The sequence below is a fragment of the Bombina bombina genome, chromosome 3 (assembly GCF_027579735.1).
Source record: "Bombina bombina isolate aBomBom1 chromosome 3, aBomBom1.pri, whole genome shotgun sequence".
NCBI classification, from domain to species: domain Eukaryota; kingdom Metazoa; phylum Chordata; class Amphibia; order Anura; family Bombinatoridae; genus Bombina; species Bombina bombina.
This window is the reverse complement of record NC_069501.1, coordinates 845248593-845320681: the sequence shown is the minus strand read 5'-3', so window position 1 is coordinate 845320681 and position 72089 is coordinate 845248593.

Sequence of the window (72089 nt, the reverse complement as noted above, 5' to 3'; positions counted from 1 at the left end):
CCTAAAAGCGGAGACAAACAGGCTTCGATCGCAAATAGGGATTAACCCGTCACGTAATTTAATTAACCTACTCAAGACCAAAAATGCAGAATTAGACTCACTTCTAAATAAGGAAGCAGCAAGATCTATAAAAATAGTAGACACTCAGTACTATATCTACGGCAATAAGCCTGACCGAATGCTAGCTAACAAACTAAAAGAAATAACGAAAATTACGACAGTCCCCCAGGTACAATCTCCAAATAATAAAATGACCAATGACCCCCAGGACATTGCCAACATTTTTGCAGACTACTATGATAAACTGTATAATATATCATTAACAAATAAAGGCAGAGACAAAGCCCCAGACCTATCCGCCTTTCTTGGAGAGAGTACGATGCCAACTATAACAGAAGAGGAGTTAGAATCCCTAAATAGACCCATAACCCAAGAGGAAATCAAATTGAATATTAAAAATCTTAAGCGATCCAAAGCCCCAGGACCTGATGGCTACCCTGCCATCTTTTATAAAATACTACATCCCATTCTGACACCTCAGCTAGTCAAAGTATTTAATGCCATGATGCAGGGTAAAGATATACCTAGAGAAATGCTGTCGGCCCGAATTACAGTAATCCCAAAACCGGGGAAAAATAAACAACATTGCCACAACTACCGACCCATTTCCTTAATCAATCAGGATATTAAATTATTTACTAAAATTCTAGCGAACCGCCTAAACCCACTCCTTATTAAACTAATTCACCCAGATCAAGTTGGATTTATTTCACAAAGAGAGGCCCCAGACAACACTAGGAAGATTATTGATCTGATCAATATAGCAACGGTGGGAAGAATGCCTTCTCTGTTCCTTTCTTTGGACGCAGAGAAGGCATTCGATAGAATTAACTGGGACTTTATGTTTGCGGTTCTGGAGAGGGTGGGTATTTCTGGGTCATTTATTGACGCTATCAAATCACTATATTCATTCCCAACAGCTTTTGTAAAATTGGCAGGATATCAGTCTAAAACCATACATATCAACAACGGAACTAGACAGGGATGCCCACTATCCCCACTGCTATTTGCTTTGAGCATAGAACCGTTGGCTATTAAAATTAGAGAAAATAGAGACATCTCCGGAATTCAGGTAGGCCAAATAGATCATAAGATATCCCTGTTCGCCGATGATGTAATCTTGACGTTAACTAAACCCTTATTATCCCTCCCACCGGTATACAAATTAATACAGCAGTTTGGGTTCCTTTCGGGTTATAAAATAAATGAGGAGAAATGCGAAGCCCTAGGAATCGAGTTACCAAACCACACTAAAAAACTTATGGAACTTAATTTTGCATTCAAATGGCCCAAAAAGTCCATTAAATATCTAGGAATAAACCTATCTAATAATATACACTCCCTATATCAATTAAATTACCTCCCCATGTTTAAAAAAATTAGAGCCTTATTACTAAAATGGACGAAACTCAAAATCTCTCTATATGGACGAATTATCTCTACCAAGATGTCCCTGCTACCCAAATTGCTATATTTATTCCGCTCCCTGCCAATATCCCTCCCCCTGTCAGACCTACATAACCTCCAAAAAGATATCTCGAAGTTTGTATGGCAGGGTAAAAGAGCAAGAATCAATAAAAATATCATGTGTACTCCAAAAAGAGAGGGGGGGGTGGGTCTTCCAAACCTTGTCCCATACTATTACTCAGCCCGTATGGCCCAGACCTTGCATTGGTTTAAACCTCATGATAACTCGCAATGGATAAAAATCGAATCTAACATTATGAACACCTCGCCATTATCCAATCTCTTATGGACCCCCAACAATGATATCACTCATAAAAAATGTGAATTTATTGCAATTCAACATACCCTACACATTTGGAAAACTGTGAATTCCAAATTCCCTCTCCTCAATAGGAGATCAATGATCACTCCCTTGACACCCAAAAACACCCCACTTGATAAGATTACACAACAGAAATGGCATAATAAAGGGCTTTACAGAATAGCAGACATATACAAAGACGCCAAGTTAATATCATACGAACAGTATCAAGCCTTAGATAGCGAAGATAGAAATATTTGGTATCATTACCTCCAATTAAAATCAAGAGCACAACAAATTATGGGGGGGGAGAAGGTTCCTATAAGTACCACACTAGAGAGGCTTTGCCTTTCTGATCAGAACGTTAAAGGTGGGATCTCTACCCTATATACACTACTCAACAGCACTCCACAAGATAGCAAGCCACCAATAATGCTAAAATGGGAAAATGACACAGGGAAAACCTGGTCTATAGAGACATGGAAGGAGAATTTAGCCAGTGGGTTATCTTTCTCACAAAATGCGGCTCTTAAGGAAAACTTCGTTAAGGTAGCCTTCAGATGGTATTTATTCCCAACTAGGTCGGGGGGAGGGGGAGACCCTCTCACCAAACTTTGCTATAGAGGGTGCGGCGGAACTGGGACATACGCCCACATGTGGTGGGACTGTAGACTAGTCAAGGAAGTTTGGAATCAGACCTCCTCCCTGGTGAGTGAGATTCTCCAAAAACCAATAACGCTGACAATGGAGCAGGCTCTCCTCCACTTCCCGATCCCAGGAATTTCCAAACATAATAATAAGTTAGCAAGATGGATCTGTACTATTGTCAGACTGAGCATAGCCCAATTTTGGAAGGGAACCCCCCCTAGTTTTGATATGATCAAACAAAAGATGACATATCACTTTGATATGGCGAGCGCCACAGCAGAATATCTAGACGATAAAAAAACATTTCTTCAGCAATGGGAACCCTTCATACATTACTATGAAGCCTCGAGGAGGAGGGGGGGGGCAGGAATGGACTAGGCCAAGCAAAACATTTATAAAATAGAACCACAAAACATCCTAGGAGAGTGAAGACACATTTGTATTCATATGTCAAAGTGCTTTTCTTTGTAAAGTATGTGATTTGTACCGAGCGACTTGGGAATGCTGGAACTTATGACCACTGTTTACTGTTTTTTGTATTTGAAAAAATTTATGAATAAAAATATTTTCACCATAAAGTGACCTATAGAATGAGTGTTATTATTACGGCATATTATCAGGACAGGCCCAAGCAGTGCTGGTTCCTTATAAAGTGACCTATAGAAAGAGTGTTATTATTACTGCATATTATCAGGACAGGCCCAGGCAGTGCTGGTTCCTTATAAAGTGACCTATAGAATGAGTGTTATTATTACTGCATATTATCAGGACAGGCCCAAGCAGTGCTGTTTCCTTATAAAGTGACCTATAGAATGAGTGTTATTATTACTGCATATTATCAGGACAGGCTAAGGAAGTGCTGGTTCCTTATAAAGTGACCTCTAGAATGGTTGTTATTATTACTGCATATTATCAGGACAGGCCCAAGCAGTGCTGGTTCCTTATAAAGTGACCTATAGAATGAGTGTTATTATTACTGCATATTATCAGGACAGGCCCAGGCAGTGCTGGTTCCTTATAAAGTGACCTATAGAATGAGTGTTATTATTACTGCATATTATCAGGACAGGCTAAGGAAGTACTGGTTCCTTATAAAGTGACCTATAGAATGTGTGTTATTTTTACTGCATATTATCAGGACAGGCCCAAGCAGTGCTGGTTCCTTATAAAGTGACCTATAGAATAAGTGTTATTATTACAGCATATTATCAGGACAGGCCCAAGCAGTGCTGTTTCCTTATAAAGTGACCTATAGAATGTGTGTTATTATTACTGCATATTATCAGGACAGGCCCTGGCAGTGCTGGTTCCTTATAAAGGGACCTCTAGAATGAGTGTTATTATTAATGCATATTATCAGGACAGGCTAAGGAAGTACTGGTTCCTTATAAAGTGACCTCTAGAATGAGTGTTATTATTACTGCATATTATAAGGACAGGCCCAAGCAGTGCTGGTTCCTTATAAAGTGACCTATAGAATGGTTGCTATTATTACTGCATATTATCAGGACAGGCCCTGGCAGTGCTGGTTCCTTATAAAGGGACCTCTAGAATGAGTGTTATTATTAATGCATATTATCAGGACAGGCTAAGGAAGTAAAGGTTCCTTATAAAGTGACCTCTAGAATGAGTGTTATTATTACTGCATATTATCAGGACAGGCCCAAGCAGTGCTGGTTCCTTATAAAGTGACTTATAGAATGAGTGTTATTATTACGGCATATTATCAGGACAGGCCCAAGCAGTGCTGGTTCCTAATAAAGTGACCTATAGAATGAGTGTTATTATTACGGCATATTATCAGGACAGGCCCAAGCAGTGCTGTTTCCTTATAAAGTGACCTATAGAATGTGTGTTATTATTACTGCATATTATCAGGACAGGCCCAAGCAGTGCTGTTTCCTTATAAAGTGACCAATAGAATGTGTGTTATTATTACTGCATATTATCAGGACAGGCTAAGTAAGTACTGGTTCCTTATAAAGTGACCTATAGAATGAGTGTTATTATTACTGCATATTATCAGGACAGGCCCAGGCAGTGCTGGTTCCTTATAAAGTGACCTATAGAATGAGTGTTATTATTACTGCATATTATCAGGACAGGCCCAGGCAGTGCTGGTTCCTTATAAAGTGACCAATAGAATGTGTGTTATTATTACTGCATATTATCAGGACAGGCCCAGGCAGTGCTGGTTCCTTATAAAGTGACCTATAGAATGAGTGTTATTATTACTGCATATTATCAGGACAGGCTAAGGAAGTACTGGTTCCTTATAAAGTGACCTATAGAATGAGTGTTTTTATTACTGCATATTATCAGGACAGGCCCAGGCAGTGCTAGTTCCTTATAAAGTGACCAATAGAATGTGTATTATTATTACTGCATATTATCAGGACAGGCCCAGGCAGTGCTGGTTCCTTATAAAGTGACCTATAGAATGAGTGTTATTATTACGGCATATTATCAGGACAGGCCCAGGCAGTGCTGGTTCCTTATAAAGTGACCTATAGAATGTGTGTTATTATTACGGCATATTATCAGGACAGGCCCAGGCAGTGCTGGTTCCTTATAAAGTGACCTATAGAATGTGTGTTATTATTACTGCATATTATCAGGACAGGCTAAGGAAGTACTGGTTCCTTATAAAGTGACCTATAGAATGAGTGTAATTATTACGGCATATTATCAGGACAGGCCCAAGCAGTGCTGGTTCCTTAAAAAGTGACCTATAGAATGAGTGTTATTATTACTGCATATTATCAGGACAGGCCCGGGCAGTGCTGGTTCCTTATAAAGTGACCTATAGAATGAGTATTATTATTACGGCATATTATCAGGACAGGCTAAGGAAGTGCTGGTTCCTTATAAAGTGAACAATAGAATGAGTGTTATTATTACGGCATATTATCAGGACAGGCCCAGGCAGTGCTGGTTCCTTATAAAGTGACCTATAGAACGAGTGTTATTATTACTGCATATTATCAGGACAGGCCCAGGCAGTGCTGGTTCCTTATAAAGTGACCTCTAGAATGAGTGTTATTATTACTGCATATTATCAGGACAGGCCCAAGCAGTGCTGGTTCCTTATAAAGTAACCTATAGAATGAGTGTTATTATTACTGCATATTATCAGGACAGGTCCAGGCAGTGCTGGTTCCTTATAAAGTGACCTATAGAATGAGTGTTATTATTACTGCATATTATCAGGACAGGCCCAGGCAGTGCTGGTTCCTTATAAAGTGACCTATAGAATCAGTGTTATTATTACTACATATTATCAGGACAGGCTAAGGAAGTGCTGGTTCCTTATAAAGTGACCTCTAGAATGTGTGTTATTATTACGGCATATTATCAGGACAGGCCCAAGCAGTGCTGTTTCCTTATAAAGTGACCTATAGAATGAGTGTTATTATTACTGCATATTATCAGGACAGGCCCAAGCAGTGCTGGTTCCTTATAAAGTGACCTACAGAATGTGTGTTATTATTACTGCATATTATCAGGACAGGCCCAAGCAGTGCTGGTTCCTTATAAAGTGATCTATAGAATGAGTGTTATTATTACTGCATATTATCAGGACAGGCTAAGGAAGTGCTGGTTCCTTATAAAGTGACCTATAGAATGAGTGTTATTATTACGGCATATTATCAGGACAGGCCCAGGCAGTGCTGGTTCCTTATAAAGTGACCTATAGAATGAGTGTTATTATTACTGCATATTATCAGGACAGGCCCAGGCAATGCTGGTTCCTTATAAAGTGACCAATAGAATGTGTGTTATTATTACTGCATATTATCAGGACAGGCCCAGGCAGTGCTGGTTCCTTATAAAGTGACCAATAGAATGTGTGTTATTATTACTGCATATTATCAGGACAGGTCCAGGCAGTGCTGGTTCCTTATAAAGTGACCTATAGAATGTGTGTTATTATTACTGCATATTATCAGGACAGGCCCAGGCAGTGCTGGTTCCTTATAAAGTGACCTATAGAATGAGTGTTATTATTACTGCATATTATCAGGTCAGGTCCAGGCAGTGCTGGTTCCTTATAAAGTGACCTATAGAATATGTGTTATTATTACTGCATATTATCAGGACAGGCCCAGGCAGTGCTGGTTCCTTATAAAGTGACCTATAGAATGAGTGTTATTATTACGGCATATTATCAGGACAGATATCAGGACAGGCCCAGGCAGTGCTGGTTCCTTATAAAGTGACCTATAGAATGTGTGTTATTATTACGGCATATTATCAGGACAGGCTAAGGAAGTGCTGGTTCCTTATAAAGTGACCAATAGAATGAGTGTTATTATTACTACATATTATCAGGACAGGCCCAGGCAGTGCTGGTTCCTTATAAAGTGACCTATAGAACGAGTGTTATTATTACTGCATATTATCAGGACAGGCCCAGGCAGTGCTGGTTCCTTATAAAGTGACCTATAGAATGAGTGTTATTATTACGGCATATTATCAGGACAGGCCCAGGCAGTGCTGGTTCCTTATAAAGTGACCTATAGAATGTGTGTTATTATTACGGCATATTATCAGGACAGGCCCAGGCAGTGCTGGTTCCTTATAAAGTGACCTATAGAATTTGTGTTATTATTATTGCATATTATCAGGACAGGCTAAGGAAGTACTGGTTCCTTATAAAGTGACCTATAGAATGAGTGTTATTATTACTGCATATTATCAGGACAGGCCCAGGCAGTGCTGGTTCCTTATAAAGTAACCTATAGAATGTGTGCTATTATTACTGCATATTATCAGGACAGGCCCAGGCAGTGCTGGTTCCTTATAAAGTGACCTATAGAATGAGTGTTATTATTACGGCATATTATCAGGACAGGCTAAGGAAGTGCTGGTTCCTTATAAAGTGACCAATAGAATGAGTGTTATTATTGCTACATATTATCAGGACAGGCCCAGGCAGTGCTGGTTCCTTATAAAGTGACCTATAGAACGAGTGTTATTATTACTGCATATTATCAGGACAGGCCCAGGCAGTGCTGGTTCCTTATAAAGTGACCTATAGAATGAGTGTTATTATTACGGCATATTATCAGGACAGGCCCAGGCAGTGCTGGTTCCTTATAAAGTGACCTATAGAACGAGTGTTATTATTACTGCATATTATCAGGACAGGCCCAGGCAGTGCTGGTTCCTTATAAAGTGACCTCTAGAATGAGTGTTATTATTACTGCATATTATCAGGACAGGCCCAGGCAGTGCTGGTTCCTTATAAAGTGACCTATAGAATGAGTGTTATTATTACTATATATTATCAGGACAGGCTAAGGAAGTGCTGGTTCCTTATAAAGTGACCTCTAGAATGTGTGTTATTATTACGGCATATTATCAGGACAGGCCCAAGCAGTGCTGTTTCCTTATAAAGTGACCTATAGAATGAGTGTTATTATTACTGCATATTATCAGGACAGGCCCAAGCAGTGCTGGTTCCATATAAAGTGACCTACAGAATGTGTTATTATTACTGCATATTATCAGGACAGGCCCAAGCAGTGCTGGTTCCTTATAAAGTGATCTATAGAATGAGTGTTATTATTACTGCATATTATCAGGACAGGCCCAGGCAGTGCTGGTTCCTTATAAAGTGACCTATAGAATGAGTGTTATTATTACTGCATATTATCAGGACAGGCTAAGGAAGTGCTGGTTCCTTATAAAGTGACCTATAGAATGAGTGTTATTATTACGGCATATTATCAGGACAGGCCCAGGCAGTGCTGGTTCCTTATAAAGTGACCTATAGAATGTGTGTTATTATTACTGCATATTATCAGGACAGGCAAAGGAAGTACTGGTTCCTTATAAAGTGACCTATAGAATGAGTGTTATTATTACTACGGCATATTATCAGGACAGGCCCAGGCAGTGCTGGTTCCTTATAAAGTGACCTATAGAATGAGTGTTATTATTACTGCATATTATCAGGACAGGCCCAGGCAGTGCTGGTTCCTTATAAAGGGACCTCTAGAATGAGTGTTATTATTACTGCATATTATCAGGACAGGCCCAGGCAGTGCTGGTTCCTTATAAAGTGACCTATAGAAAGAGTGTTATTATTACTGCATGTTATCAGGACAGGCCCAGGCAGTGCTGGTTCCTTATAAAGTGACCTACAGAATGTGTGTTATTATTACTGCATATTATCAGGACAGGCCCAGGCAGTGCTGGTTCCTTATAAAGTGACCTATAGAAAGAGTGTTATTATTACTGCATATTATCAGGACAGGCCCAGGCAGTGCTGGTTCCTTATAAAGTGACCTATAGAATGAGTGTTATTATTACTGCATATTATCAGGACAGGCCCAGGCAGTGCTGGTTCGTTATAAAGTAACCTATAGAATGTGTGCTATTATTACTGCATATTATCAGGACAGGCCCAGGCAGTGCTGGTTCCTTATAAAGTGACCTATAGAATGAGTGTTATTATTACGGCATATTATCAGGACAGGCTAAGGAAGTGCTGGTTCCTTATAAAGTGACCAATAGAATGAGTGTTATTATTGCTACATATTATCAGGACAGGCCCAGGCAGTGCTGGTTCCTTATAAAGTGACCTATAGAACGAGTGTTATTATTACTGCATATTATCAGGACAGGCCCAGGCAGTGCTGGTTCCTTATAAAGTGACCTATAGAATGAGTGTTATTATTACGGCATATTATCAGGACAGGCCCAGGCAGTGCTGGTTCCTTATAAAGTGACCTATAGAACGAGTGTTATTATTACTGCATATTATCAGGACAGGCCCAGGCAGTGCTGGTTCCTTATAAAGTGACCTCTAGAATGAGTGTTATTATTACTGCATATTATCAGGACAGGCCCAGGCAGTGCTGGTTCCTTATAAAGTGACCTATAGAATGAGTGTTATTATTACTATATATTATCAGGACAGGCTAAGGAAGTGCTGGTTCCTTATAAAGTGACCTCTAGAATGTGTGTTATTATTACGGCATATTATCAGGACAGGCCCAAGCAGTGCTGTTTCCTTATAAAGTGACCTATAGAATGAGTGTTATTATTACTGCATATTATCAGGACAGGCCCAAGCAGTGCTGGTTCCTTATAAAGTGACCTACAGAATGTGTGTTATTATTACTGCATATTATCAGGACAGGCCCAAGCAGTGCTGGTTCCTTATAAAGTGATCTATAGAATGAGTGTTATTATTACTGCATATTATCAGGACAGGCCCAGGCAGTGCTGGTTCCTTATAAAGTGACCTATAGAATGAGTGTTATTATTACTGCATATTATCAGGACAGGCTAAGGAAGTGCTGGTTCCTTATAAAGTGACCTATAGAATGAGTGTTATTATTACGGCATATTATCAGGACAGGCCCAGGCAGTGCTGGTTCCTTATAAAGTGACCTATAGAATGTGTGTTATTATTACTGCATATTATCAGGACAGGCAAAGGAAGTACTGGTTCCTTATAAAGTGACCTATAGAATGAGTGTTATTATTACTACGGCATATTATCAGGACAGGCCCAGGCAGTGCTGGTTCCTTATAAAGTGACCTATAGAATGAGTGTTATTATTACTGCATATTATCAGGACAGGCCCAGGCAGTGCTGGTTCCTTATAAAGGGACCTCTAGAATGAGTGTTATTATTACTGCATATTATCAGGACAGGCCCAGGCAGTGCTGGTTCCTTATAAAGTGACCTATAGAAAGAGTGTTATTATTACTGCATGTTATCAGGACAGGCCCAGGCAGTGCTGGTTCCTTATAAAGTGACCTACAGAATGTGTGTTATTATTACTGCATATTATCAGGACAGGCCCAGGCAGTGCTGGTTCCTTATAAAGTGACCTATAGAAAGAGTGTTATTATTACTGCATATTATCAGGACAGGCCCAGGCAGTGCTGGTTCCTTATAAAGTGACCTATAGAAAGAGTGTTATTATTACTGCATATTATCAGGACAGGTCCAGGCAATGCTGGTTCCTTATAAAGTGACCTATAGAATGAGTGTTATTATTACTGCATATTATCAGGACAGGCACAGGCAGTGCTGGGTTTCTGTAAATTGCATATTTTGCTCCTTGATTGTATTATCAGGATAGGGTCAGACTGTGCTGGTTCCTTATAATATGTAGTGACCTACTGACTGTGTATTACATCTGCACATTGTTGGTTCTCTGTATAGCCTGTTAGTCATAAAGGGACTGGTGCAGGCATTGCTGGGGTTCTGTACATTACCTTTTATTCCCGGGCTGTATATTATCAGCATAGGCTCAGGCATCTGGTTCCTTATCATATAAAGTGACCTGCTAATGGACAACAGGGCATGCTCAGCCAGTATTGGGTGTCTGCATAATCTGATGTGACCCCGCTGACTATTATCAGGACTGAAGCAGGCAGTGCTGTGTTACTGCGTAAAGAGACATTACATTATAACAAGACATGCTGAGCGCCCAGGTATTGCAGCAGCATATTCATTGTTGTTTATATAATTGCTCATTGAACTGGCAATTTCACAACCTGCTGGGGCATCTTTGCTGACAATAAATACAAAATAATCTACAGGTTAAATGTAATATATGATTTTTTATCTATACATACCTCTAACCGTGGACTAGTAACTTTTTACCTCTGGGCCAGTAGCTTTTAACCCCTAACTAGTAAACCATAGTGATATTTTTCCACCCCTGTATATGTGTATCTGTTTATAGGTTACAGTGTTAGGAAGCAAAGTGTGACAGTGGTAGTATCTCCACATATATATTCTATTATATACGCCCTATAAATACTCCCAACTATACTCCCCAATAAGTATACATTTCAGTTTATACTTCCCCATAGTGATGTAGCCCACAACTCTAGTCCTTTTAAACAGATAATAAAGTTTTGTTCTTGAATCTTTATATGTTTATTTAATTTGCCCGACATCTATTTGTAACTACTTTAGGACCAAACTTACACCTGTGTGTTCTACTTTAAGGGGAACAACTTTGGGTTGGGAGTGGGGCGGACCATAAGTAGGCAGGACATATAGGGGTGGGTCTAACAGGGGTTGGAGAATAAAGGGGGTTGGGCTGGTGGGATCCACAAATTTGTCTTGCCCAGGACCAATGCAAATGGTGAGGGTGGCCCTGTTGAAAATTGTGCATTCCACTTCCAACAAGAACTGGAAGAACGTAATAATGACTTCACTAGTAACTTTACCTAGCTGACCTTGAAGAGATAAAGATTAAATTTTTAAAAAGAAAAACAAACGCAGCAAAAAAAAAGAGTTTTTTGTTGTTAAAATGTTTACCCTTGACTGATATTTGTTATTCTATAGCTAAACTACAGAAATGTTGTGCAATTACAGTGTTTTGTGCCCCTTTAATCTGAAATGAAAAGTCATGCCATCCTTGATAAACATGACCCATAAAATGAATTTCAGTTTTGTTTTTAAGCCAAGGAGTTAAGAGAACAAGATCTATAAACACCAAATAAGTGTCACTGTCATAGGGCTGCTCACCTCTCTGTTTAATATAAAAGAAATCTATCAAATCACAAGTCAAGAGTTCAAGATCTTTCTTTCTGCCTTGTCATGTACTCAGGTGGAACACCATATCCTGCAGAGATGAGCGCCAACCGTTCTGCTAGAATGGTCTGTAACATCTTCCTTCAACTCCATGAGCAGAACATTTACTGTGAAATATGTAAAACATATCTGAAAAATTGTGTGAGGGTATATAAATATTTTCTGCATGTAGTTTTTATTTATTGTTTCCATGCTTCAATAATAAAATATTTTTATTTTACCTGTGCTCTGTTTTTTGCTATTTTTCATATACAGTATATATATATATATATATATATATATATATATATATATATATATACACACACACACACACACACATATATATATATAAAGTAATCCTTACTCAACACATATCAACAAATCTCTAATCAAACACATAAAATATTATGTAAGCAAAGATGTATAAAGGAAAGTTAAAAAAAAATATGCAAACTACAGCATGGTAAAATATTGACATGTGGATGTCTAAAAAGATAATTACAGATACATACATTTAAAATATGTAAGTACAGCATGGCAAAAACATTAACATCTAGGTGTCCTTTAAAAAAAAAAATAATACCTGATAATTTCATTTCCATCGAGGAGTCCACGGCTTCATTCATTACTTGTGGGAATTAAGAACCTGGCCACCAGGAGGAGGCAAAGACACCCCAGTCAAAGGCTTAAATACCTCCCCCACTTCCCTCATCCCCCAGTCATTCTGCCGAGGGAACCAGGAACAGTAGGAGAAATATCAGGGTAAAAAAGATGCCAGAAGATGAATAAATTAAGGACCGCCCAACGGAGATACGGGCGGGAGTTGTGAACTCTCCTCCCCTCGATGGAAATGAAATTATCAGGTAAGCATAATTTATGTTTTCCATCTAAAGGGGAGGAGAGTCCACGGCTTCATTCATTACTTGTGGGAACATATACCCAAGCTCTAGAGGACACTGAATGAAACCGGGAGGGTAAAAGGTGGACCCTAATCTGAGGGCACCACAGCCTGCAAAACCTTTCTCCCAAAAACAGCTTCAGCAGAAGCAAAAACGTCAAATTTGTAAAACCTTGTAAAAGTGTGTAAGGAGGACCAGGTAGCCGCCTTACAAATTTGCTCCATAGAGGCCTCATTCTTGAAGGCCCAAGACAAAGCCACAGCTCTAGTCGAATGAGTTGTGATCCTCTGAGGAGGCTTATGTCCCGCTCTCTCATAAGCCAAGCGAATCAAGCTCCTCAACCAAAAAGACAAAGAAGTAGCAGAGGCCCTTTGCCCCTTGCGCTTCCCAGAATACACCACAAAAAGAGATGTAGACTGTCTGAAATCCTTTGTAGCCTGTAGATAGAACTTCAAGGCTTGAACCACATCCAGGTTATGAAGTAGGACACAAAGAAGGAACAACTATTTCCTAATTGATGTTATGGTTGGACACCCCTTTGGGGAAAAACCCCAACCCTGTGCAAAGTACAGCCTTATCTGGATGAAACACCAGATAAGGAGGATCATATTGCAAGGCAGCTAGTTCAGATACTCTGCATGCCGATGCAATAGCCAACAAGAAGAGAACCTTCCAGGACAGAATCTTAATGTCTATGGAATGCATAGGTTCAAACGGAACCCTCTGCAAAACCCTAAGGACTAAGTTTAAGCTCCAAGGGGGAGCCAGAGCCTGAATAAAGGTGTGAATGTCAGGGAGCGCAGCAAGTCTCCTATGCAACAAAACTGAAATGCCGAAATCTGTCCCTTTAAGGAACTAGCGGCAAGACCCTTCTCCAAACCATCTTGGAGAAAGGACAGAATCCTGGATACCTTCAACTTGTGCCAAGGATATCCATGAATTAGAGTAACAATCACACTTTCTGAAAAGCCTCTCTTGGCTAAGACTAGGCATTCAATCCCCATGGAGACAGCCTCAGAGAATCTAGATTTTGATGTTGAAAGGGGCCCTGTGACCACGGATCCCTGTGACAGGGTGACCTCCACAGCGGAGAGGAAGACATCCCCACCAGATCCGCAAACCACATCCTCCGCAGCCACAAAGGAGCAATCAGAATGGCCGGGGCCCGCTCCTGTTTGATACATGCCACTACGCAAGGTAGAATCCCCAAGGAACCACTTAGGCATCTATCAGTTCCGCCTGGGGATCCCTGAACCTCATCCCTGAACCTCGAGTCTGGACGCCATGAGATCTATCTCCGGCGCTCCCCATCTGTGACAAATATCTGCAAATACCTCTGGGTGAAGAGACCATTCCCCTGGATGTAAGGATTGTCTGCTGAGAAAGTCATCTTCCCAGTTGTCCACACCTGGAATATGAATCGCTGAGAGCGAGCAGTCATGGGACTCCACCCACTCCAGAATCTTAGACACCTCTCTCATCACGAGGAAGCTCCTCGTACCCCCTGATGGTTGATGTAAGCCATTGAGGTAATGTTGTCGGTCTGGAATCTGATGCAACTGACCGACTCCAGAGAAGGCCATGCCTTCAGAGCATTGTAAATCGCTCTTACTTCTAGGATGTTGATCGGAAGGAGAGATTCCTCCCTGGACCGCTTTCCTTGTGCCATCCTGGCACCCCAAACAGCTCCCAATCCTGTCAGACTGGTGACTGTGGTCACAATCTCCCAGAACAGTCGCAAGAAGGATGTCCCCAAGGACAGTTGCTCCGGATGAATCCACCAAGAGAGGGAGTTCGCAGTCTGAGCATCCATGGATATCAGCTGTGATAGATCTGAATGATCGCCGTTCCACTGTCTCAACATGCACAATTGAAGAGGCCTGAGATGAAACCTGGCGAATGGGATGACATCTATGCTCGACACCATGAGACCTATCACCTCTATACATTGAACCAACGATGGGCTTGTGGAGGACTGAAGGGCAAGTCAGGCGGACGCAAACTTCCTGCGCCGCTGATCTGTGAGAAATATCTTCATGGACATAGAATCTATTATTGCACCTAGGAACTCCACCCTATTGCTGGGAACCAGGGAACTCTTTCCTGCATTGATCTTCCACCTATGAGATTGAAGCAGAAGAAAAAAAGCCCTCGAATGATCCTCTGCGAGGCCGAGCAACGGCGCCTGAACTAGGATGTCGTCCAGGTAAGGCACCACCGCAATGCCCCTGGATATGGCCACTGCAAGCAGCGCCGTCAGAACCTTCGTGAAGACTCTCGGGGGCCGTCGCCATACCAAAAGGAAGGGCCACAAACTGGAAGTGTTGGTCCAGAAACGCAAATCTTAAGAACCTGAAGTGGTCCCTGTGAATTGGCACATGAAGGTAAGCGTCCTTCAAGTCCAAAGTTGTCATGAACTGTCCCTTTTTAACTAGGGACAGAATAGATCTGATTGTTTCCATTTTGAATGATGGAAAACTCAGAAACTTGTTTAAACACTTTAGGTCCAGAATTGGGCGGAACGTGCCCTCCTTCTTTGGGACCACAAAAAGATTGGAATAGTACCCTAGACCCCTTTCTGCTAGGGGTACTGGTACAATAACCATGAGAGAGGCGAGATCTCTCACATACTCTAGAAAGGCCTCTCTCTTCTCCGGTCTTGAACACAGGTTTGACAGGAGGAATCTGCCCTCGGGCGGATGGGATCTAAACCCTATCCTGTAACCTTGGGAGACCATTTCTAGAACCCAAGGGTCCTGAACGTCCTGCAACATGCGTCTGAGAATAGAAATAATCTGCCCCCTAAATTATCCGGAGACCGGACGGCGGCCGCCCCTTCATGCCGATTTCATATCGGCAGGCTTCTTGCTCTGCTTAGACTTGTTCCAAGATTGAGCCAGCTTCCAAGATCCCTTGGACTGGTCCGCTTTTGTGGCGGGTTGCTGTCGCTGGGCCGAAAAGTAGATCCTTTAGGCTTAGCCTTCTTATCCTGTGGTAGGAAAGCTCCCTTGCCTCCCGTAACCGTGGATATAATCAAATCCAATCCTGGACCAAACAGTATCATTCCTTGAAAGGCAGGGACAATAGCCTCGCCTTAGAGGTCATGTCCGCAGACCAAGATTTTAGCCACAGAGCCCTGCGCGCTAAAACAGAAAAACCTGACACCTTAGCATTCAGGCGAATAATTTGCATATTGGCATCACAGATGAAAGAATTGGCAATTTTCAGCGCCTTAATCTTCTCCTGTATCTCATCGATGGATGTTTCCCCCTTGAACATTTCACACAGGGATTCACACCAATATGTCGCAGCTCCAGCGACCGCAGCAACGGACGCTGCTGGCTGAAAAACAAACCCTGTGTGCTGAAACATCTTTTTCAACATGTTTTCCAGCTTTTTATCCATGGGCTCTTTAAACGACAAACTATCCTCGAGGGAAAAAGTTGTCTGCTTCGTGAGCGTAGAGATAGCCCCATCCACCTTAGGGATGATCCCCCACAACTTAAGCTGAGAGTCCGGAATGGGGAACAGTTTTTTAAAGGAAGAAGAAGAATCGCTCCCATTCATTCTTAATAATATTAGCCATCTTAATGGGAACCGGGAAAGACTGAGGTACTACCCTGTCCTCGTATACCATGTCAAGCTTAGGAATCACAGGTTCCTCCGGTATATTAGGTTCCAGAACCTCCAGAGTAGCAAGCACCTGCCATAGCAGAAAGCGCACATTTTCCATCCTAAACCTATAACCAGGCTCCTCCGCCGCCGGAGGTTTAGATGATATGGACTCCGACCCAGAAGGGGCCTCCTCCGAAGAGTCGGAGTGGGCCTCTTCATCGTTTAGAGCCTCTGTATCTTCCTTTGGCGAGGACAAACCCTGGGCCGGACTGCTATGATAAACCCTACGCTTACGCTTAGCAGAACGTGGTAAGGCATGGATCACTTTCAAAACCGCCGATTCCAGTTGGTCTTCAAAGTCTGACAGCCAATGAATCTCTCCAAAGGAGTAACGGTTGGACCCCAGGGCACTGCATGTGCTATTGGAGATGAATGTAGGGAACGCATCTCCCGGGACGAAGAACCCCCAGAGGTGGACAGCTCAGTAGTACTAGACATCCATTTACATTTAGATGTTGTAACTTTATTGAGGCATATGGAACATAGTTGAGCAGGCTGATCTACCAGAACCTCCTCACAATAAACACAGGAATGAGACTTTATTAAGGAAGGAGAGCCCTCCAACGCGTCAGAGTCCTCCATCGCTTACGCGTTTGGTTAGACTAACTTTATTTATTTAAAAAGGCACATTTATACCACCAATGGCCAGGGCACTCACCACCTCCTAGGACCCGGAACAACAGAAACCGCTACCTCTCCTGCGCCACAGATCAACAGGAAGGCTAGATAGCCCTACCCAGTCACATGGAATGCCTGGCAGTACCGCCCCTGCACTATGGAAAAACACCCCAAAAAATGGCTGCGCAAAGCTTCCGCAAGTAACCTGAAAGTTCCACACATTGCCAGAGCCAGAGAGGTTCTTAATTCCCACAAGTAATGAATGAAGCCGTGGACTCTCCTCCCCTTTAGATGGAAAATGTTAATGTTTAAAAAGCTAGATAATCCCTTTATTTCCCAGTTTTGCAGAACTAACAGTGTTATATTCATACACTTTTGACCTCTGTGATTACCTTGTATCTAAGCCTCTGCAGACGGCCCCCTTATCTCAGTTCTTTTGACAGACTTGCATTTTAGCCAATCAGTGCTGTCTCAAATAACTTCATGAGAATGAGCACAATGTTAATTATATGACACACACACACAAACTAGCACTGTTTAATTGTGAAAAATTGTCAAATTAGAGGCGGGTACAACATAGAAATCAGCCTATGAGCCTACCTAGGTTTAGCTTTTGACAAAAAAATACCAAGAAAACAAAGCAAATTTGATGATAAAAGTAAATTGGAAATTTATTTGAAATTGCATGCCCTATCTGAATCATGAAAGATTCATTTTGACTTGACTGTTTTTTAAATGTTAAAATACCATACTAAAGATGGCATATTGAAATCACCCCGAACATGCTCAGTTGGGGTGAGTGACAAGTCACGAAATGGTCACGAGATTGGTCACGAGATGGAAGGGGGCAGCATTACACACAGGGTCTGCTGACTGTTCGATGCAAATCTGGGTAAAAATGCAATTTTAAAGACAAGCAAAAATTAAATTTTTAAGCATATCAGGGGTCCTTTTATTTTTATAATATTTCTACTGTTATAAAGTATAACTCTTAATTCCCCTTGCAAGTGTCTGAAAGGAATAAACACTTATCCCTATTTGCAATCAGATCCCCAGCCACATGATGGAACCCATTTCAGCATGAACTTTCTTCGATCTCCTCCAGCCAGAAACAACAGGGTCCCACTTGCTCACTTTGCTCTTCTTGAATGTTGATCTTGGACTATACATTTTTTAGAGCAATCCTCATTTGCTATGACAACTAATCAGGGTGCAGTAGTAAAGTTCAATGTGAAAACTGATCCTTCATACTTAACTTTTAAAGAGTTTCTTTTTCGTTTCCTTTTTTTGGCTGGGGGCAATGTTGGGGGGTGATCATTAAGTGCTGGGGCGGACTAAAATGATGAGAATTATTGAGGTGGGTGGTTATATAGGGTTGTGCATTGGGTGTTGGGAAGTATTGTGGTGGAGGAAGGTCCCTTCAGGTGCTAAGCAACTAAAGCAGAGGAGGTGGAGTGATTGGTGGGGCTTAGGTGTGTGGAGCTAAGTTTACTTTGTGATTAGAGTTAATGTGTAGCAACATTGGTACACACAGCCTCTATGAGATGCTTTGGTTGGTGCCACCTGAATAACTTACTATGTGCTAATTAGGAGTATTTAGTGTGATATAGCAACATTGGTACACACAGCCTCTATGAGATGCTTTGGTTGGTGCCACCTGAATAACTTACTATGTGCTAATTAGGAGTATTTAGTGTGATATAGTCACTAAAAAAAGTCCAGATATACTACATACTAGATTTTTTTTTTCATAGCAGTTTAGCAAGAGGCATAATATTAGTCCTGTATATATAATCTGTTTCAACAATTTGAAGTAATTTGAAAAGTCATGTGTGTGCAGTAACCATACAACTGACTGTCTTGATAATTGTCTTGATATAGTCACAGCCCAGCCTGACTGGGCTATTATACACAGTGCAGCGCACTCCTGCTCTGTCTGACAGCAGGAGCGAGCTGCACTGTGTATAACGGCGCGGACGGGCCGGTCTGTAACTATCAGTGACGTGCACTCATAGGAGGCAGGTGAGGCACTGCCGCACCTGCCATTTGGGACAAATGAAAAAAAAATATATAATTTTATTTAAAAAAAAAAACATTTCTAGCTCTATAATATTGTGCAATAGAGAGGCACTGGATTCTGGTGTTTCTCTATTGCGCAATATTTTACATGTATTTTTATTACTAGCCGCTCTGCAGCACCACCCGGTGGTGATTTGCAGCAGCAGCGCAGCTGAAAAAACTGTGAAAGAGGCACCTCTGATGAGGCCTCGTATTTTCCCTGGGAGACCGGCTCAGCCAATCAACACTGGTTGACTCCCTGGCCCTGCTGTATGGTGCCTATTGCGCATGCACAACAAGGAGCAGTCTGACGGCGCGGGAACAACAGTCAGTGCCACAGCTCATTGCTAACTGTTTGGGACTGTCAGCGAGTGGAGCCTGAGCTAATCGCAGCTGCTGCTGCCCCCTGGTCCTGCCTGGTCACTGAGGAGCCGTCGCCGACGCCGAGTCACCAACACAGTCACACAAGTAAGTCAGAATGACAAGCCATCGTGTGTGACTGTGATGTGATGATTTATTGTGAGCACTGCAGTATATAATAAGGCAGAGAGTGGAGACTGACAGACAAGTAGTGGCCGCGGCCGCCGCCCCCCCCCCACCCCTCTGCTCTGATGTTAAGTGTCTGTGTGAGTCTCACACAGACACTTAACATCAGAGCAGAGGGGGACTGTGTGATAACTGATGAGTGAGTGACCGGGCGTCAATGACATGTAATGAGACTCTGATGTGACATCATCTTCTCCTCTGCTTACTAAAATGTAAATGAGCAGCCGGCATCTTGTGATTTTGTAGGCAGTAGACAGTGGGCACTAAGGCAGTTAGGCAGAGTAGTGGCCGCCCGCCCCCTATGATGTTAAATTAACTTTATGCCTGATGGTCCCGGTCAGTGTTGCTGCCTACTACTGAGTGTCTGAGTCTGACATCTTCTAGTCTGCTTACAAAATTTATTTTACAGAATGAGGAGCAGCCATCTTGTGCACACTGCACAATGTACATAATATATTAAATATATTATGTGCATTGTGCAGTGTGCACAAGATGGCTGCTCATTCTGTAAAATAAATTTTGTAAGCAGACTAGAAGATGTCAGACTCAGACACTCAGTAGTAGGCAGCAAAACTGACCGGGATTATAAGGCAGAGAATAGTGGCCTCCCCCTCTCTGATGTTAAATTTTGAGTCTGACCCGGTCAGTGTTGCTGCCTACACCTACTACTGAGTGTCTGAGTCTGACATCTTCTCTGCTTACAAAATTTATTTTACAGAATGAGCAGCCATCTTGTGCACACTGCACAATGCAGTATCTCTCTCCCCTCTGTCTCACTCTCTCCCCTCTCTCTCACTCTCTCCCCTCTCTCTCACTCTCTCCCCTCTCTCTCTCACTCTCTCCCCTCTCTCTCTCACTCTCTCCCCTCTGTCTCTCTCACTCCCCTCTGTCTCTCTCTCTCCCCTCTGTCTCTCTCTCTCCCCTCTGTCTCTCTCTCTCCCCTCTGTCTCTCTCTCTCCCCTCTGTCTCTCTCTCTCCCCTCTGTCTCTCTCTCCACTCTGTCTCTCTCTCTCCCCTCTGTCTCTCTCTCTCCCCTCTGTCTCTCTCTCTCCCCTCTGTCTCTCTCTCTGTCTCACTCCCCTCTGTCTCTCTCTCTCCCCTCTGTCTCTCTCTCTCCCCTCTGTCTCTCTCTCTCTCTCTCTCCCCTCTGTCTCTCTCCCCTCTCTCTCCCTCCCTTCTGTCTCTCTCCCCCTCCCTTCTGTCTCTCTCCCTCCCCCTTCTGTCTCTCTCCCTCCCCTCTGTCTCTCTCCCTCCCCTCTGTCTCTCTCCCTCCCCTCTGTCTCTCTCTCTCTCTCTCCCCTCTGTCTCTCTCTCTCCACTCTGTCTCTCTCTCTCCCCTCTGTCTCTCTCTCCCCCCTCTGTCTCTCTCTCTCTCTCCCTCCCCCTCTGTCTCTCCCTTTCTCCCTCCCCCTCTGTCTCTCCCTTTCTCCCTCCCCCTCTGTCTCTCTCCCTCCCCTCTGTGTCTCTCTTTCTCTCTCCCCCTCTGTGTGTCTCTCTTCTCTCTCTCTCTCCATCTCTCTCTCCCTGTCTCTCCCACCCCCTCGGTCTCTCTCCTTACGTGTCTCATTCTCCCCCATGGTCTCTTTCTCTGTCTCTCTACCCTCTGTCTCTCTTTGTCTCTCTCTCCCCTCTGTCTCTTTGTCTCTCTCCCCCCCTCTGTCTCTCTATCTCTCTCTCCCTGTCTCTCCCACCCCCCCTGTCCAATTTATAATCTAATTTCTAATTTCCTTCATTCTCTTGATATCCTTAAATGAAAATCATATCTAAATATGCTCAGTAGCTGCTGATTGATGGCTGCACAATAGATACCTCATGTGATTGGCTCACCCATGTACATTGCTATTTCTTCAACAAAGGATATCTAAAGAATGAAGGCATATCCTTGCCAGTGCCTCACCTGCCTCTGACCTCACTGCACGTCACTGGTAACTATACAGCTGGCCCGATGCGCTGTGTGAAAGAAACAGACCCGCTCAGAAGAGCACAGAGAGCGGGTCTGAAAAACTGTCATTGTTTTAAAAAATCAAAGGGAATATTATGTTTTATAACGATAAGGCTAATATAATGTTATATAATTCTGCACTATGTGCAGAATTATATAACATTATCTTTGAGGTTTACTGACACTTTAAGGCAGCACTAGCACACAGATAAATATTAAAATCAATATTTTTTGTTAAATGTACAGATAACTTTGCTCAACAATGAAAATGTTTCTGACTTGAAAATACTTCTAATTGAAAAATGAATATAACATTTAAATCTCTCAGTTAGCTATTGGTTCAAAAATATAGCCCATTTATGATGATGCATGGTATGGGTATAGGGTGTGGTGCTCCTAATGGCCTAGTAAGGACCTGGCAAACCTGAATACAGGAATGATGAGTCATTGTAGGCCTTGTTGTTTATTGTCTGTGTATAGCTTGCATCAAGTGAAAGTTAGAATGTTGTACCTTTTATTGTTTTCTGTTTTGTGGTTATGATTTACGTTAAAAGCCAGGATACCACATTAATCTGTTCATGAAGAACTTTGTAAAGGGAATGAACAAGGATGGAGAAGCTTTAAAGTACATGAGAGAAAAATTGACACTGCTTAGTGAGGCTAAAGTTAAGGAAGGAATTTTTGTTGGCCCTTAAGTTTGTGAACTTATTACGGATAAAAACTTTGGGCAAGTCCTCAAGGGTATGATAAAGCGGCTTGGGAGGCTTTTAAAGGTGTTGCGCATGGCTTCTTGTGTAACAAAAGAGCTGAAAACTATGTTGAGCTTGCGAACAACATTCTAGATAAGTATCATAAATTAGGTAGCGACATGTCACTCAAAATCCACATTCTCGACTCTCTACTGGATTTCTGCCCTGACAACTGTGGTGCAGTGATTGATGAGCAATGTGATGTGCAGTTAGACCAAGAGATTTCAGCAATGAAACGAAGATCTCAGAGTAGGTGGAACGCTTCTATACTTGCTGACTACTGTTGGACAGTGACAAGAGATGCCCCAGAAGAGGAGTGCAAGTGACAAACAAAGAGAGGGTGCTCTATAAATAGGCTATTAATTCAGATAGTACTTTCAATTGCTGTATGTTTTTTTTGTTTTGTGTTTTTATTTCCGATTGATTCAATGAAAACAACTTTCATTTATGTTTTATCAAGAAAATATCTGATTGTTCTAATATTGCTTTTCACCATGAATATATTAATGAAGCGCAAGTAGTGTATCTCAAAAACTAGAGCTAATAAAAAAATAATATGAAGTCATATTTGTTTTTCTTGTCCCCAAATTAGTAAAGTTTGACTATTTTTATTATGGAAACATAATAATAAAATAATAAAATGATTTCAACAACACAGAAGAAAGGCATCAAAATAAAATTGGATATGTATCCAGTATACACTTGTAACATAACAAAAACCCTCTTCTATTTTATATCAAATTTATGTGGCATAAATCTAAGCAAGGTAGATGAATACAGAAATTTCAGAATGTATAAATAACTGTAAAACAAAGAAGACACTGAAACTATTTTAATTTGATACATTTTACAAGAAAATACAATTTCTCCCTAAACTTAAAGGGTCAGTAAACTCAGAGGATGTAAAAGCAAATGCTAACGTCCTCTATATCCTTATACTCTAACCGCATTGTTAATTTTGACAAAAAATAAAATTGACATGTTTTATTAAATCATAAGTTTTGCAGCCTAACCGTTACTCTATGTCCGTTCTCCAACCCCTCCACGGCATCTCCAATGTGGGAGGTATAGACCAACTCTGTACTTCCCACATGCAAATGATGTGACTCACATTTAACCTCCCACTATTGCTCGCTCACGCTCCTGTATCTAGTATATGGAAGCATCGAGCGCTTGACGTGAACTTATGATTTTGGGCATGCGCAGAACTAGGAATAGCGGAACCCAGAAGCAGATTATGTCATCATGCGCTCGTTCGCATAGCAGGTACATAGCGCGACCGATATCAACATTATTGGATGAATGGGGATTCTTCCAGTATATTGAAAAAAAGCGGCGGTCATGGAGGCGGACAGTGAATACACAAGTGGTACAAGTTTGAGTTGAAAATAGATAAGATAAAAACTGTTATTTAACATTTGATGAATTAAACATTGGTTAAATACATGTTGCACATGTAATTTTGACTGTGGAAATTCAGAGTATACTGTCCCTTTAATACATTTTCTAGAAAAAAAACTGTTTTTTTTTTTTTTTAAACCCATTATGTTTTAGTATTGAAAAAAAAAAGATTAATGCTGTACATGTCTCTCACAAGGACAAGGAAACGTAGCAGCATTGCTGCTGAAGTAATTCAACATAAACAATAAAAATTGACACAGGGTAATATATACTGTGTGCAGATAGAAGGAAAAAGTTGGATGGAAATTGGTTAAGTGTTATAAAACCAGCAACCATGCATGAAAATGATTAGGGTTGTGACTCCAAAGAAGAAGAAGCAAAAATGAAGGAAATGTGAAACGGATAAATATATTTTTACAATAAAGTTTGAAGATTTCAATAAAACGATTATATTTAAAATAAATAAATAACTGAATGAATAAATGAATGCTGTCTTGACTACTGAACTTCCTCAAGCTGATTTTTTACCCTTGCTGTACTTCATGAAATTATTGCAGACAAAATTAATTTATATGTATTGTCGCTTTTTAATAACCAAAAATATTATAAATAGCCTAAATGAAAGAGGTAATAATATAAATGGCAACCTATATATTATCAACAGTAAGCACTAATTGGAAAATGTGCAGATACTCAGGGATCGGGAATCACTCCCACAGTTAATTATATACCACAGGCTGTTAAATATGTGTTTGTGATGTCTGCTTAAAGAGAAAAATACTTCAAACAGATAACAAATTGTGCATTAACATCATATAAGGAAAATACAATGAATTTATATTATGTCTCAATTTAGGTCATTCTCCACTCATACCAAACAACATCTGAAACAAATTGTAACAAATTTAAGAATTCTGGATTTAAAAATAAAAACAAATATTCTGCAAGCTTTTTGGATGCATATCACTTGAGAATGTTTTGATCACCGGAGTCACAAAATCATTTCAGTTAACAGTTTTTTTTCACAACAAATGTTCTAATACTTTGTTTTTATTGTTAAATAGTGGTTAAAATGGGGTAAAATTACTATATACTTGGTGTAATGCAGGTTTTCTTTTCTTTTGTTTCTTGATGTTATCAAACTTCAAGTTTTGTATTAAAGGGCCTTTATAGTTGAAAAATTACATTCTCTTATTTGTTAGAGCATCTCATTTTAAGACTAACGACCTTGCACCTCTGTGTCTAACCCTTGCAAATGGGTAGACGTGGGCATTCGGATGCTTTGTTAGCGGGCCCTTGTGCCATTCAGCTCTTTTCAGAGCCACACTTCTTCTTGTGAAAGAGCAAAACACTACAATCTGGATTTGCACCGATTGTAATGTGTTGCAATTCCACAAGAAGAAATGTGTCTCAGAATAGACATGAGGGGCCACCTTCTTCTGCATTCAGATGCTAATGAAGAATTTCAAATTTCCACGTCGACACATATTAGAAGTACGCATATATTAAAAGTACTGCTCGGTAACTGCAGAGCACTGCTGTTCTTAAATGAAAACTCACACTGATCCAATCAGCAGTGCTAGTTACACAGCTGGGTCGTGCCACTAGACCTGCTGATTAGGGCAAGGGTAGTTTTCAGGACCCAGAGTGCTCTGTGACTCCCGAGTGGGAGAATGTTTCAGCATACCCCACCCAAGCATTGGTAAAATGATATAGCATTTATAGAATCACGTAAAGAAATAATTACACTAATCTATCAGTAAATAACAGTCCTTATATATTTCAATTTGTAAAAGATCAAAAAGAAGATAGCATTCTCTTAAAATTATTTATTCCAATCTAACAAATCACCAAAAAAAGTTAGATTTTTTTTAAGACCATCAAACAAAACTATCTTTCTATTCATTTTAAATAATCTCTTATGACTTCTATGTTAATCTGTCATAATTATTTCTTTGAAAATTCTCACTAGTATTACAACCCATTAGAAAATACTTTTCACATTAGGGGCGCAATCACATATATGGCGCAGGTTTCAGCACAAGAGTGGGAACATGCGCCACCAGTAATTTCACCTTGCACATCGGGGTATTACATATACCCCTTCGGCAGTTCATAAAGTGTTGTAAGTCTGATAAACTAGCGATGTCCAGAAATGAGCGTAAATACAAATTTCTGGAGTCGCCAGTGACTTACGGCACTTTAGAAACTGCCGGCGCCTAAGAAAAGTAAAGAAAATAACAAATCTCCCGTAAAAGACTAACATGCCTCCCAAAAATAAGCCCGACACGTAAAACCCCTATATCCGCAATCCCCCCCTCTCATTACTAATATTAAATGTATTAACCCCTAGACCGACAACCCCCCACAATGCAATATGCCTATTTAAAATATTAACCACTATATCCGCCATCAAACCCACACCGCAAGTAATAACTCAATTATTAACCCCTAAACCGCCATAGCCCACATAGCCTATTAAATGTATTAACCCCTAATCTGCCGCCGCCAACGTCGCCGCCACTATAATAAAGTTATTAACCCCTAAACCTAAGTCTAACCCTAACCCTAACACCCCCCCTAACTTAAATATTATTTAAATAAATCTAAATAAATTTACTATTATTAACTAAATTATTCCTATTTAAAACTAAATACTTACCTATAAAATAAACCCTAAGATAGCTGCAATATAATTAATAATTACATTGTAGCTATTTTAAGATTTATTTTTATTTTACAGACAAGTTTGTATTTATTTTAACTAGGTAGAATAGGTATTAAATAGTTATTAACTATTTAATAGCTACCTAGTTAAAATAAATACAAATTTACCTGTAAAATAAAACCTAACCTAAGTTACAATTACACCTAACACTACACTATCATTAAATAAATTAAATTAATTAACTACAATTACCTAACATTAAATACAATTAAATAAAATAAAGTACAAAAAAAACACTAAATTACAGAAAATAAAAAAAATTACAAGAAGTTTAAACTAATTACACCTAATCTAAGCCCCCTAATAAAATAAAAAAGCCCCCCAAAATAATAAAATTCCCTACCCTATACTAAATTACAAATAGCCCTTAAAAGGGCTTTTTGCGGGGCATTGCCCCAAAGTAATCAGCTCTTTTACCTGTAAAAAAAGAAATACAACCCCCCCAACATTAAAACCCACCACCCACACACCCAACCTTACTCTAAAACCCACCCAATCCCCCCTTAAAAAAACCTAACACTAACCCCTTGAAGATCACCCTACCTTGAGCCGTCTTCACCCAGCCGGGCAGAAGTCTTCATCCGATCCGGGCAGAAGTCTTCATCGAATCTGGGCAGAAGAGGTCCTCCAGCCGGGCAGAAGTCTTCATCCAAGCGGCATCTTCTATCTTCTTCCATCCGACAAGGAGCGGCTCCATCTTGAAGACATCCGGCACGGAGCATCCTCTTCTTACGATGTCCTAACGAAGAATAAAGGTTCCTTTAAATGACGTAATCAAAGATGGCGTCCCTTCAATTCCGATTGGCTGATAGAATTCTATCAGCCAATCGGAATTAAGGTAGGAAAAATCCTATTGGCTGATGCAATCAGCCAATAGGATTGAGCTCGCATTCTATTGGCTGATTGGAACAGCCAATAGAATGCGAGGTCAATCCTATTGGCTGATTGGATCAGCCAATTGGATTGAACTTCAATCCGATTGGCTGATTGCATCAGCCAATACGATTTTTCCTACCTTAATTCCGATTGGCTGATAGAATTCTATCAGCCAATCGGAATTGAAGGGACGCCATCTTGGATGATGTCATTTAAAGGAACCTTCATTCTTCGTTAGGACGTCGTAAGAAGAGGATGCTCCGCGCCGGATGTCTTCAAGATGGAGCCACTCCTCGTCGGATGGAAGAAGATAGAAGATGCCGCTTGGATGAAGACTTCTGCCCGGCTGGAGGACCTCTTCTGCCCGGATTTGATGAAGACTTCTGCCCGGATCAGATGAAGACTTCTGCCCGGCCGGGTGAAGACGGCTCAAGGTAGGGTGATCTTCAAGGGGTTAGTGTTAGGTTTTTTTAAGGGGGGATTGGGTGGGTTTTAGAGTAAGGTTGGGTGTGTGGGTGAATGGTTTTAATGTTGGGGGGATTGTATTTCTTTTTTTACAGGTAAAAGAGCTCATTACTTTGGGGCAATGCCCCACAAAAAGCCCTTTTAAGGGCTATTTGTAATTTAGTATAGGGTAGGGAATTTTATTAATTTGGGGGGCTTTTTTATTTTATTAGGGGGCTTAGATTAGGTGTAATTAGTTTAAACTTCTTGTAATTTTTTTATTTTCTGTAATTTAGTGGGGGGTTTTTGTACTTTATTTTATTTTATTTAATTGTATTTAATGTTAGGTAATTGTAGTTAATTAATTTAATTTATTTAATGATAGTGTAGTGTTAGGTGTAATTGTAACTTAGGTTAGGTTTTATTTTACAGGTAAATTTGTATTTATTTTAACTAGGTAGCTATTAAATAGTTAATAACTATTTAATAACTATTCTACCTAGATAAAATAAATACAAACTTGTCTGTAAAATAAAAATAAATCTTAAAATAGCTACAATGTAATTATTATTTATATTGTAGCTATCTTAGGGTTTATTTTATAGGTAAGTATTTAGTTTTAAATAGGAATAATTTAGTTAATAATAGTAAATTTATTTAGATTTATTTAAATAAAATTTAAGTTAGGGGGGTGTTAGGGTTAGACTTAGGTTTAGGGGTTAATAACTTTATTATAGTGGCGGCGATGTTGGCGGCGGCAGATTAGGGGTTAATACATTTAATAGGCTATGTGGACTATGGCGGTTTAGGGGTTAATACTAGAATAGGTTTATTGCGTTGTGGGCTATGGCGGTTTAGGGGTTAATAGACTTTATTAGTTATTGCGGTGGGGGATTGTGGTTGACAGATAGATAGACATTGCGCATACGTTAGGTGTTAGTTTATTTTTGCAGGCATTTTCGGGAGTTACGGTGCTCCCATACTCCCATGGCGAGGTAAAAATGGAGTAAGGTTTCTCCATTTTCGCCACGTAAGTCCTTGCGCTGGATATTGGATACCGATTTACAACGCGGTCCCATGTTAGCCTATGGCAGTAATAATTGCGAGCGACGGGTTAAATATACGTGCGTAACTTGTATGCTACGCCGTATACGTAATACCAAAATCGCGTAAAATCTGGCGCCGGAGGATTTTGCGGGCGACGCTGCATATGTAATGGAGGCCTAGTTTTGCAACATTTCTTGCAGAGTCATCTCCAGCAACCTCAGGATTCTAGAAACAGAAGTGGAGGGCAAGCTAACAGTTGCCATTGCCAAGGACTTATGAAATAAGGGCACATTCACATATATTTGTACATTAACATAAATGCATTAATATAACTAAATTAATATAAAACTCAACACACAGTGGGAAAACTTTACTATTACAAGTGGAACACAGATAGGTGGAACCAGCCATTACATAGCCCTCTCCCTCTTCCCCAAGATAATTATAAGTGCATTTGCATGATAAAAGTGTTTGCAAATTTCTAAAATATTCATTAAAATTAACCAAGGGTTAAATGTGTAGATGTCATTAAAATTATATTATTAATTTACTGACAATGCATTTAAAGTCTTATATACTGAGTCAATTAGCCGTCATAATTAACTTTGGCTGTAGCTACTTATGTTTTGCTTCCTGGGTTGCTAATCAATGTGAAACGTTTGTTTCTAACAGGTTTTCATGTTACCTAATATGAATGTAGCAAATACAGATGTCCCTTAAATATTGCATGCAAAATAGAAGTGTGATAACTAATGCAAATGGCAGGGTTCCTAATGGATTGGAATAAAATGGAAAATATGTTCAAATAAACCTGTTTTTTTTTTTGTTTTTTTTTACACAGGAAATTGCAATGGATTGGATTAGACCCATTATGCTGAAAATATTGTTAACGTATTTCCCACTTCCCATAGCTTCTTTGTTTAGAAATATTATTATCAATAAAGGGATAGTCTAGTCAAAATTAAACTTTCATGATTTAGATAGAGCAGGCAATTTTAAGCAACTTTCTAATTTACTCCTATTATCCATTTTTCATTAAAGTTTAATTTTGACTAGACTATTCTTTAATTTATTGCCAGTCTTGAGTCTGGTTTACAATACTTTTGAATGTAAGATTTTTTCTGATACATACAGGAGCATTATGTTGGTTATGCTGTCACTAGTAAAGAATTGGCTGAAGACACACTCTCAGCAAGCAGACAGCTAGATTACGAGTTTTGAGAGCTATAGGGAAATTAACGACTGCCACAAAAGCGGCGGTATTTAACCTCCCTTTAGCGCTGCTATTACAGGTTTTGTAAAACCCGGCTTGCGTGGGCTATATGGTTTCGTTAAGCTCCATACCTCACCCAAATACAAGCGGTGTTTTGACGTGCTCGTGCACAATTTTCCCATAGACATCAATGGGGAGAGTTGGCTAAAAAAAAGCCTAACACCTGCAATCGCGGAAACAAAAGCTCTGTAACCCAGCCCCATTGATATCTATGGGGAAAGAAAAAGTTATGTTTAAACTTAACATAAAAACCATGTCTAAACACCCCTAATCTGCTGCCCCTAACATCGCCGCCACCTAGATAAAACTATTAACCCCTAATCTGTCGCTCCCGATATCGCTGCCACCTACATTACAGTTATTAACCCCTAATCTGACGCCCCCAATGTCGCCGCCACTATACTAAAGTTATTAACCCCTAAACCTCTGGCCTCCCACATCACTAACATTAAATAAATATATTAACCCCTAAACCTAACCCTAACCCTAACGTAACCCTAACCCTAAGCATAACCCTAACGTAACCCTAAGCCTGCCTAATGCTAACCCCCTTTAACTTAAATATAATTAAAATAAATCTAAATAAAACTTACAATTATTACCTAAATAATTCCTATTTAAACCTAAATACTTACCTATAAAATAAAACCTAAGCTAGCTACAATATAACTAATAGGTAGACTAGTTAGTAAATAAGCTAGCTACAATATAACTAATAGTTATATTGTAGCTAGCTTAGGTTTTATTTTTATTTTACAGGTAAATTTGTATTTATTTTAACTAGGTAGACTAGTTAGTAAATAGTTATTAACTATTTAATAACTACCTAGTTAAAATAAATACAAAGTTACCTGTAAAATAAAACCTAACCTGCCTTACACTAAAACCTAACATTACAATAACATGAAATAAATTAAATTAATAAAATACAATTATCTAAATTACAAAAAAAAATAAACACTAAATTACAAAAAATATTTTTTTTTATCAAAAGCAAAACAAAAACGAATTACTCCTAATCTAATAGCCCTATCAAAATAACCCCCACCCCCCAAAAAAAATAAAAAAACCCTAGCCTACACTAAACTGCCAATTATCCTTAAAAACCCACCACCTCCCCAAATAAAAACCTATCTAAATAAACCTAAGCTAACCATTGCCCTGAAAAGAGCATTTGGATAGGCATTTCCCATAAAAGGGCATTGTCAGGGTTTTTTCCCTGTTGTGTTTGCCATGTGCTGCTGGCAGCCATTTTACTCACCTCTCTTCCTGACTATGGTGCATTGTGGGGGATGCTGCTCATTTCCTGCACTTCCTTTTATGGCCAGACTGGTGTGCATCCATGTGAGACAGGATGCAGTCTCAGAATTGTGTCAAGTGCAAGCAGGGAATTGTGCAAGCGGGGATCCGATGCTGAAAAGAGCTGCTAAGCACCTAAAAAGTGCTTAGCAGCTCTTTTCAGCATCGGATCCCCGCTTGCCCAGACTTACCCCAGAAGATCCCACGGTATGGAAGCAGTGAAGACAGGAGGAGCGGTCACGTGAAAAAATACAGGTACAATCGTTAACTGTCCTTTGCAGGAAGGAATACTTCTAGGCAGATACACCTGTGAATAAATACGCATTGCTATACGGCTCCTCCTTTCCATGCTTTAACGTGTTTTGGGGCTATCTGTCATCAGGGGTATAGGTCTGGCTTGCCTGGCTTTGAGGCACTTTGGGAAACATATGTTACAGCTTGACTCTATGTCTTTTGGATTACAAATAATATCATCATTTTACAATGGACTGATCATTGTTTGTTGTTCCCTGGTGCACCAGATGTTTCTCGGCCAGTATGATTAACATGTACATTTTGGGATCCCTTGTATGAATGTGATGTGTGTGTCTGTTTTATTCATTAAAGTGTGCTTTTTTCAATTTTGACATATTGAATCTCTTGTGTTTTTTACTTATACAGTTGTGCTGGATTTTCCTAGACTTTTGGAAACTCCTTATTCTGGAGTTTCTACTTTCTTGTTTCTGTTGTTTAACATCTTCAAGACATCCGGTGCAGGGCATCCTCTTCCCATGGTCGCTAAAGAATGAAGTTCTCCTTTAAGTGACGTCATCCATGATGGTGTCCCTTACATTCTTATTGGCTGATAGAATTATATCAGCCAATAGGAATTAAAGGTAAAAAATCCTATTTGCTGTTGCAATAAGCCAATAGGATTGAGCTTTCATCCTATTGGTTGATCCAATCAGCCAATAGGATTGAGCTCGCATTTTATTGGCTGATTGGAATAGCCAATAGAATGCGAGCTCAATCCTATTGGCTGATTGCAACAGACAATTGGATTTTTTCACCTTTAATTCCTATCGGCTGATCGACACCGCTCAGTGCCAGATGGATGAAGATAGAAGATGCCATCTGGATGAAGACTTCTGTCCGCTTCCATGAGGATTTCTGCCTGCTTGGATGAGGACTTCGCTGGCTGGATGAGGATGGATGTCTTCGAAAACTGTAAGTGGATCTTCTGGGGTTAGTGTTAGGTTTTTTTAAGGGTTTTTTAGGTGGGTTTTATTTTTAGCTTAGGGTTTGGGCACTTTATAAAAGAGCTGATTGCCCTTTTCAGGGCATGGCAAAAGAGCTAAATGCCCTTTTAAGGGCAATGCCCATCCAAATGCCCTTTTCAGGGCAATGGTTAGCTTAGGTTTATTTTATTAATTTAATTTATTTTATTGTAATGTTAGGTTTTAGTGTAAGGCAGGTTAGGTTTTATTTTACAGGTAACTTTATATTTATTTTAACTAGGTAGTTATTAAATAGTTAATAACTATTTACTAACTAGTCTACCTAGTTAAAATAAATACAAACTTACCTGTGAAATAAAAATAAAACCTAAGCTAGCTACAATGTAACTATTAGTTCTATTGTAGCTAGCTTAGGCTTATTTTACAGGTAAGTATTTATTTAGTTTTAAATAGGTATTATTTAGGTAATAATTGTAAGTTTTATTTAGATTTATTTTAATTATATTAAAGTTAGGGGGTGTTAGGGTTACGTTAGGGTTAGGGTTAGATATAGGGTTACATTAGGGTTAGGGTTAGTTTTAGGGGTTAATATATTTATGTAGTGATGCGGGAGGGAGGCAGTTTAGGGGTTAATAGGTTTATTATATCGGTGGTGTGGGCGGACGGCAGATTAGGGGTTAATAATATTTAAATAGTGTTTGAGATGTGGGAGGGTGGCGATTTAGGGGTAATAAGTTTATTATAGTGACGACGATGTCTGGGAGCGGTGGAATAGGGGATAATACATTTTTTAAGTGGCAGCGATGTCCGGAGCGGCAGATTAGGGTTTAATAAATTTATTATAGTGTTTGCGATGCAGGAGGGCCTCGGTTTAGGGGTTAATAGGTAGTTTATGGGTGTTAGTGTACTTTTTAACACTTTAGTTATAAGATTTATGCTACAGCTTTGTAACGTAAAACTCATAACTAGTGACTTTAGATGGCTTACGAATCTTGTGGATATAGGTGGTACCGCTCACTTTTTGGCCTACCAGGCAAACTTGTAATACCGGCGCTATGGGAGTCCCATTGAAAAAGGACTTTTTTAAAAGTGCGGTAATGACGTTGTGTGACGGCCAAAAAGGTGTGCGGTACACTTATACCGACAAGACTTGTAATAGTGGCGTTAGGGAAAAAGCATTGTTATGAAGCATAACAATGCTTTTTCACTCATAACGCAAAACTCGTAATCTAGCTGAGAGCACGGAATGTTGCACAAGTTTTAGATGCAGTAGTTCCTTTAGTGCTTTTTAGAAGAGGGGCATGAGACTTAAGCAGAAGATAAGTACAGTATTTTAAATTTTAAAAAAGTATCCTTAGTAAGAGCTATGATAAATTAAATAAGCTTTGATTTTTACTGTTTGACTTAATAATGTTGGAATGTATATGTCCTTACTAACTAGAAATATGTCACCCACAATATGTGCTAACAGAAAAAAATTGAATTATACACTACCCTGCACTTGGCAAATGCATGTTTATGTCTATCAGACAAAAGCAAGGTTATGTGTACCATTATTCTCAGTTATAGGTTATGAAGCACATGATCTATAAAAGAAATAAAGAAGATCGCCTCATGGTGCAGAAACCTCAATATTCAAATGGAACTGTGTGTATGTAGTGCTGCCAAATGGCTACTCACAAAGAGATATGCACTATGATGTAGTGTAATTATTCTCAACGTTATAGGTTATGAAGCACATGACATCATTCACATCTTCTCGACACAGACACATTAAAGAGATATGAATGGATTTAGAAAAAGCATGCAATCTTAAACAACTTTCCAATTTACTTCTATTATCTAATGTGCTTCATTCTCTTGATATCCTTTTGTTGAAAAGCATATCTAAATAGGCTCAATAGCTGCTGATTGGTGGCTGCATATAGATGCCTCGTGGGATTGGCTCACCCATGTGCATTGATATTTCTTCAACAAAGGATATCTAAAGAATGAAGTAAAGTAGATAATAGAAGTATATTGGAATGCTGATTAAAAATTGCATTCTCTATCAGAATTATAAAACAATAATTGTGGGTTTCATGTCCCTTTGACTGTCCAGGCAGAAGAAATAATGCAGTGCATTAAGTGAGGGTATGAAGAGATTATGCCCCCTTATCTGTAGATACCAGGGATCACTGGTCACCTCACCATATGTTCCACAGTTTATCACTGGCATAAAAGAGGTTAATCATAGCACTCTGTGTTACTGGCAATGTGGGGTTAAATTACTGCAGTATGTGTATCTTTGGCAATGAGGGGAATAAATTGTGGGGCTATGAATGTTGCAAACAAATAGATGTATTTCTTTTGACTTGAGCAATAATTGTATACAAAATAAGCCGTTTATAGGGATGTGGGGAGTTTGCAAACAGTGATGTAAATAACTGATTGGCTAAAGACTGTTTGAAATTGCATATGCACAATCTTTAAGAACTATTAATATATACTGTGTATGCATGTTTAGACTGAAGTTATGTGAATAAGCACTTCTATATACACACACAACTTGTGACATTGAAAATAGTGAAAGTGACTGAGAAGAAAAGACGACATCTATTACCTATAAACTCAGATATTATTATGGCCAGACAAAAGTATCAATCATGTCTATGCAAGGTCACATAAGTTATAATTCTAGACAGTCATATTTGTACATTTAAATAAGTAGTTTATTTCAATAATAGGTCAAATGACAGACGTATAAATAATGTATTTGTTCATCCCTATAAAAACAAGCTAAAACAAAATTATTTGAAAGCTTGACATTTATAAATTGCCGTAAATTAAATTACATCAGTGACACTACTTGTCATATTGGAGCTCATTTTTAGTGAAAATGATACCTATTACTCATAGCACTCCAGATACAAGCACATAAAAAACAAAGCAAATTTGCATCTAGCCTGAGCTGCTATATAATCAATGGCCCCCGATGAAATCCATCAAAAATGCTGTGCAAACGCTGTATTCAAGCTTGGGTGATTTTCTGTTTCACTGCTTTTTTTCTAAGCTATTCCAATCTATTAAAAGAGTTGTCATCTGATTTAGTAAAACCTACCATATTACAAATATAATAGAACAGTAAAATATAGTTTTACATGCACAAAAAGGATAACAAACAGATATTTCACAGATAGCTTTTGTTGGGTTTTTTTTTTGCAAGTATTTCACAAAAATGATCAGAGCAGCAAAAAATACATGATTCAATACGGACAATGATTCCCTAATTTGTTAAGATTACAGGTTTGTCACTTATAGGGAAACATTACCTGTCAGAGACTGCAGAGCAGCTGGTACTTAGCAGTACTAAGAAAAGTGATGTAAAGAGCACATCTATCAATCAGCATCAACAAACATACTCTGGGAAACTGCACAGTTTGCTGGTATACAGTCACAAAAGCTATAATATAGCTTTGTTTTAGCACACTTTGCAATACAAAGTGCCATCCCATAGCCCCCAGCATGCTATTGACTTTCATGTCCCTTTAACCTAAAATATGCAATATTAAACCATTTTCCATTATTTATAAATATTACTCAGAAGGCCATAATAATAATACAAATGACATGCTCTAATTAGCTAGAATATCTTACTATCGATACTGCGCTACTGTGTGTTAAACACACAGTAGAAATACTAATTGGGACCCATAAAGCACTGCTGGCCCAGATTGGATTGTTGATCCAATCAGCAGTGCTAGCTGCACAATTTAGCTGCACAATTTAGCTGCACACCTAGAGCTGCTGAGTAGATAAGCATCAGTTTCCGTTCTGAACCAGCAGTGTTCTGCGGATCCCAAGCGGTACTTCTACTGTGTGTTTAACCTCTTTTTGGGGTTAAGCACACAGTAATGCAGGGTCAAAGGTCTTAAAATTAGATGCTCTAATTAGAGCATGTATTATTATTATTATTATTTTTTTACTATTATGGCCCTTTAAGCTATCCAAAGTAAAATACAAATAATAATAAAAAAAAAAGTTATTTTGAAATAATTTTAGCTTAATATTGGCTTAAATTTTAGGCAATGAGTAAAATCAGCTGGGTGGAGTGTCCATTAATTAGAACCTGGGGAGAGCACTGAGACTGAATTGCTGTTTTAGAGTTGACTTTGCAGGTGATTTAACACTTTAGAGTATTTTCTTTTTACACATTTATGCCCCTTTAATGCTGAAGACTCAGAATTCTACTGACCTTTAATTTGCTACTCTTTTGTGTATTAGAATTGTCACTAAAATATAAACATTTTTTTTTAAAAATCACCCTTGGTGACAAACAATGGAATTGACATGAAATCTATTGAATTCCCGAGGTCACTACTGTTAGGTTATGAATGTTACAAAAAGATTAGAGCAAAGAGGAAGCAAATGTGGTTAGAAGATAAGGTAACAGTTTGATTAAATGTAACACATCATGTGAATAGAAAATGTAAGAAGTCATTTGACCATTTCATGATAAGCACTGACTGATCTGAGAGTATTCAGAATTTAAAATTACATTTAAAGTGGTACATTGAATACCAATATGCAAAGTTTGTAAGCAGTGCATGTGGCTTAGATCAAATAATACAGATGTAGCCAACACCAAGATTTCAGCTGGCACAGTCTTGTGTGAGACAAGTCCTGGCAAGGTACCAAAATGACAAAACATATTGCAACATGTCTGTGCAAGTCTATGGGAAATAAATTCATCTGAGACCCACACTAATGGAAATGCAATATGTATAGAGAGACATGATGGCACTAACTACAACTATACAGAGAAAATATACTTCCCTGACATGGTTGAGGCGTAACAGAAGAATACTTTCACATAACATACACAATAGACAGTTTATAGTTACCCTTTCACTAAGGTACTTATGATAGTGAGTAAGGGATCAAAATTATTTTACTTAAAGTTTTCTTTGCTGTAAAAGTGGAATGCTAATTGCGGTAAGATCAAGCACTATTTTATGCCCACTCCAAGTCACAATCCGTAGTTGGATGGTGCTCAAGTTACAGTATTTTACACTGGTCTGACTTGCTTGTTGGCTTGCAGATATTGACCCTAGAGAAAAAGGGGAAACCCTTAAGAATACACTGTGCTCACTATATGGGAAATTATGTCATACAATTTTTCATGACTGGATTACTAATTCATAGACACCAAACATCACAACCCCAAGCTGGATAACATCACAACCCCAGTTTAGGTGGTTGGCATTTCCCATGTTGTGCCTTGTCTCTTACCCTTACCTAAGCATATTTGGCTCATACCTGCTTTTTCCAGCACCTAAAATATGTGTTTATGAATATCTATAATGTTTTCTTTCAAGCACTATGGGCATCTTTAATATTACTGAATATGTGGGTTAGTTATTGTTCAGTGACTCCAGCAGGAGGTGCTGTATTTGTAGCTCACACATCAAGTATGCCCTTTGCTTGGCCAGATGTTAAACATGGTGAGTAGTGTTGCACTTGATTGCAATCCAAAATACTACTATAAAATGTAGTGCTTTTTAATACCTTTAGTAAACTATTATTATTAATAATTAAGCACAGAATTATGATTAAAACCACATTTCTTGCACATCTTTGGCTTAGAGTTCTCTTTGCTCAGTGCACCATGAGTTTAGTGCTCATGCAATATCCAACATAAATTTACTACACCCCCATAGATTTTTTTTGCACTTCAATTGTAATCTATGCCTTTATATTCAAATCTCAAATTGTTTATTGTCACTTTAACTCCTAAAATATGGCACATATAAACAGTGGTTGTCCCTTGAAATATTGGTTACATCTACCATTGGCTTCTACAAATGTTAAAGGGACAGTCTAGTCCAAAATAAACTTTCATGATTCAGATAGAGAATGTTATTTTAAACTATTTTCCAATTTACTTTTATCACCAATTTGGCTTTGTTCTCTTGGTATTCTTAGTTGAATGCTAAACCTAGGAGGTTAATATGCAAATTTCTAAACCCTTGAAGGCCGCCTCTTCTCTCAGGGCATTTTGACAGTTTTTCACCACTAGAGGGTGTTAGTTCATGTGTGTCATATAGATAACACTGTGCTCATGCACGTAGCGTTCTAGTGAGCCAGCTCTGATTGGCTAAAATGGATGTCTGTCCTAAGAACTGAAATAAGGGGGCAGTTTGCAGAGTCTTAGATACAAGGTAATCACAGAGGTAAAAAGTGTATTTATGTAACTATGTTGGTTATGCAAAACTAGGGAATGGGTAATAAAGGGATTATCTATCTTTTTAAACAATAACAATTCTAGTGTAGACTGTCCCTTTAAAATCAGAGATTGCCCCTGTTTTCTTATGTTTAAGTGAGAAATTGAATATTTGCATTAACAAAGAGAAAGCAAGAGATTGAGAGAAATCCTACTTCATGAAGAGAAATGTATGCATAATTCCTCAGTTAATAGAAACAATCTAAAATGGAGAGACTGGTGGCTTATTCCAGAAAACATGGGGTTGGGTTCACTATAAAGAGAGGCAGATTCACACCATCTTTGGGGTAGTGTCCGATGAAAGTGGGTGGGGTTAGTGGAAACAGATTAGAGGTGTGGCTAGGTGGTCCTCAGTGTAGGAACAGGTTAACTGGCAGAGCTAACAAACTATGTCAATCCTGCAAAATGCAGAACTGTTGGGAGCTATGCATATGAGAAATCTATAAAAAAAATGTGGTTTACTGAATAGCAACAGAGGTTCTTATACTGAAACCAAACTCTGCAATCTCCATGTATATTAAACATACAATAATGTAAAATATACAAAAATGTTGAATATGAAAAAATTTAGTTTTTAAATAAAAACACGAACAATAAATACTATTGCAAAAACAAGATTGTATTTCCTCTGGTGCATTATAACTAATTATAAGTTCTTAAAACAGTTAAGCTTTCAAACATACTGTATTATTTTGCTATTGTTGTTTAACCTTCAAGAAATAGAGAGTTTTCATTATGCTATGATTTAGATGAAATGGTGAAACCTGTATGGAACTGTTTGTACTCTAAATTATAACATTATTGGTTTTGTGTTGACTTTTAGGTCCCTGGTTCATGTGTAGCTTGATATTGTGTTTTTATGCAGCCAACTATACTTTAATCTATAAAAAATAAAGTAAAGGGCCACTTTAAACAATGAATCTTCTGTTATGTAGGGTCAGTCTAGTAACAGAAAAATAACTTTTAAAAGGGACAGTCTACACCAAAATTGTTATTATTTAAAAAGATAGATAATCCCTTTATTGCCCATTCCCCAGTTTTGCATAACCAACACAGTTATAATAATATACTTTTTACATCTGTGATTACCTTGTTTCTAAGCATCTGCAGACTGCCCCTTATTTCAGTTCTTTTGACAGACTTGCATTTTAGCCAATCAGTGCTGACTCCTAGGTAACTCCACGTGTGTGAGCACAATGTTATCTATATGGCACACATGAACTAACACCCTCTAGATGTGAAAATATGTCAAAATGCATTCAGATAAGAGGCAGCCTTCAATGGCTAAGAAATTAGCATATTAGCCTACATAGGTTTAGCTTTCAACTAAGAATACAAAGAGAACAAAGCAAAATTGATGATAAAAGTAAATGGGAAAGTTGTTTAAAATTACATGCTCTATCTGAATCATGAAAGCTTATTTTTGACTAGACTGACCCTTTAATTAATACTGCATATCCCCCTTTTCCTATGCTGGGAATCAGTTATATACCAATATTATTAACTTTTAAAATGTTATACCTCTATTTTAATATACAGACATACATGGTATATAGCAGACTGCAAAAGTATCACATGAAAAGCACCGTAATTGTAAAACTTTTTTAGCTGTAATTTAGGCACAAATGATTGCAGTTCTATAAAAGAATAAAACTATAGCCCTATAGGCCAAAAACAAAATAGCTAGCCAGCAGACATACATTTAAGAAACTTAATATGTTTTATATTCTGGTTCCTAATGAGGATCTTGACAAAATCTCCTTTAACTGTAACACAACAGAATGAACAAAATTAATTTGATCAATTTGCTGTTATATCATAAATTCATGCTCGCAGAAGGAGTTTAAAAATCATAGTAAGATTCAAGCAATAATTGATGTAAAAGAGAGTTAGAAACTGCTTCTGAATTTCTACTTCATAGGTATATTGGTAAACAACTAAGGGGACAACACAGGGAATACATGCTGAATCTGAGCACAAAGTAACGACTTCATCTAAACCTATCTTTGTACATCCTTGCAATCACAAACCACAAACAATCACCTAATCACAGATTTTACAATATATTTTAAAATATAATTTCACCAGATAAGAAGATCAGGTAACACTGTAGCACACTTTCAGACTCTTAAAGTAAATGGTGAGCCAGCTTACTGATGCTCCCTGGAGAAGGAGCATACCACTGAACATTGGATGGGAGGAGGGAAGATGGAGGATGCCATGTGCTACTTTCTGATTATACCATAACCTCTTCTCCAACCTTGTTTTCTTCTCTCTATGCCTCACATTGTTAGTCTCTTGCCCTTTATGTATTTCTATTTCAGACTGTCTTTTCAGTTAAGCCTCTTTTGCATACAGCTTCTCTCCTTACATTCTTCTCTCTATTTCCTGTTCTTACCATCTTCACTCTATTTCTGTCTCTTTCCTTTACCCTCATCTGTCTTGATGATTACATTGTTCTCTTACTAGCCACCTTCTTATTATCTTGCCTAGCAACCCCCCTTTCCTATCCAGATCTTACTTTATCCACATGCCTTACCTCTTTCCTGTTTCCTCCTCTCACGTTTCTCAATTACATATACAGCAACCCTTTTGCTTTCCATTTTGTTTAATTTAAAAGGTTTGTAACTTTCAGGTTGCCTTGGTCAATGTATAGAATATCTCAGAATTTGCCATTTTTGGTTCCTGCCTAACAAGGCAGAATTATCACAGAAAATAAATAAATAAAATAGTCTGAAGTGGGAAATATTTGATTTAATTGAATGTCATTATTAGGAAAAAATAATGTATTTTCAACATTATAAAATGATCATTGAAACTGTTGTTCTGACTTTAATAAAGTTAAAATTAAACAAAGTATGAAATTCTAAAATAAAATCTTTTTTGTAAAGGAAAGGTGAACTTTACATTTTTTTCTAGAAATATTTTTGGATCTCCCCCACTGCATCAAATAACACAAAGAACAACACTATTTGTATCACTTTTAGAAGCTAACACAGAATCTTCTGATTTATCCACACACAGTGCTTATCTGGATATTCCTTTTTTTACCATTCCCATAAAATCTGCTCTTATTGCCCAATTTTAATTTATCATAGAGATTATTTTTAATCCATTGAAGTCAAATACAAATTATTATATATAACTATAGATTTAAAACCAATAAAAATACCAAACAGCACTTCCATGGTTTTTATTTTGTACATTAAATAAATGGATAATATTAGCAAAAATTACTGATCAAAACAACCTGTCAACACAGAAATATTTTTTTTTCAATACAACATTACATCTTGCGACCTAAGTATGCTTTTCTGAGAGCTGCAAACACAGAGACATAGCAGTATTACTGAAACCTGAAAGTCACAGCAGAAAACAATATATATTTTGCAATAAAATGGAAAAAAAATAGCATTTGACATAGTAAATTGAATTCTTATGGTTAAGTAAAAAACTGATGTTTACTTTTATTATAATATTATAATGAATTTGTTTCAGTATAATGTCCCATTATCTTCCTAAATAAGGATGGGTTACTCACCAGCTCATTCATTTCTATATAACTCTTACTGTAAAAAAAGGTCATGGTCTTTTCAAATGTGCTGAAGGACTGGATGGATTTTTTATATATTAAAACTCAGCAGCCTATTTTTCTCAGTATTTAGAAGCAAGTAAGTGTTTTAGCAAATAACCTCTATAGATGTATTTCTAGAACTGATAAAACAGTTGATTGTGATGCTTTGTATATTTTTCCTCTGATGTTAATTGCTGAGGTGGAAGCTGATTTTCCTAAATTTACAATAATATATGTACATTTAATAACAACTGAAGTCAGCATCATTTGGGTTATTTAAAACATTCACTAACAGAGTAACCCCTTAGCTACCAGAGGGGTCTACAATGTACTTTTTCAGACTCTCTGAAAGTGCCCTACTGAAAAGAGAAGTGACATCTAAGAATTATACCCTACCCAAGAATTCCGAAGCAACCCAAAAACCACCAGTTTTTTTTCATGATTTGCATGCTATGTCCTACCATCCCTCATATCTCTCTGTCTTAAAAATGTCTGGTAGTAAAACCAGGGACTGTCGACAAGCCCCATTTTATACCCTTGTCTTACACATAACACATATATCTCTGCCTACATCATGAAACCATTCCATAACTGCCTGCTGAAAACCTACAACTCCACCACTGAGTTTATATATTTCTGCTTCAGCCTCCCAATCTTTGATTAGAAAAGGTACATGTTGGGAGGTAAAGGGTTTAAAGAGATAAACATAGCTTATTGTTTTCTGCCTTTTGCAGAGGGAAGGTAAAGCTAAATTAAAGTCTTCGGCATGTGATAGGTACAAGTTAATATGTTTAGATACAAGAATGGAGGGCAGTCTGTCAGTATTATAATATGTTATTAATATTTGCATTTTGAATCTGCAAAATGTATGCAATAGCAAAATAGTTCATAGGCTTGCATAATTCTACCAATAAATGTCTGTCAATAAATTGTATGCACTGATAAGAAAAAAATAGGCTTTCATATAAATCATCTGACTGCACAAAAATTATGGATAATGGAATAAGAAAACACAGTGTCTGTAGTCTTAATGGTTTAAACTGCCAAATACAGTTAATCAAAAAAACTAGTGTGCACATGTGAAATGGCCTATGCTTGCTGGAGAGCAAATCATCTCTAGTGCTTTTCAGAATCAAGAATAAAAAATATACATTATTCATTGCCAACCTTTGTTCACAAGCTAGTCTTTTTATTTGGCTACCATTACTACTCTTGGTTACATTCCCTTGCCTCCATGAATAATGCATTAGGGCAAGCATTTCTTATGTGTTCTACTGAGTATCTTTCCTTAGGGTATTTGCAATACCTCTTGCTGAAGCCTACTCAATGAACACATAGCTTAGAAGTGTGATGCCAAACACAGTGCAGATTGCATCCACATCAACATACTTACTACAGCACCTAGTTACCTAGTTCTTATACATATTGTAGATCATGCATATTTTGAGTGTTTTTTTCCCACAGTGAGGTGAAACTACTTCAACATAATTTTAGTTAAACAAAAATAAGATCCGTTATTCTAGTCGTAAATGTAACAATTAGCAAAAACAAACATATCTTCAATATCAATATCTAGTTCCCTAAAACTAATATAGTCAGTCAGTGTTTCCAGCAGTATTTAGTTCTGAATTGTTTCTAAAAATAAAACAGCAACTACAAAATACACAATAATCTGCAAGCTGTGATGTGGCAAAGAAATCAAGTTCACAGGATTTCTGTGGTTCACAGGTTAATGTGAAATAGAAGACAGCTCCCTCGGCATGACATCTGAAAGGCACGTTTACATAATGCAGGACTGTATACTAATATTAAAGAAGCACACTTTTTACAGAAAATTTATTTTTTAAAGAGAAGTCAAAACGAGATTTTCATGATTAAGATAGAGTGTGAAAAAAAATCTTTCTAAATGACTTCTATTGTCAAATTTGCTTCTTTCTCTAGGTATCCTTTTTATAAACTTACCTCATTTCCATTAGAGAATAACTAGGTAGCCTCAGAAAACTGCACCTGTCTGAAAAACTGTTTGTCAGCAGCATTTGCAACAATGTATAACATTGTGACAAACATTGTTGCAAGCATTACTATCATATAGTGATCCAGACGTGCATGTTCCTGGGCCTGCCTAGTTAAAGTGAATGTAAATTTTGATGCTAAAGTGCCCGGTTTTTAAAAATTTGATTAAAAATAGGGGCACTTTAATTCATCAAAATTTACATTTCACTCCTGTTGTGAAAAAAACCTTACCTTTTAAACTTGACAGCAGCTCCAGCTTCCTCCGGTCGTCGCAAGCCATTTCTGATGTCAGAAATAATGGATAGGTCATCCTCCAATCACGGCTTTCCCCCCGGGGGAATCAGTGTCTAATTCAATACCGTGATTGGAGGAAGCCGGATTCCTCATTTTAGACCCAGGAAGAGGCTTTGCGACAGGTGGAGGAAGCTGGATCGGCTGTCAAGATTAAAAGGTAAGTATTTTTTCACAACACGAATGAAATGTAAATTTTGATGAATTAAAGTGCCCCTGTTTTTAATCAAAATTTTTAAAAATGGGCACTTTAATTCATCAAAATTTACATTCACTTTAATATGTAATGGATATGAGCTATGTTTTAACAAATAATAACAAAAGAAAAAGAAGAGAAAAGCAAACTAACGTTTTGTTAATTTTTTTTTTTCATCTTAATAACTTTAGCTTAATTTTGACTTCCATGTACATTAGAGACGCATATAACTGCATTTGCATTTACATTGTACAGGATAAAAATAAATAAATGAATAAGTATTTATGCTATCAAGCAGCTGAATAAAAATGTCTGTAACAAGATATTACAAACACCAAACTCATTACATCACAGAGAAACTTGATAAGCTGGTAACAAACATAAAAGCGAAGAGAACATGTTGTTGTGTTATTGACAATAACACTAATATAACTGCATTGCCAAGTTACATTTAACTTCAATCATTTATAACTACTAGAGAAAGTCATTATGAAATGTATTACCAACGTAAACTTAATTATAAAGCTTGTCTTGACATTAGTTCATTTCATAGCAGACATGAAAGCGAGTTTGACAGAGGTTATTAGGCAGGATTTAGATGTCAAGTGACATTTTTTTTTTTTTAGTGTAGCAAAAAAGTTTAAAAGAGAGAAATATATACATATTTGTAATATTTTTATTTACAACTTAGTATTTATTAGAAAAAGATGGGAGATTATGGCCATGTATCTAAGGTTCTCTGGTCTGGTGAGATTCTATAAGATAGTGCACGGTAGGATTAGCACAACTCTTACAAATCCTTTCAGGTGTAAAATGTACATTCACAAGAGGTGTTTTAGAGCTCCTGCCCCTTTGTAAATTGTTTAAAAGTGACCTTTACTTTGGAAAATGTATCTGTTTAAGAGGAGTTCCCTAATATGTTTTGTTATGTAAAGTAAAACATATTTCAGTATGTTTCACACACATATGTAAACATTTATTTTCTTTGACAGTAGCTACTACTTTCAATTAAAGTTTACAGCATGGACCCCATTTATGAAGCTGCGGATGCTGCAAAGTCTCATTTTAAAAAAATACAAAATAAATAACAATAGCAGATTAATGTACACTATGAAATATTTGGCACATATTATGTAGTTCTATGCCTAGGGCAGAATAATACGGGGATGTTACAAATTTTGAGACATTGCAAGTTGGCACATTGCCATGCTTTATCCTGGGTAGTTAGAAGAGCAGGGCGTTGACCTTCCCAGGTTCTACCAGAGGGACACATTAGTTAGCAGCTTCCAGTTGTGTATGGCTCAGAACCATGGACAGCAGTATTTTGGAAAATATCACTGTAAACTACATTTAATTCCTTTAAATCCCAACCTCTGCTTTTGCAAACACAATTAGAATACATTATGACCACTGATGATTCCCTGATGGTGAACTCAAAAATACCTTTTCTTTTTTAATCTTTTTTTAAAATCTTTTTTTATTAATTTTTAATAAATGAAACAAAATGAACTAACAGAGTTGGTCCATTACAACAATTTAGAATAATTGTTTGTCATAGGACAAAGTATTAAGATACAAAAATAAGGGCTAAATTGTGGAGCCCTAATTTATCGCGTGAGCACAAACTTGCATGCGTGCGATAAATAATCAGCCATTATAAGTGGTTGGTTATTGCTACCGCGAGCTTGCGGTAGCAATTACTGCTCAAAAAATTAACCAGAGATCAGATCTCTGGTTCATTTTCTAAAAGTGCCGCAAATGTCCACCAAAAAACTAGGCAGTTTTCTAAAAGTGCCTTTACTTTCTGGTCTATGGGAAATGTGTGTTCCCTGTAAATATATATGTATCAGGGATGTACACTCATAGGAGGCAGGGGAGGCAGTGCCTACCCTGCCAACTGTGACCAAAGCTTAATTAAATTATAATTGAAACAAAAAAAAAGTAAAAAAATATATATTTTCCCCCCATGTAATGCTATGGAGAGGCAGGTACAGGAACGCTTCTCTCCATTGCAGTACATGGATCAAAGGAAAACCTGTGCTGCAGCGCCACCTGTGTTCTGTCAATATATTAGCAGCAAAAATTGGGACCAATAGGAGGCACCCCTCTTGATGCCTCCTAGCAATTGAAGGATATATAGATTAATCAGAAGGAGGATGTAGTGAGCAGGGTCATGTGACACAACTGGAAGCTGAGGTAACCTAAGAACAGATGACACCAAGCAAAAGAGTAGTATTCTACATCTCTTGTGATTCACAAATTGTGCTCAGATGCAGCTCATGAACAGGGGGACAGTAAGTGTGCATAACCCAATGCTGACAGGAAGTCAAAGGGTCAATTCAAATTTAAATCCATAATTTAAAACCTTGAGTTTGAAGTTAAGTGTGCAGTGTCCACATTATTTAAACTAAAGTTTTTGACATTGAATATTGCTAAGCCTCCCTTTTTCATGGTTATTTGATTTAATTAGGTACAAACTCCATATATGTTATGTCTGTTCAGTCAGAGGATGCAGTATCTATTTTTATTTTTCTCTGTGTCTCCATTTATTTAAAGACTGCTGTTAACTTGTAATGCACAAATCAATTATAAGCTGTTGCATTGTGTTTTTAATATGTGCTGCTTTTATACAAGTTTATATTAATAAAAGGAGATAATGAGTCATTTAAAAAATATATGTAATTATTGCAGTTAAATGTTTTTAGAAATAATGCCCCTGTAAAGTAACTGGTTAAACACATAGTCAAAGGGAGACATTTAAAATTAAACTTTCATGATTGAGGTAGAGCATGCTATTTTAATAGACTTTTCTAGTTATTTATATTTTGAGAATTAGCATAAACTGTTACCGGCCCCATGTCAGCAAATCAAATTAGTTTTTGAAAGGAACATGAAAGTCATAATTACATTTCCATCATTCAGATAGAAATTGCACAAAAAAATAAATAAATAAACTTTCTATTTTACTTTTATTATTATGTACTTCATTCTTTTGGTATCCTTTGGTGTCCTTTGTTGAAGAGCATACCTAAGTGGGATGTGCACGCGCGTTTCTTGAACACCATATTGCAGCAGCTGTGTTGGCAGTATTGATAACTTGTCCTTTGTGTAAAACTTGTATGGTAAATTATTTCTATTTTTACAATACAGTAGTAAGTAGAGAAGAGATTGTGGATCATTCTAATTGCTTAGTAACTGGCACTGTGCCACAGAATTGTGTGAGTGTGTATGTGAGCAGAGTGTGTGTGGGTATCAGTGAGCAGAGTATGTATGCTTTATTCTCCAGGTAATCAATACATTTCCGATGAGCTAGTGCTTTAGTGCAGTGTTTCTCAACAATGGTCCTCAAGTACCCCCAACAGGCCAGGTTTTCACTATAGCTGAATCAGTGCACAGGTGAAGTAATCAGCTGATCAGTAACTCAGTGGTTACTAACTTGCTCTCACCCATCACCTTATTATGTCACCTGTGCACTGGTTCAGCTATCATTTAAACCTGCCCTGTTTGTATATAAGCATGCCGTGTCTGACAGTATGAGAAGGAAGCTCCCATTGGAGCCTATGGAAGCGCACTCTTGTGAGTGCAATGCTTCTTTTTTTTTACATTTCTTTTTATTAATGTCCAACAGAGTATACATTCATATATAATTGCATATCAAAGCTCCATACCAAGCAATACAATAAGTTAACAAACAAAAGCCAATCAATACACAGTTAGGTAGAATTGACATTGATTATGGTATATTAAGATAAACTTTTCTACTGTTCTACTATCTGCTACGAAAAGTTTATGATCTGTAGTATAGGTGTATACAATGTTGGGGTTTTTTTTGTTTTTTTTTGGAGAAATTCCTTAAGACAAAAATAAACCCACATATAAAAAACTAAAAACGGAAGAAAAAAAAAAAAAAGGACAACAACAACCTCCGAGCCCGCAAGGCTCCCTCTTGGGGAAGATAGGTCATGAATTTATGGTATATCTCTAAAATTCCTAATCCATGATTCTGGGAATACTTGAAGCAGAACTAACTCAGCAAAACTGATGGAAGAAACAAATGGAGACAAGATCAATTGTTGAAGTTGCAATGAATAAGTTTTAATGATTGGTGCCCAATCTGTCAAAAATATCTTAATTTTTTTCTCTGTGGCTTGAGATAGATGAAAAGATTCATATATAATTTGAGATTGTATACCTTTAAAAATTACCCCTAAACTAGGGGGCTTCTTGGCAATCCAGGACTTAAAGATGTTATATCTAACAATTAGTATAATGGTATTCAAAATCCGACTTTTGGAGTCTGTTATGGGATCCCTTATCAAACATATAACCTCTTGCAGAGATAGCGAATAATCCCCATTATAGAGCCTATTAAACCAATACTGGACTTTCTGCCATAGTTGTTTTATTTTAGGGCATCTCCATAACATATGAACAAGATCTGCGACACTGTATAAGCATCGCGGGCAATCAGCCTTCTTGAGAGGGTAGAATTTCGCTAGCCTGGCTGGGGGTAGATAAAATTTATTCATTAATTTGATATGAGATTCTTTCCAGTTTACCGCTATAGGATACTTAGCTACCAATTTGCAACTACCTGTAATCATCTCTTGATCAATTGTAGGGATAGAATTAATCCATGAATTAACCAGTTTATCACTCAGCAGAGTGCCCTGTTTAGCAAGCATTATGTCGTAAATTAATGAAATTGAAGTATCACCAGCTATAAATTTTTGAATAAAGATTTTGACCTCGGACCACTCAGCCCTAATTGAAGAATACCAACTTTGAGAGGTAATATAATGGCGGACCTGGAAATAGGCAAACCGATTCCCTCTACCTAATGAATATTTTGAAAAAATGGTTTCCCATGGGAGAATCTGGCATTGATCGTCCAATAACTGGACAATATCCTTAAGGCCTCTGTCCTGCCATTCCAGAAATACTTTTTGGTCTGTTCCTGGCAAAAAGCACGGGTTAGCTCTTATAGGTAAGAATTACGAAAAAAAGGGATTCAATGCCAGTATGGCACAAAACTTCTGCCATGCACTTATCGGGTTTTTAAAAGATTGTAATAAAGAGACTTCTCGTGGTAGTTCTTTTAGTGGACAATGTAAAAGAGCCTTCAAAGACCAAGGATGGATCAATCTAGATTCCGATTCAAATGCAGTAACCCTATTTGTTTGAGCTATCCAATCTATAGCTATTTTAGCCAAGGTTGCAATATTATAATATCTGATGTTCGGGAAGGCTAACCCCGCATTATCAAATTTTTGAGACAGTTTTTCCAATGATATACGTGGTTTTTTAGCTTTCCAAATGAACTTGGAAAACCAAGAATTCAATCTATTTAAGTCTTTATTTGTAAGGATTAAAGGAAGATTTTGCAGAGGATATAGAATCCGCGGAAAAATTATTGTTTTGATCAAATTAATAGAAGCAGAGATAGATAAAGGGAGAGCCCTCCATAACTCAAGATCTTCTTTAATCTTCCGGAGAAGTGGATCAATATTGGCAGAGTACCAGTATTTGGGATTTTTATGAATCTCCAAACCCAAATATTTTATAGCAGAAACTGTGCGGAACATTGAATTAGTTTGTCGATTCGCCTCCTTGCCTAGCCACATGAACTCACTTTTATCCAAATTAGACTTATATCCCGCGAAGGAGCTGAACTCCTCCAGTATGTTTATAACCTTGGGAATTGTGTCTCTGGTGTTCTGTAGACATATTAAAATGTCGTCCGCATATAGTAACACTTTTAAGTTTGGGTCTAAATCTGGTATACCCGGCAGGCTTTCTCTCAGTCTGATTGCCAGCGGCTCCAGAGCAATATTGAACAAAAGGGGCGAGAGAGGACAACCCTGTCTCGTCCCTCTTTCCAATATTATCCTAGGAGAGAGCGTCCGATTAACCAATAAGTAAGATTCTGGTTTCCAGTGGATTTTCTGAATGAAGTATAAGAACTTATCTGCAAAGCCAAATTTCTCTAAGGATTTAAATAGATGGGCCCAAGCTATACTATCAAAAGCCTTTACTGCGTCCAAAGTAAGGACTGCATTATCATTTAACCTTTTTCTATCTTTAAACTGATCGCAATTCCAACTAAAATCAACCAACGTGATTAATCTCCGAGTGCAATGCTTCTGTGCATTGCACCTAACTCTTAATATCGGCCCACATTTGCATGCACTGGTATTACTCAATGGAGCGCAAATATCGCTTTAGCAAAAGCGATATTTTACACTTCACTTATAATCTGACCCTAAATTGGTTAGTAAAAACAAGGATAGGAATTCACTATCATTACAAACTGTTGGGTACAATTTATATAGGCATATATCAGTGCAAAAGACAAATTATATTCTTAGTTGTTTTTGGCAGCGAAACTACTAGATTCCCCCCTTAGCAGAGTACCACAAGAATTCAGTGATGGAAAATATGTAGTTGTTTGACTGGCTTGTCTAAAAGACCATAATAAAAAATGCCATATATATATATATATAGTATATTTTCAATTAATTTGATATTTTAACTTTAAATTAAAGATATATAATATTTAATTACATATGTTTCAAGTCCATTTGAAGCAATACTACAAGTATATGCAATGATCATATGATTCTTTAGCACCACCAATTTCTCCCCAATTTCCCCAGACACCAATTTGTTCAGAACCACAAAAACTAATTTTAATTTCTTACTGGTCTCTGATATGCAGTGTTATCATATTTACTGCAGGGACAGGGTGTCGTAATCAATAATATATCTATGTTTTTAGTTTTTTATGATTACACCTGTAAGGTAAACAAAATGTGATTTACAATTTCAGTTTCTGAGACTCAAATGAACATAAAAACATGTTTTTCTTTGTTGCATCTAAAAAATAAATTTTAAAATGTATTATGGATTTTTGTAAAATCAAGGTTGCAGTACTGAAAAAAACATATTTTTTTATTTATTTATTTTATAGTAGTAGTATAGTAGCTTATCAACCTGTATGCAATCAAACCTCAAAACACAGTAATATTTCCTTGTATCTTTAAATTTAATCAGCAGAGTTTGGATTTATTTTAGTTTTCTGTTTATTCAAGCTTTTATAAGTTCCAGTAAATTAATAGAGATACAAGCTACACTTTAGAGATCATAACTGTCTTTTGTTTTTTTTGTTGGCAAAGAATGTGTGTAGTCAAGGTAGCAGAATTATTGGAGACCGGCCTATCAGATCTTTGTTTGCTGACTGGAATAGCCTTGAATTAAAAAGCCCAGTGAAATTGTATGACAACCACTTTGCATAGCACTTCTAAAGATTACAATAAACCCCACTGACTTTTTGTTAAGCATTTGATCATCAACCTGTTCATTCTTCCAACTATAAAAAGGAAGACAACAGTGATGATATTAATGAGTCATTGAATTTTAACTGGATAATGGTGCGTCAGTGTTTTTCAACTTAGGTCTCACTCTCAATTTGCGTTTCACTCCTACTTAAGCTTTTAAGAGCTATAATTCTATAATTTGCCCACTATGTCATGTGATTAAGTACTGTGTGTGATAGACTGAATTAGCATGCATTATGCCCCCAAGGAGTACAATATTATTGTACACCATTTATTTAAAATTAAGGACGTTTAATTTTGCAATATACATTCGATAATAGTAGGTTTTATGTGATGGAGCAAACTCTATAATTTGGCATCGTGTGATTAATAATACATTTTTGAATGTGATATAAAATGTATTCTTGATTTTAATTTGCATAGGAAATTAGAACCACAATAATTTCTGTTTAAAAGGGACATGATATCCCAAATTTTTCTTCATGATTCAGAGCATACAATTTCAATCAACTTTCCAATTTACTTCTATTATAAGATTTGCTTCATTCTCATGGCATCCTTTGTTGGAGAAGCATCAATGCACTACTGGGCAGTTCCCAAATGATAGACAGCACACACCTGATGCACGTGGGGGAGGGCCACTGCAAACACCTCTCTGTGATCTGTAGACAATTGGTTTCCACAGCACCAATAAATGAGAAAAATAGTTTAACAAACTTGGCTTTTATTTATCCATTTCATCTTATACAAAGCACTGGCACACAACAGCATACAGCAACGTTTCGGGCTGTTAACCCTTGATGAGCATGAGTAAGGGTTAACAGCCCAAAACGTCGCTGTATGCTGCTGTTTGCCAGTGCTTTGTATAAGCTGAAATGGATAAATAAAAGCCAAGTTTGTTAAACTATTTTTCTCATTTATTGGTGCTGTGGAAAACAATTGTCTACAATGCACTACTGGGAGCTAGCTGAACTAACTGGGTGAGCCAATGACAAGAGGTCTATGAGCAGCTAGCTGCCAGTTGTGGATTTCTGCTCCTGAGCCTACCTAAGCATAACTTTTAACAAATTATACCAAAAAAATGATGCAAAGTAGATAACAGAAGTAAAATGGAAAGTTATATGAAATTGCATGCTCTTTATTAAACAGAAAATAATTTATATATTAGAATTATAACTTAAATTATGCTTACCTGATAATTTTCTTTTCTTCAGATGGAAAGAGTCCACAGCTGCATTCATTACTTTTGAGAAATAAGAACCTGGCCACCAGGAGGAGGCAAAGACACCCCAGCCAAAGGCTTAAATACTCCTCCCACTTCCCTCATCCCCCAGTCATTATGCCGAGGAACAAGGAACAGTAGAGGAGATACCAGAGTGAAAAGGTGTCAGAAGAATAAAAAATAAGAGACGCCCCACAGAAAAAATACGGGTGGGGAGCTGTGGACTCTTTCCATCTGAAGAAAAATGATCAGCTAAGCATAATTTAAGTTTTTCTTCATAATTGGAAAGATTCCACAGCTGCATTCATTACTTTTGGGTAAACAATACCGAAGCTATAGAGGACACTGAATGCAAAAACAGGAGGGTACAATAGGCAGCCCATTCTGAGGGCACCAGGCCTGATAAAAACACAACCCAACCAAACCCCGCTTCACCGGAGCCGGGTAAAGAATTAGAAGGAAAAGGCCCCAAGGACATTGACCCGCAGATAGTCCGAAAGCCTAAATAGAGACTGCAAGCAGACTCACTTAGCGAACACTCCTCCAGGATAATCGTTGCCCAGCAGTCGGTCCCCTTACTAGTACAGTACTAAAATCCCCAAAAGGGAGAGGTCAAGGGTAAGCCAAGGGATACCCAAAAGGTACAGCAAAATCCATAAAGGAAAAAACCTTCAAAGGAAGGACAAGTCCACAGAGACGCAAATGGATCCCAAGAACAAGGGGAGACGACGCCCAACCCACAAGGAGCAACCGGGCCTCATTAAGGAGAGGAAACAGTCCTAGGATTATAAGGTCCGGTAACATCCCACGGCAGGATCCACAAAGAGAAAACGCAGAGTAAAACCCTCAACAACTGGAAGATCAGGACAAGAAGCCCAGGTCCCACAAATGTTTAGATTAAACAATCTTCCAGGCAGATAAATTCCTCGTCTGAGACAGACCTCCCAGGGAAAAATCCAGAATAGCCCGGATAACAAGAGCAAGAAGCCCTTGCAAGTCTTGACCCAAAGGGAAGAGACCACCCCTTGCAGGAGCCCAACACTAGAGCTAACAGGCGTCCAAGAATCATTAACATGATTGTGCTTGAAAAGTGTGGCTAATCCTCCTAAGGGACACAAGGCACTGCTCATTTTATCAACCACAAAAGGAGGAAAAGCTCAGTAGACCTCGCCGGGGATCAAACTAGCAACCCTCGGTTTGCTACAGTACAGAGTAGCAACAGAGCATTAGTATGCTGAGCTAGCTGTCCAGCTAGCCACAAGCTCCAGACACAAGGGGAACAGTGAGGACAAGTCACCCGAACAGAGCAACATCAAGCCTCCACATCACCTCAGATTTGAAGTCAGAGGACAGTAAAACATGGGTTTGGATGCCACCTGGATGGCAATACCTGAACCGTATGAGTGGAAAACCACTAGGACCTCTTTTATCCCAAGAAAGAGATGCAGACCATTCCCAATACCGGAAAAGGACCCCTAACCGGAGCCCAAAAAGACCTCACTGTCTAATGTTCTGAAAAAGGAACAACCAACTCCCATAGGGAATCAAAGTCCCCCAAAGGCGACCCATCCACAAGGAGAAATGGACAATCCAAGAGGTCTCAATGAAGAAGAGACCCACTAAAGGAACAAGTCCAAAAAGGACAATTTCCTAAAGCAACACCGCCCTGACTGGTGGAAAAAAGAGGCACTAAACCCACTAATTTTCCCACCATGTGGGAAGGAATACTCTAGGTTCCGAGGGTATTGGAAGCAACAGAAAGTGACACAGCAAAATTCACTGACCCAGTCACCAGAGAGACGGCTATTTAGTACTGAAACAATTCCGAGAGCCGCACAGACCCGCAAGTCCTCTTGAGAATGCATAGCTGAAATTTGTAAAACAAATAAAAAGAAACATAAATAATGTTAATAGCAGTCGGCACCCCAACCTGACCAGCAAGGTATAATAGGCACCATGTGTCTGAATAAGCCACGAGACAGAAGATCTGAACCCAAGCAGGACCAGCCTGCAACCAGGGTCATAACTGCCAAGCTAGCTAAATCTGCCCTCAGAGAGGGCGGAAGAAAAAAACATACAACATGGGATTATCGTGTCCAGAACAACTTCCGTAGAAGCAAACAGCGAGTATCAATCCTAGAGAAAGTTCCCACAGGAAACAGCATGAAAAATAAAAATAAAATTCATCCTAACCGGGTAAAATAAAATAACAGGCAACCCGAGGGTTAACGCCCAAGAAGAACAGAAAGGACCAGCCTAATGGAAACCCTGTTCTTCCAACAAAACTGGGAAGGATCTCGATAACAAGACTTTAAGGAGATTACTTCATCCCCCCATGTCTAACGAGGTGAGTCATTGGAAAGAGGAGACTAATGAGTCCCATAACTGAGAAGGATAGGGTCCCCAAACAGCTCAAAAACGTGTTTGAGTAGAACATGAAGGTGAGCCAGCCTGTAACGAAAGGCACAACACAATTGCAAATACAACACAATTGCAAATAAACATCTGCACTTTGTAGATGCGCAAGCACCAAAAGTATGTAAAAGCGAAAACGTGCCACAACCTCCAGGGGGAACAATCTATAACTTGGGTTACCAGCATGTGTAGTAGTAGGGAGCGGTAGGGAACTCATCTCCCGGAGGACAGGGGCCCCTGAGGCGGATGGCTTAGCAATCCCCCTTGAATCCCCGAGCCAGAGGAACAAGGCGCTCTATAACGGCCAAAGAACATAACTGACAGACCTGAGTCAATGGGGCCAATTCACATTCGTCACAAGACGAAGAATCTGAATCAGAAAGTTGAACAATCTCAACATCAGTATCCTCCATAACTGGATAAAGGACACCAAAAAATGGACAAAATATAAAACAATTTAAACAGCACCTGACACCCACAATGGCTGGGGAACTCACCACCTCCTATGAACCAAACACCAGCGGACTAGAATTCTTTGTCGTCACACAGTCAGGAATGCGGAAATGGGAGACCAGAATGTAAACACGCCCGGTCAGAAGGTGAACCGTACAGTCCAAAAAAAGCACGCTGAACCGTAAGGTTGCGTCACTTCGAAAGGCTGTTATCTTCCAAAAGCCACAAGCCTAGTTAACACTACACATAAGCAGATTGAATCACATAACAAACATGATTAAAAAACCTCCCTGTTCAATAATCCCCCTCAGGAGATATTGACCCTTGATTCCAAGATACTAAAGGAGTCCCACTAAGACCCTGTATTTTTCATGTGAGTTGGTAGAAACAAATGAGTTACAGTACAATCATGAAGAAGTAAAATGAAACGATCTTACCGGAATCTATGCCATGGAACAGGAACACGGCCCTTCAAGTGTAATGGATAGTAGCCATGGACTTGAGAGAAGAAAGAAGGCAGCGAAGCAAAGTTCGACAACACTGCTTGCTTGTGGAGTTGTTAAAATGAGTCAGGATGGTTTTGCAGAAAGACTCTTCCTGCATCTCTGAACTCTAACTTTCATCCAAGCCCTCACTGAGAGATTGACAGGATCACTTAAAACTCCCGTCCGATGTCGAAGAATACTACCCTCCATAAGAGACAAAAACAAACTTCTGACACTTCTCCGCCAACCTCCTGGGACGAAAGGCAAATAATGACTGGGGGATGAAGAAAGTGTGAGGAGTATTTAAGCCTTTGGCTGGGGTGTCTTTGCCTCCTCCTGGTGGCCAGGTTCTGAATTCCCAAAAATAATGAATGCAGCTGTGGACTCTTTCCATTGAAGAAAATATTAATATATATAACTCAAATCCTAAACCTCCTTTTCCCTCATATTTTGAAGCTTTAGTATGTGTAAAATCCCCCACAAACTGATCCGGTACCATTTAAGGGAACTTAGGGATAATATTTAAATATTATTGGAATTTTTTGTTTCCAAATCTGGATCTTTTTATAAGTAAAATTAGAATGGTTTGAATTCCAATTGGAATTAAGAAAAATGATATTATGGTGTCAGCCTTCTTTGAGGTTTATGATGTTTAATTTGTATATCCAGTCTATAAACAACTGTAAATAACCACATGACAGAGATTAATTAGAGAATGTTTTTTTTTTTTCAATGAAATGTTTTTATTAAAGTTTTAAAAGGTATCCGCACATAAACAAAAACAATAACCACCATTGCATACAGTATTAAACAAGCCTTCCAATAATTTGAGTCTATCAGGCCCATTTATCAAGCTCCTTACAGAGCTTGAAGGGTCGTGTTTCTGGCGAGTCTTCAGACTCGCCAGAAACTTATGAAGCAGACAACTTATGAAGCAGCGGTCTAAAGACACAATTATACCAATAGAGACGCAAGTTAGCACTCTAGCTATGACCAACTAACTCTACCCTTGATAATATATATTAAACTGTAAGATTTTATGCCAGCCAATGCTCTATCCCTAGAGATCATACATCCATATAGATTAGGTTGCTAGTCCTATAGATACTCAAACATGCCCTTTCCAGCCATAATACAATAGTGACACAACACATAAATGAGAAAGCTCTCATATGGGAGAGATGCTTGACTCTTGAAGCTACTTAATGTGATCAGCAAACCATATTTCTAAGTAGATATGCCATAAGCATCACAGATAGATTTACCCTAGTTATTCCACTACTCTACTGTTGCATTTACCTTTGAATCCATTGTGTCAGAGTCCTACAGATTAGAACCCCGTAGACGAGTTGAAATAGGATAGCGCCCACATGATATGGGATTATACAACAATATAGATCAAGTCGATAATTATATAGATGCATATATATATATATATATATATATATATATATATACATTTATCGCTAAATGTATATATACATATATATAAACTTTTTGAAGGAGGACCTAAACAGTGACGTTGCGTTTCCATGGTAACACAACAATAATGAAGTTGTGTTTCCATGGCAACATAACACTAACAACAAAGAAGAGAATAGGAGCATAGTAAACAGTAGGTTATTTCAGACACATTGTTGACTATACTACCCGCCTCTATGTTTATACTGATCACTCTGAAATAAGTTTTATTATGATGTAGCGACATTTTGATGTTGATAGGAACACGGGAGTAACGCCGATTAGTTACGTCACTTCTGGTTTGCACTAAGATTGATAATACTCTAGGCGATCTGTCCACATTAGTAAATGGAAAGAAAAAAAAGAAACATTAATCTATAAAGACCTCTATGTCTATCCCATTCTTTATACACACCAGTTCCAAAATGGTGAATGACTTGTTTCGCTAATACAGAAGTGACGTTACCACGTGACGTCACTTCCGGTAATCTCTGTGAATTTAAAATAAGAGAAACAAAACAACGAAACATAGGAAGAGGTTGTCCTATAGTAATTTTCTGGCGCCTAAACATCACTTCAACAGGAAGTTAATATGAAACACATACACTTCATCTATATAAGGCAGACCAGATATCACTGGCATTTCAGTCTTGATAAAGGCCCATTTCTGAGGGCCAAAACACGTTGACAGTCATTTGGTAAGCCTTATTCCTTTTATTATATTTGTTTTTAGCGATATTGCACTATTTGTTATATGTTGTTACAGGCTATAAGAAGAAACACACGACCCAGTGCTTGAGAAGCACACACCACCTCTCAGAGGGATCTATATCTACTATTTAACATTTTGGAATATCCTTTTTCCCTCACTGATTGTTATCACATTTCGTTTTGGAAACTCTTTGATTTTTTCTCACACACTATTGCATTTTTCCCTGATTTGAACACCCATTTTGAATCATCCCCATTTGGAACTTATTGGAACATCACTGACTGTGTTAAGCCAAGTCTTTATCGGTTCTCATACTCACAAGGTGCACCTTACAGAGCCGAAACTGAGTCGGATTTTCCACCTATATGGTGTTTTAACATATGTTTTTATTACAATATGTGACCATCACATTGTGCTAACTTTATATTACATTTTCCTCTACTGTACCTTTTATTGTGCTTTTATATAACTGTGCTTTTATAGAATCGTGTTATTTACAGCGTGTATATCCCCATAGGGATTTAAAATAGCTTTATTAAATTATCTTTTTTATCCAGCCTCTTTTGGCGCTCTATACATCACTATTCCAGTGCCATGATACCACATACCTTCCCGACACTATTTTTATACTTGGGTAGGCCCCTAAAACTTTACTTTTTTTAAAATCAAAATAAGTTTTTCTCTATTTATAAGCAAGCCCGCATGAACACTGTAAAATTGTGCAATTATAGTTGCTACAAAAATGCTGAAGGAAAAAGATCATATGAAAAACTGGAGAGAAAAAAATGCAGAGGAGAAATAAATGTGAATGACTTCTTAACGAAATAGAAAATTGGTCTATCCACAACTAAACAGAAAAAAGAAAACTGTAATTTATTTTTTCAATAAAGAAGTGTGATTAACAGTAAGATAATTATGCAACTGTAGTAAACACATACCTTAGTACTTCCTATTTCACTAAAAAACACACAATTGGCACACACAAATACAAAACAATCAGAATGAATATCACTGCATGCAGATCATAACCAAAATAGTAGAAGCTGTGATGTATTAACACAAAAGTCTGAAGTCGCTCAAGAGATAACTTGGCTTTCAATGTAATAGATATATGTTGGATTTCAATGTAATAGAAACTTGCATACCATAAAAATTAATTATCATGTATTTTATTGTGCTTAAAATGAGAAATGTGGTCTATTTTAGTATATAAGTAACTTTTCAATACATTGTCTTAGCAATTCACAGGATATAGCCAAGATTAATAAACAAGACAGCAGTTCAGTGAATTGTAACACATTGGTCCTCTATTGGGAAACCAACGGTTAAAATTATTGAAACATTTTACAACACAAAGCCATAAGATTTTGAATATGCAAATTGTGAGAAGTTTATAGCACTCAGACATATTTAAAAATTGCATTTCCAAATGTGTGTAATATAACATTTCAGTGAATAACATTTCCCTTACATGTACATTTTTTATTTATTTGCTGATTTATTCATTGATTTTCATTCCTGTGCAATGTCAATTGTATATATTAAAAACGTCTTTATACAGCTAAAATTATCCAAACCTGACACCAGACACTTTTCTCATCAGGTTGATATGGTACAAACATCACCTTTTAGGACAAGATATATATAAAACACGTGTTTGGAGATATCTTCAAAATAGCAGCTGAGTTTCCTCAGTAAAAAATATAGAGTTGTTCACAACACTAGCAACTGTCTAGTGACTATGCGATATTGTCATAAGATTTGAGGGACTCGTCAATCATTAGATTCCATTTACATTTTTGAAGGCACGAAGTGTGATGATAAAGTATTTTCAATATGCTTCACCAAACTTGAAATAAACCCTTTATTATCTTATAAAGGCAAAACTGATATTTATTAACAACTTAAAAATTGCCTGGACACATATATAAATCATACATAGATAGTGCTGAAAGGCCATATTGATGTGTACACATGTCCAGATGGTCTAAACAGCTGTGCTCTTATCGGCACACAAATATTTAGAAGACTCTGGCTTCTAAATATATGTGCATTTGTAATGTTATATACTAGAGTCTAAAACGTCCACAGATCTCTGCTGTTATTGAACATGGTTTTTTTTTGTTTTGTTTTTTAACCTCTACAGCTCAGCAATCAATGCTCATTTTTAACTAAACAAAAGAAAAAAAAACATAATATACAATAAAATCGATTTTTATGACAGTCTTAAAATATTTTCAAAAGCATTTCCAGTTTCAGAGGGTGCCCACAAAAGCTGCCATGTTGCAAATAAATAAATAAATAAATAAATAAATACAATTTGTTCGACAATCAAAAGATACAAAGTACATGAAAAACAAACAGTGACAGATGGCACATGAGTGCCCTTTTCTTTAAGTTTTTTGTTTTTACTTGCTAGTACTAACTAAACGCACTAACTTTGTATTTAAATTATATATAAATGCATTACAACCATAGAATAGGGTTGCTACCTCGGCCATGATTTCCTGGACACTTATAAGTTATACAGGGTGTGCAGAGAGGAATATGAATAGTTTTGTTTATCAAGCTGCAGTTATAGCTTTGGAGCATGATTGTCTGCAACCACAATTTAAAAAGAGGAGGTTTTCAGTCTACTGCATTTTAAACTCTGATTAATTAATTGGTTCAGGATGATTGACAAGCCCTGCTCTCAAGCAATTGGTTGCACAAGAGCAAGGGAAGCAATGGTTATGCCACATCACTTGTAATAAACATGGGCAGACAAGCTTTCTTTATGCCTGCATTCAAAGAAATTAGGCAGTTATCAGTACTAAATCAATTAACTGTAATGTATAGCTTTTATTTTTGCAGCATATATACTTTTTTTTTTTTGCTTTATAAGTCAGTGGATATGGATATCCAACAAAAAGGCAGCAAAAAGCCATATGCATGAAACCCCACATGTTACAATTAGGTAACTAATTTAAGTGGTTTAACCAAGTCAAAACAGCTGGGCTTCAAATGGATTGAAAAAACATAAAATCTAATAGAATCAAACACGGCCTCTCTAAGGGCCTGATATTCAAAAGCACGCTGGAATGAAGAGAAATCATGAAAAATCTTTGGGCTTTTTTTAGACCTTATATTATAATGCAGGTGTCTCTCTTTGACATCAAGAACCCGGCATAGTGAGATAAACATCATTGTGTTTCTAAAACCTTTAAGGGACCTCTCCTTACTGACGAGATGTCTTAGATCATCTCACCTGAGTGGAGAGGTATTGAATATCAGACCCTTAGAAACCACTGCATGAAATCCTTGGTTAAACCCTTAGAAACCACTGCATGAAACCCACAAATGTTTCCATTAGGTAACTAATTTAAGTGGTTCAACAAGTCAAACAGCTGGGCTTCAATCTTTGGGATTTTTTTCTGAATTTATATTGTAATCTAGGTGTCTCTCTTTGACATCAGAAACATGGCATTGTGAGATAAACATCTGTGTTTCTAACATTTTTAGGGACCTCTCTTTACTGATGAGATGTCTTAGATCATCTCACCTGAGTGGAGAGGTTTTGAATATCAGACCCTTAGAAACCACTGTTCACTAGTGATCTAAAGTCTCACTGAGCAGGAAAATATTTTGAACATATTATAATCTAGAAAAAGGTAAGATTATATAAAATTTGTAATAATGGTTGTGACCATAATACTCAAAATACATGATATGAATCATCAGTAAAGTGTTTGTATATTCCCAGTGTCAGCTATTAAAGGGACATTCCAGTCAAAATATAAATGCACATGGATTTATTGCATCTTTGAATAGAAACATATTTTCAATACACATGTATTGGCAAAAATGCTTCTATTAAGAGTAATAACTGTTTTTGTGTTAACAATATTCTCTGCTTGTGCATGTGAAGCATAGCTAGATATTTTCACCGCACCCACATACATACTGCAGCTGCTCAGATCAACAGTGGGGCTTGTATCATGTCAGCAATTAACTAATTGAGACATTACCAGATGGTACAAGCGCCTTAGGCTCTCTGAACAAGTCTTGTGTTTAAAATGCTGTTGCACGGTGCATACTTAAAGGGACAGTCAACACCAGAATTGTTGTTGTTTAAAAAGAAAGATAATCCCTTTATTATCCATTCCCCAGTTTTGCATATCCAACACAGTTATAATAATACACATTTTACCTCTGTAATTATCTTGTATCTAAGCCTCTGCTGACTGCCCCCTTATTTCAGTTCTTTTGACAGACATGCAGTTTAGCCAATCAGTGCTCCTCACTCCTTAAATTTAGCCACTTGTTGTATGCCCTGTGGGTCTGTGGATGATGAGAATAGTTTTCACATACCGCTCAATGTGGAGCTTTGTACTTGCTTAGCATTTATATTCCAAAAAGGTTGTGCTGAAATCCCTGTCTTTCTTAATAACAACCTAATTGTGGTTGTTATTCTATCTAACTTTATATTGTGAATATATAATTAGTTTAAGGGTCTGCACACCGTTTTTTTCCCTTCATATAAGGTTTTACATTCACCTGAGCATTGATTTTTAGCTCGAGGTAGAGTTCTATATTTAAAGTTTTGACTGGTCTCCCTTTCCCTACTTATACTGTCACTCCTAGGTCACTTTACGTGCATGAGCTCAATGTTATCTATATGAAACATGTGAACTAATGCCCTCTAGTGGTCAAAATGTATTCAGATTAGAGGCAGTCTTCAAGGTCTAAGAAATTAGCATATGAACCTCCTAGGTTTAGCTTTCAACTAAGAATACCAAAAGAACAAAGCAAAATTGGTGATAAAAGTAAATTGGGAAGTTGTTTAAAATTGCATGCCCTATTTAAATCATGAAAGTTTTTTTGGACTTGACTGTCCCTTTAAATACACATTTAAAACAGCTATAGCTTTTATTAGAAGCATTTTTGATAATGCATGTATATTACAAAAGTGCTTCTGTTCAATACCGAAATGCACCCATGTGGTTTCCAATTTTGGCTGGAATATCCCTTTAAACAATCAAATTGTGCACTAAAAAACTTGCCTTGGGTTAACTAAATAAACTTTCATAATTAGCTGAACTGTCATATGTAAAATGCAGTACTAGCCTGTTTATACACTGAGCAGCTATATACAGTACCTCCTTTCACCTGTTATTTTATAGCCTCACAAAACACAATTTAAATTGTTTTAGAAAGGGGAAGCAAGTTGCTTGACTATAAACAGAATAAATACTGACAGTGCACCTTTAATCTTATAGATTTTTCACAGAAAATATTTACTTTCTACAATACATATGTTAATCTCTCAGCAATAGCTGGTACTTAAGAAAAATACTAGAACAAATAAAAGTACCCCTTAAAAGCTTTATCAATAAACACTTTTATGTTTTATAATTAGGCTTGGTGCATAGTGTTTAAAGTTCATATCTAAGGACTATTATTCAACATTATATGCAAGGAGAAAGTTAATTTTTGCTTTACTATAATGGAGGTCTCTCCCTGTGAATCCAGCGTATTTTTCCGGATCCCCAGGTGTATACTCCCTTCATGCTGTAGGGCGACAGCGTTTCTCTCTCCACAGCATTACAAGGTAACCAGCTTTTGAATCTTCACCTCTGTTTGTATACTTCTGTTATCAAATTGATTTTGTTCTCTTGGTATCCTTTGTTGAAGAGTAAATCTAGGGCAGCAATGCACTGTTGGGTGGCAGCTGAATAAAGGTATATATGTACAGCCACCAATTATCAGCTAACTCCCAGTAGTGCATTGCTGTTCCTGAGCCTACCTAGGTATGCTTTTCACCAAAAGGACAACAAGAGAACAAATCAAATTTGATATAATATTAATAAATTGGTAAGCTGTTGAAAAAGACATGCCCTATCTTAATTATGAAAGTTTAATTTTGACTTTACTGCCCATTCAAGTTTCCTATATCTTTGTTTTATAAACATATAATACATTTTATAGTGTATTTGTAAACATCATTTGATGAGACTTTGTTCTTTTATAAAAACAGAGAGAGATGCACTTAGCTGAGACAACAAAAGCTAGAATGACTTCCATGCCTGTTCATTTTCAGTGCCACTCAGGATGCATATTCTTTTAGCACACTATGCCTTTTCATGGAGAAAAAATATCCTGTAGCATATCAGTCTGACCCTGCCCAATGACAGTCCAGCGCCGAAATACCAGGCAATTCTTCTCTGAACAAGAGAAACAACAAGCCCAGACGATGGTTTCTGCCTTCTGTGGGCCTCGTCAGTGAGGTGCAGTTGCATCTCTCTAAGGGCATGTGTGCAAGGAGTCCACATCTGTGGACAAGCACAGAAGTTTTTCTAGATTTTGTTCTGTCTCAGTTGAGTGCATCTCTCTATTTACTTGTTTGTATGCAAATTACTCTTGGGGCTGCCTCTGAGTAAAAAGGGGAAACCATATGTGGACTCCTTGAGAGATACAACTGTACCTCACTAACGAGGCCCAAAGGAGGACGAAACGTACATCTGGGGTTTGTTGTGTTCTCTTCAGAGAAGAATTGCCTGGTATTTCGGTGCTGGACTGGCATTGGGCAGGATCAGACTGATGAGCTACAGGATATTCTTTCTCTGTTAAAGGCATAATGTGCTAAAGGAAACTGCACCCTGAGTGGCACAGGCCTTGTGGACAAGCACAGAAGTGTTTCTAGCTTTTGTTCTGTCTCAGTTGAGTGCATCTCTCTATTTTCTACTTTGTTCTTTTACCAATAAAACTAAAATTAGTTACAATGTTTTTCTTCAATACATAATAAGTATTTTAAATGTTAACAATTTCAAGCTAAAATTATAAGGTTTATTGCCTATAATGGCTGGTCAGAATGCATAGTTCTTGATTTTTATTATAGCTTTTGACATTGACTAAAATTCCTACATATATTTAAAAAATTATAATGGTCACTTTATCGGCTTTGGCAGACATATACTGAATTTAACAGCTCAGAGTCACCCTTCAAGGTCTTTGTGCAATTTAAACAGAAAAAAATCCTTGGCAAGCTGTAGTATTTATTCACAAATAATAAATTAGAATTTAACTCTGCTAAAGACATGTTGATTCTGACAGCTATCCCACAATTTACTGAGTCAGCTTCTTAGAATCACATAAGAAGAAAGAAGAGATTTGTGCCACTGAAAAGTTGTTTGAAATGTTAGGGAAGTAAATGATGTTAGTGATCTGGAATGTCAGTTATTTATGTTCTAAAAGAAAGGTTCAATTACTTAAATATCTATAGCTTAAAGAGGAGAGAAAGGAGAGAGAAAGATAGCATAATAGAAACTTTCATGCATATTAACGGACTTACAAAAGCTGAGGATGAAATATTTTTCACAAAAAGAAAAATACCAGAACATGATCAAGGGTAATAGGTCCAGTAGTAACTTCCAGAAGCATTTCTTTACAGAAAGGGTGGTTGGTTCAAACAATAAATTTCTATGAGAGGTGGTAAAGACAAAGGGGTCAGTTTAACAAATGTCAATGGACATCGCTAAATGCCGACAGCATACAGCCAAGTTAAAGAGCAGTAGTGTTATGACCGCTGCTTCTTAACTTCAGTTTCCGGATCACCAGAAACTTCGGGCGGATTAAGCAGCATCCACTGCTTATTAAATCTGACCCCAAACACTGTGAATTCCTAATATAAGTATGAGGCTATCCTAAAAACTAATAAAGCTGATGCTTTATAGGAAATATGAGCAGACTTGTTGGTTCTTTTCTGCCATACAAATCTGTTTCTATGTTAAAGGACTATTAAATACAGAGATCAACAGAAGCATAATAAAAAGACAATGCAAAAGCACTTGGGCTGCATTATTCTAAGCTTCAACAGACTGCGTGTCCGAGCATTGCCAGCAAACAACGATGTCGCTCACAAATAATTCAATGGGAGCGTGACGTCACTACCAAGATTGCTGTTTGTCTGCATTTTTCTGTGGAGGGTGGGGACCAAAGTGTGCCTACACGGCGTGAACAGTGCGTTAACTGAAACTAAAATTAGTTTCCGTGTAGGCACGCTTAAAACATTGCAGTTGAAATCTAAGTTTATTTACACCTACACTAACTAGCACAGGCGATGTAGTTTCAACAGCTGATAGCTAGCAAGACAAACATGGCTGCTACCCTCCTCGCAACCTGTACTTTGTTGCTTTCAACTTCGCTGAGCTCCTAGAACTCAGCAGTAGACCAGAATTGAGCCCCGGTTTTGCCGACCCTCTGGCGTTTACCTCATATACTTTAAATAATCTACATTGTACATGACAATGCATATTTTGTCAAGTATTGGCGATATCTTAAAGGGGCTTTATTGGTTGCTTGCTATTATTTTACACATACATATATATTTGAAAATATGTTTATTCTTCAAATAATAAAAAGCAACCATTAAATCCCTTTTAAGATATCTATAATACATTAAATTAAATAATCTACATTGTACATGATAATGCATATCATTAAAACGTTGACCCTTAATCTGCCATAAAATAAAACTAACTGACCCTACATATAAATACTCAATATTTAAAATGATGCATTGTTATCTATAATGCATACGGCTAGATTTAGAGTTTTGTCGGTAACGCGTAGCTAACGCTGGCTTTTTTTCCCCCGCACCTTTTAAATACCTCTGGTATTTAGAGTTCACAGAAGGGCTGCGTTAGGCTCCAAAAAGGGAGCGTACAGGCATATTTACTGCCACTGCAAACTCAATACCAGCGGTGCTTACGGACGCGGCCAGCTTCAAAAACGTGCTCGTGCACGATTCCCCCATAGAAAACTATGGGGCAGTTTGAGCTGAAAAAAACCTAACACCTGCAAAAAAGCAGCGTTCAGCTCCTAACGCAGCCCCATTGTTTCCTATGGGGAAACAGTTTCTAAGTCTGCACCTAACACTCTAACATGTACCCCGAGTCTAAACACCCCTAACCTTACACTTATTAACCCCTAATCTGCCGTCCCCGCTATCGCTGACCCCTGCATATTTTTTTTAACCCCTAATCTGCCGCTCCGTACACCGCCACAACCTACATTATACCTATGTACCCCTAATCTCCTACCCCTAACACCGACGACCCCTATATTATATTTATTACCCCCTAATCTGCCCCCCACAACGTCGCCGCCAGCTACCTACAATAATTAACCCCTAATCTGCCGACCGGACCTCACCGCTACTCTAATAAATGTATTAACCCCTAATCTGCCTCACTAACCCTATAATAAATAGTATTAACCCCTAATCTGCCCTTCCTAACATCGCTGACACCTAACTTTAAGTATTAACCCCTAATCTGCCGACCGGACCTCGCCGCTACTCTAATAAATGTATTAACCCATAAAGCTAAGTCTAACCCTAACACTAACACCCCCCTAAGTTAAATATAATTTAAATCTAACTAAATAAATTAACTCTTATTAAATAAATTATTCCTATTTAAAGCTAAATACTTACCTGTAAAATAAACCCTAATATAGCTACAATATAAATTATAATTATATTGTAGCTATTTTATGAATAATATTTATTTTACAGGCAACTTTGTAATTATTTTAACCAGGTACAATAGCTATTATATAGTTAATAACTATTTAATAGGTACCTAGTTAAAATAATTACAAAATTACCTGTAAAATAAATCCTAACCTAAGTTACAACTAAACCTAACACTACACTATCATTAAATTAATTAAATAAATTACCTACAAATACCTACAAATAAATACAATTAAATAAACTAACTAAAGTACAAAAAATAAAAAAGCTAAGTTACAAAAAATAAAAAAATTAATTACAAACATAATAAAAATATTACAACAATTTTAAGCTAATTACACCTACTCTAAGCCCCCTAATAAAATAACAAAGCCCCCCAAAATAAAAAAAATGCCCTACCTTATTCTAAAATTAAAATAGTAAAGCTCTTTTACCTTACCAGCCCTTAAAAGGGCCTTTTGCAGGGCATGCCCCAAAGAATTCAGCTCTTTTGCCTGTAAAAAAAAACATACGATACCCCCCCAACATTACAACCCACCACCCACATACCCCTAATCTAACCCAGACCCCCCTTAAATAAACCTAACACTAAGCCCCTGAAGATCTTCCTACCTTATCTTCACCACACCGGGTATCACCGATCCATCCAGGCTCCGAAATCTTCATCCAAGCCCAAGCGGGGGCTGGAGATCCATCATCCGGCTGAAGTCTTCTATCAAGCGGCAAGAAGAAGTCCAAAAGAGGCCCCAAAGTCTTCATTCTATCCGGGCAGAAGAGGAGATCCGGACCGGCCACCATCTTCCTTCAAGCGGCATCTTCTATCTTCATCCGATGACGAGCGGCTCCATCTTGAAGACCTCCGGCGCGGATCCATCCTCTTCTTCCGACGTCCTAAGTCCGAATGAAGGTTCCTTTAAATGACGTCATCCAAGATGGCGTCCCTCAAATTCCAATAGGCTGATAGGATTCTATCAGCCAATCTGAATTAAGGTAGGAAAAATCTGATTGACTGATGGAATCAGCCAATCAGATTGAGCTTGCATTCTATTGGCTGATCGGAACAGCCAATAGAATGCGAGCTCAATCTGATTGGCTGATTCAATCAGCCAATCAAATTTTCCCTACCTTAATTCCGATTGGCTGATAGAATCCTATCAGCCAATCGGAATTCGAGGGACACCATCTTGGATGACGTCATTTAAAGGAACCTTCATTCGGACTTAGGACGTCGGAAGAAGAGGATGGATCCGTGCCGGAGGTCTTCAAGATGGAGCCGCTCGTCATCGGATGAAGATAGAAGATGCCGCTTGGATGAAGATGGTTGCCGGTGCGGATCTCCTCTTCTGCCCGGATAGGATGAAGACTTTGGAGCCTCTGCTGGACTTCTTCTTGCCGCTTGATAGAATACTTCAGCCGGATGATGGATCTCCAGCCCCCGCTTGGGCTTGGATGAAGATTTCGGAGCCTGGATGGATCAGTGATACCCGGCGTGGTGAAGATAAGGTTGGAAGATCTTCAGGGGCTTAGTGTTAGGTTTATTTAAGGGGGGTTTGGGTTAGATTAGGGGTATGTGGGTGGTGGGTTGTAATGTTGGGGGGGTATTGTATGTTTTTTTTACAGGCAAAAGAGCTGAATTCTTTGGCGCATGCCCCGCAAAGGGCCCTTTTAATTCTTTGTGACCGCTGCTTCATAACTGCTGTTTCTGGCGAGCCTGCAGGCTCACCAGAAACACAGAGCATCAAGCTCCATTTGGAGCTTGATAGATAGGCCCCATTATATCTACAATATTTGAAATAAAATGCATGGTCATGTATAATTCGTATTAGTTTAAGTATTGGATTTATAAATGAAAAATTTAAATATTCTTGCTTGATGCATTTATTATTGAAACTGAATGCCTGTTATGTAATAAAACAATTGTAATACTAATGCCTTTTGTAACATGAATAAGCTGCCCTAACCGAATCAACCCCCACACAGGTATGGAGGGATTATTTTATTAAGGCTTAATAAATTGTAACCATCAATAATCACCTAATTAACCCCATACAGGCATGGTGGTGGTTAGTTGATTAATGCCTAATAAATGGTAACCATCAACAATCACCTAATCAACTCCCATACAGGTATGAGGGGTGGTTAGGAGAGTAAGGCCTACAAAATACTAACAATAATCACCTAATCAACAATGATAAAGGTAGGGGTGGTGTTTAAGAAATGAAGGCCTAAACTGCCACCTCCCAACACATTAACACCTAACCCCCCCCCCCAAACTAACCCCCTCTAAACTAAACCCCTCTAAACTAAACCCCTAAAATAATAATTACAAAACCCCCCATCTACATTAAAGTAAGCCCCCTACTCCAAAATAGCAAAATATAACTTTACAAAAACATAGACTACAAAAGAAAATTAAATAAAACAAACCCTATTTTTTGAAAAAAAATTAAAGCCACTACTAACCCCAACATTGTTACTCACAGTTGATGGGGACTCCGCCCCCGCTTGATTCAATGTTTGACCATCTCTATCTAGTCTCCAGGCGTCAAAATACCATCTTAATGGCTGCAGAGGCAGACTTCAGCTGACCCTTCTGTCGCCTCCACTCCGCAATCTTCTTTAATGCCACGGCCCTCTTCATTCAGGCTCCAGGCACTGGGGGCTCCTCTTTGCGGCTCTGCAATCTTTTTGTCTTCGGCTCTCTTCGGGGAGCCCTGCTCTTCATGCGGTTGCCGCCGTACACTGAAATCCAGGAAGCGCGGAACCCCAATATGTTAAGGCTACCACTTAATTTCAATTGGCTGATTTTAAATTATTTAATCCCTATTGGCTGATTTGAATCAGACAATAGGAAGAACTTTTTTAAATTTGTATACTAACTATCCAATAGAAAAGTACATTTAGAATTTAAATTTAAAGAGAGCCGAAGACAGAAGATTGTGAAGCAGAAGCAGCGGAAAATGTAGCGGAAGTCCACCTCCGCGAAGATGGGCCCCCAGCACCTGGATGAAGAGGGCCCAGCGTTGGATCAAAAGGAGATGGATTCTGCATCAACTGGCTTTTTGGGGTGGGATTTTTTTTTTTTTTTTCAAAAAGAGCTTTATTAGTTAAATCAAAGGTTTACAATAAACACAACGAAACATACATTATTGCAAAAGTCATTACATAGATGTGCAATCCTGCTTCTGTCGTGTTATAACGTTCTCTTTTTCTTTTGCAAAATATACAAGATTTAACTATGTTATCCAAATAATGTCCATTTTTCGAGATCCATTGCGAACAAAGATATATTAATGAATATTAACAACAATATTAACTTGACTATATTCTCCGCTAGTATATTCCAG